The sequence below is a fragment of the Labeo rohita genome, unplaced genomic scaffold, assembly GCF_022985175.1.
Source record: "Labeo rohita strain BAU-BD-2019 unplaced genomic scaffold, IGBB_LRoh.1.0 scaffold_149, whole genome shotgun sequence".
Lineage (NCBI taxonomy): Eukaryota > Metazoa > Chordata > Actinopteri > Cypriniformes > Cyprinidae > Labeo > Labeo rohita.
This window is the reverse complement of record NW_026127659.1, coordinates 76,598-148,686: the sequence shown is the minus strand read 5'-3', so window position 1 is coordinate 148,686 and position 72,089 is coordinate 76,598. Positions and strand designations below refer to the sequence as shown.

Genomic DNA, 72,089 nt, shown 5'->3' with positions numbered 1-72,089 from the left:
TTCCTTAAATAAAAGTTAGAAACTTACTTTCTTTAGTAGAACACTAAAGACCCATGATCCCTTGGTCACGAACACCCTTGCTGGTCCACTCGTGCTTGGTGATGTAGTGAGGTCTTCTCAAACAAAACAATTGGTCTGTGTAAGAAACTAAACATTATTTACTACATTACTCACATAATGACATACAGTACTTGTCTAGTTTGTAAACATTACAATTTGTAAATGTTCACAAAGAAGACTCCTTTGCTCACCAAGGCTGCATTTATGTGCTCGAAAATACAGTAAAACACTAATAGTGTCAAAGAGTTTTAAAATAACTGTTTAAACTGTTTGTAAAATACATTTTAAAATGTGATTTACTGCTGTGGAGCAAAGCTGAAACTTTATTAACATTATTAAAAAAAAAATAAGTATATTAGAATGATTTCTATCCTAATTTTACAACATGGACTTCTGCTTCAATAGCTACTACAGGCAATCTAAACTATATCTGCACTACAAACCAGCGTGTTATATATAGAATAATAAATTAATTAAACTACCCACTGCGCAATGTGACGTCGTAGTGACGTGACCCTGACCGACGGACCCAATATAGACATGATCTGCACGTCTATCCGACGTCCAATGTTTAGTGGGTAAGAAATACCTATTTGCAATATCAAACATCAAAACAGACCGTTTTCAATTCAATTTACAAATGGATGTGTCACTTTTACGTTTCACTCCTGTTACTGTGAATGTACTGTAATGCAGTACAGTACAGTAAAACGGCAACGCTCTAGTAACAGAACTCCCGCCTTCTAAATGACAGAGTAAATAGAAGAGAAGCTGCTGCTAAATATGCTGCTGTTCTGGTAAACACGAGACAAAAATACATTATACATTAACTGGACCAAACTAAAATTGGCGTCGTTTAACGTTATTTGAATAACGTTATATAAAACGTTCTTTTTCTAGCAGCTTCGCCTCATGGCTCTTTCAAGTAAAGACCGTTCACTCGTCGCTCATATTTGCACTCTCATACACATACAACACGACCTTTGGGCGACTATATGATATTTAATTTTATTCGTCAGCACATTAATAGATGTACTGCCATGTAAGTTTAATTCATATTTCCCCTTTAAACGGCATACAATTTCATAGCAGTATTCCTCCTTGCACCGAATATAACCGTGTTTACAGTATACCATGGCAAGTCTTACAATTACTCCATAAGAAGACTAGAAACGGCCACACTTTTTTCAAAAGCCTTCTTAAAACACATTTAAAATATATATTAAACACTTACTTTGAGACCAGTGATGACTGTCGTCGAAAAGTTAAGAGCACAGATCCAACCTCCTGCAGATTCAGTCAGCATTTTCCTCAAGAAGAGTCGATTCCCGCCGGCGCCGTCACCACGGGCTTTTCCTATGGCGTTAGTTTTGGCGCATGTTTGGTAAACCAGCGCGAGAAGCTCGTTACCGCCACCTGCTGCTTTGAAATGTCATCGAGTAATATATGAAGAGTTTGCTTCAAAAACGCGATAAACGACCTTTTTTTTTTTTTTTTTTTTTTTTAACAACATTGAGTTTCTGCCAAAATCAGTATTGTATCTGGTCGGTACTGAAAAGGCAGTTTTTAATCTTACGCAAAATACAATATCCGCCGTGTTTTTCTGTCTGAAAATATATATAAAGTGTGAACATGCACACATGTGATCTTACAATGTGTGTACACTAAAGTCCACAGCAACATTAATATTTATAAAAATGGTCTTTAACATGAAAACAGATGTATGCACTTTTGGTTATTGAGTGCAGCAGGTTTTTGGAAATTTAAGCCATTCTTGCCGCTTGCTATTCTAAAGTAAATGATTTTGACGTTGACTGGTGCTATTCTATATGTTAATGATATTATGTCGTTTTAAGGTGGTAATCTAAAACCATTTAGCTGCACACATTATAATAATCACTTGCAATTTACAGATTTTACAGATGGAAGAGAGGTGTACACATGTTAGAAGCATTTTATAAATGAGCCCAAGAAGGTGAAGTTAAGTACTACAGTAGGATATTTCCTGGTATTGATAGTGTACAACAACAAAAAGTGCTGTAGTAATCCTATCATAATTATCTCTCTTCAAAACTTTGGTATTACCATACAAAAAAAAAAAAAAAAAAAAAAAAGAAAAAAAGAAAGAAAAACCACATATGCCATCTAATGGTAAATTCTTGTGATACTGTTCAGCAGAAAAGTGCTATGGTAATCCATCATATTTAGCTTGTGTTGGTATTACCACAAAAGAACAACAGAAAAACTACATATGCCATCTGATGGTAAATTCTTGTGATAATGTACAGCAGAAAAGTGATATGGTAATCCTGTCATATTTAGCTTGTGTTGGTATTACCACAAAAAGAACAACAGAAAAACCACATATAGCATTTCATGGTAAATTCTTGTGATACTGTACAACAGAAAGTGCTGTGGTAATCCTGTCATATTTAGCTATGCTTATTTGTTGTGTGGTAAATTTATGTTGTACTGCAAAGCCCCACATGGTGACTAGTTAGTTTGTTTCCACAACAATGCATCGTACTACGGAGGTTAATCAGCGAGTTACGTCGTTGTACGGGAAACGCACCCCTGATCGTGAAAAGTCCAGGTGTAAATGCCCTCCGAAAAGCTTATTCGAGACAGATCGTTCAAACCACTTCGGTGTCTGTGTCGCATTCCAGACAAAACTGGACAAGTGTAAATGCATCTGTTGTTGAAACCACATATGTAAAATTTACTCCTCCCAAAATGTTAAAATAATAAACGTGTGACAGCGTTATAGGCTATAATATGTTGTAGTCAGATAGGACCGCGCTAATCGCCGCAGATGAGTATCTGTTCTGCAAGCCGACGCACGAACTGCTGCAAATGACACTGAAAGTAAGACGCACACGCTCAACACACAATCATCTTCATTAAAAGTACTGTTGCTGCGCTTTCTCCTATTACGGTCTTTGATCTTGAATTTAGCTGATGATGAATAAAATGCAGCCCTTATCTGTTGCTTTTGTTGACGTTAACTCCGTTAAATTTAAATAGCGCGACACATATGTGTGAATAGGAAAGGTTGTAACAAATCAGATATCCGATCTGCGAAAACGCATAAAGTGACCGGGTGTGAACAGGCCTTAAGAAGAGATGAGGAGTGTCTGATAACAGTTTTAAAATATGTTTATATTTGCTTAGGTTTGGCATATCACGGTGCACGTGTTCTTTCAAGTTAAAGTTGTCGTTTCAAACTAGGAGCTACCGAAGTAACTATCAAATAATACAAATAATACAATATCAAATACAATTTGTTGTCTATATATCATGTGGAATTTATATCTATTCATTAGCCATTTTGCTTTATCAAACTGTTTTTCTAAAACTGAAGTTTTTGTTTTTAAAGTAGTCCTAATTTCTGCTATGTTTTGAAGTACTGTTTCTATGCAGTTAAGAGTCAAAGACTTTATTTTTTGATAAAGAGAAAAAAGCTTGCTGTGATACAAATGTGTTACAAATGCATTACAAGTTAAAATGAAAACCTTGTTATTTTGATAAATGTGGTTTAATGAATTGTGAGATTTATTTAAGTTACTAATACACTTATATTTCAGCAGTAATCTAATTAGCATCTAAATATATGTCTGACCCCTGATTTTATTCACAGCCCTCAGCATGGCCCCTATTGAGTTTGGATTTGACACCCCTGCCTTATGTAATCAGTTTTATATGTTCTGTTACTTTATATGCATTTTTATGTTAATTTCAGATTCAGATTAATTTCAGATTTAGATTTTTATGTTATCTTCGTCTGGCTAAACCGTTAAGGGCCTTATAGGAAAGAAGTAATATTTTGTAGTTGATGCAGAACCTAATAGGTAGCCAGTGCAGAGACTTTAAAATTAAGGCATTATGATCATATTTTCTTGACCTGGTAAGGTCTCTAGCAGCTGCATTTTGGACTATCTGTAGCTTGTTTATTGCAGATGCAGGACAACCACCTAGTAGTGCATTACAGTAGTCCAGTCTAGAGGTCATGAATGCATGAACTAGCTTTTCTGCATCAGAAACAGGTAACATGTTTCGTAGCTTGGCAATGTTTCTAAGATGGAAGAATGCTGTTTTTGTAACATGAGAAATATGATTTTCAAAAGACAAGTTGCTGTCTAATATAACACCCAGACTTTTGGCTGTAGTGGAAGTAACAGTACATCCGTCTAGTTGTAGATTGTAAGCCAAGAGATTCTGTGTACTGTTTTTTGGTCCAATAAGTAAAATCTCTGTCTTATCTGAATTTAATAGAAGAAAATTATTGGTCATCCAATCTTTTACATTTTTAACAAACTCTGTTAACTTCGATAATTTAGAATTTTCATCTGGTCGTGTTGAGATATATAGTTGAGTATCATCAGCATAACAATGGAAACTAATCCCATATTTTCTAATAATATTACCAAGGGGCAGCATGTATATTGAAAATAGCAGAGGACCTAGGACAGATCCTTGTGGCACTCCATACTTTACTGGCGATAATTGAGATGACTCCCCGTTTAGATAAACAAAGTGGTAGCAATCGGACAGGTAGGAAAGCCTGCCCTTGGATACCTGCATAATTTTGCTGATGAGAGTTGAATTATAATAGAATTATAATAGAGTTTTTTGAACAGTAAGATTTTTAATGAATAAGTGTCTTCTGCTCATCAAGCCTGCATTTATTTGATCCAAAGTACAGTAAAATGTTGAACTAATTTTACTACTTAAAATAACTGTTTTCTATTTAAATATATATGAAAATGTAATTTATTCCTGTGATTTCAGTGCTGAATTTTTAGCATCATTACTCCAGTCACGTGATCCTTCAGAAATCATTCTAAAATTCTGATTTGCTGCTAAAAAAAAAAAAAAAAAAAAAAAAAAAAAAAAAAAAAAAAAAAAATATTATTATTATTATGTTGAAAACAGTTGAGTAGATTTTTTTCAGGTTTCTTTAATGAATAGGAAGTTCAAAAGAACAACATTTATCTGAAATAGAAATCTTATCATCTTTTTTTTTTTTTTTTTTTTTTTTTTTTTTGATCAATTTAAAGCATGACTCCAAGCTTTTGAATGCTATAGTTTGTAATGTTACAAAAGCTTTTCATTTCTGATAAATGCTGATCTTTGGATCTTTTTATTCATCAAAGAATCCTGAAAAAATGTACTTAACTGCTTTAAATATTGATATTTAAAATTAAGCAGTTAAATATAAAAAATAGTAAAAATATTCCACATTACTGCTTTTGCTGTATTTTGGATCAAATAAATGCAGGCTTGGTGAGCAGAAAACTTAATGTTTCAATGTTAAGGTTGAAACATTACAAATCTGAGTGTTTAAACCACTCAGTTACTGTTAATCCATTGTAAAGTAGGTGATTTGTAAAGTAGGTGGACTGAAAAGAATAACTGCATTGTTGTCGCACAATGCTTCTCTTGTTTTCCACGTCAGTGTTGTTGCAGCGCTGTTTCTTTTGCCTTTAAACTAGTTTAAGTCACTGCGACATCCGTTGTTTGTATCGGAGAACTCTGCTCCAAACTCGAACAATTCTCACGGAATCTCACAGCGCTGTTTAGTGGTCGCGTCAAACAGTAAACGTATTTGTTCTGAGCTAACACTGCGCTGTCTTTAGCCAGGGACGTTCTAAAACGCTTAACGTGAAAAACACTTAACGTGGCTAAACGTACGTAAACAACAACCAAGGAAACCTCAATTTCTGCCAAACCTTACTTGTAATAAACACTAACTACTGTCAAAAGAACGAGCCCGTAATTCACAGATAAAGTAAATAATATGATTTTAAGCGTTTTCTCCCCCATAGAAGTCCATTATAAGGAAACAGCTTAACGTGGTTTGACGTACCTTAACGACCGGGGAAAACCAAACTTCTGTCAAGTTTTACTTAATAAACACGTTCTGCTGTCAAAAGAACGAGCTTTTATTCAGCGTAAAGTGAATAATATCACATTAAGCATTCTCCCCCATAGAAGTGCGTTATAAGAAAACAGCTTAACGTGGACGCATCATTATTCGTACATATTTTACGAGGTGGTTAATTCGGACGACCTCGTACAAATTAAGGGAGCGCGGGGCACAACCCAACACTTTTCGAATTTCTCAGTTTGTGTGAATCCACGTGGGGTTCAGAGTATAATTTTCCACGTTAATTTCACACTTGTCTAGTACAAATATATCGCTTTGTTTCATAATTACAGTGTATACGTTTTTCGTTATTTAGCCTACCTTAAAAGAAAGGAAGTGAAATGTGTTACAACGTTTCCCATCTGCGCGACTGGAATTTAAAACTGGTTAGAGTCTTCTGCTGGTTTGCCAAGCATTAATAAACTATTTTAACTGATAAATAACAGATTGAAGATTAAAATAATAAAAGATTTGTCTCATTTTAAATTAGTACTAAAACTGAGGATTTACCTTAGCCAGAAATTTACTTTTACTAAATATTCTGTGACATCTTTAAAGTGCTTTTGAATTCTGGCGCACTTTTTTCTCTGTGTAGTGTTGCTATGGCAGCTAGTAAATGTCGTAAATTTGGTTATGGTAGCAGGTGTGGAAATATTTAAACCACGTGTGTTCAGGACCAGATTAACACTTTGTTGTACCCTGGGCAACAATATTTAAGGGCCCCATCATCACGACCCCAGGATCACCATAATATGGTCATATATAGAATATATTACTGTAATATACAGTAAATATACTCAATACTTCAAATCCTAACTGTCATCATATTTTGATCTACAAATATTTAAATGCTCATAGAACTACAAATGCACTACTATGTCCCCTATCAAAGACATTCACTCACATATGATGCTATGAAAACAAAACACATCAGCATCTGTGTATAATCTGGTAAAACTGACCCACTACATTGAGAGGGAAGTATCCTCCATTTTCACAAAAAATGAATAGATAAGCAACCACTTTCAAACCATCGTTATTCCCAATAGAAATGTATGGAATTGATAGAGCTATCACAGAAGACAAGGCAATCAAGTTATTAGTCCAACACAAACAATTTGAAATCTGCCAGTTATCCCTCCACAACAATTTACAGCATTTTCATAAAGCTGGCACCTCAAGGAAAAAATAAAAAAATAAAATGCAGTATCACTATTTGATCATAAACATTTTGATGCTAAGCTCATTTAACTTGTTTTAAAATAGAACAACAACATGTTATAGCACAATTAACCAGTTAAACATTTTAGTGCTACATAAATACACTACACAATACTAAATACACAAAACAATTTCTCTGAAGAAGACAAGATAAAATAAATGCTATATAATCTGGCAAAACACACAACTTTAGTACTAAATAATGAGGAAGTGCATGTTTGAATTTGAAATGCCTTCATTTGGCAAACACATCTTACAATGGCTTTTTTCTGGACTTTGACTGTGCAAACTGGTCGTTGACGGAAGCTGACTTAACAGAACTGTCGGCAACATTAACAGGAGTGAAGAAATTACCTATTTTAGGTATATACTTTGAATTTTCAGCGTTTCTGATGTCCTTTTCCTTTTTTAATTTTCGCTTCGCGCTCCCACTTAGCTTCTCCATTGTGTCTGATTTTTTTTTTCTGTTGTAGCAACGCCTGACGTCACGTAACGCGCTCGGGCTCGGCGTAAGCTTTGACCCACCTCATGCGGACTGACCAATGAGGAGAGGGCCTTAACTTGAGGCCCTCTCTTCATTGGTCAGTCCGCATGAGACTGACTCTCAACCGCTCTCAACTCACGTTCAAAGTCATAGGCAGCGCAGCATATCTCTGTGCAGCGCAAAAGCCCGGGTGGACAGTTTGTTAAATATAAAGCGGGAGATTACAGATACAGTATTTTGCTCGTGCCCTTGCTGTCCTGGGCCCTTTAGATGTCGCGGGCCCCTGGGCAATTGCCCAGTTGCCCGTATGGTTAATCCGGGCTTGCGTGTGTTACAGCTAACCCCGCACTAGTTTGTATCCCGCGCTCCGCTATAAGATTTTAGCTAATACTTATTTTACAAGTTGCACAATAGTATGGATTTGTATGAATGTCGTTAAGCTGTTTCCATATAATGGATTTCTATGGGGAGAACACTTAAAGTGATATTATTCACTTTGCTGAATAAGAGGTCGTTCTTTTGACAGCAGAAAGTGTTTATTATAAATAAAATTTGACAGAAGTTTGGTTTTCCCCGGTCGTTGTTAAGGTACCTTAAACCACGTTAAGCTGTTTCCTTATAATGGACTTCTATGTCCATAGAAAACGCTTGACGTGATATTATTCACTTTATCTGTGGAATAAGGGATCGTTCTTTTGACAGTAGGTAGTGTTTATTACAAGTAAGGTTTGACAGGAATTTGGGTTTCCCTGGTCGGTGTTTAGGTACGTTAAGCGTTTTTCACGTTAAGCGTTTTATATTGGCAGAGCTAATAGTAATGGTTCGTGCGGCGCCGGCGCAGTTCACAAGTTGCGCTCTCCCGCTTTTGGTGCGTTTAGGAATTTCTGCGCGGTAAAGAAATAGCAGCGCATATGTTTTCAAATTTTTATCGCCGTCTTTTACTGTTACAACAGGTCTAAATAATAAAAAAAATACTTACATAAAGCATAAAGGAGCTTCCGCCAGTCTTTAGATTTAAAATCATCGCAGCCACTACCGTTCTCAAGAACTTCACGACCATAGCGGCTGGGTTGGTATTCGTCCAAAAAATCATCGTAGCCACGATATCTCTCCAGAACTTTACGAGCAAAGCACTCACGACAACTGCGGCTGGATAGGCAGCCGCCCATGATATCATCGTACCGACGACACTCCTCACGAACTTCACGAGCAAAGCACTCACGACCCCTGCGGCTGGGTAGGCATTTACCCAAAAAATCATTGTAGCGACGACACTTCTTAAGAAATGCAGGAACAGAGCACACACGAGCAGTGCGGGTATTTGTTAGGTATTTGACCAAAGATGCATCTTTATCACACGTCTCAAGACCTGCAAGAGATAAAGACATAAAATGTAATGTTAAAATTTCTATATGGTTTCATAAAATTGACCATATCCAACCATGTATAAAATATGTTAAAATATAAATATGTGTAGATATTACTCATTCTTCAAAATAAAGGTCCTTTCTAGGACTTTAGGTTCCATGAAGGACAATTCTTATCTAACCATATCTGGCTGGTTAATCAGCATATTGGTTTGTTTCTGGGTTCTTTCAATATTTTTCTATATATGTTTGGTTGTTTACTGAGGATTACAAAGTTCAATGAGGAACATGCAAAAGTTTCGCTGTGGTACCTGTATGTTTTGAAATTTGGTCCATTTTAATCACTTTAAATTTATGTTCAACTTTATATCTTATATAGATAATAATTTAGTCAGAAGAGAACGTTAAGAGAACTTACGTGCACCCTCAGAAGTCCAGACCATCAGCAGGACCAGCCCAAACAACAGACACAAAGTAGATGCCCTCATGGTTTCTGATCTGAAGCTGATCATTCTAAAATTCTGATTTGCTGCTAAAAAAAAAAAAAAAAAAATGTATTATCATTATTATTATGTTGAAAACAGTTGAATAGATTTTTTTCAGGTTTCTTTAATGAATAGGAAGTTCAGAAGAACAACATTTATCTGAAATAGAAATCTTATCATCTTTTTTTTTTTTTTTTTTTTTTTTGATCAATTTAAAGCATGACTCCAAGCTTTTGAATGCTATAGTTTGTAATGTTACAAAAGCTTTTCATTTCTGATAAATGCTGATCTTTGGATCTTTTTATTCATATTTATTGAAAAAATGTACTTAACTGCTTTAAATATTGATATTTAAAATTAAGCAGTTAAATATAAAAAATAGTAAAAATATTCCACATTACTGCTTTTGCTGTATTTTGGATCAAATAAATGCAGGCTTGGTGAGCAGAAAACTTAATGTTTCAATGTTAAGGTTGAAACATTACAAATCTGAGTGTTTAAACCACTCAGTTACTGTTAATCCATTGTAAAGTAGGTGATTTGTAAAGTAGGTGGACTGAAAAGAATAACTGCATTGTTGTCGCACAATGCTTCTCTTGTTTTCCACGTCAGTGTTGTTGCAGCGCTGTTTCTTTTGCCTTTAAACTAGTTTAAGTCACTGCGACATCCGTTGTTTGTATCGGAGAACTCTGCTCCAAACTCGAACAATTCTCACGGAATCTCACAGCGCTGTTTAGTGGTCGCGTCAAACAGTAAACGTATTTGTTCTGAGCTAACACTGCGCTGTCTTTAGCCAGGGACGTTCTAAAACGCTTAACGTGAAAAACACTTAACGTGGCTAAACGTACGTAAACAACAACCAAGGAAACCTCAATTTCTGCCAAACCTTACTTGTAATAAACACTAACTACTGTCAAAAGAACGAGCCCGTAATTCACAGATAAAGTAAATAATATGATTTTAAGCGTTTTCTCCCCCATAGAAGTCCATTATAAGGAAACAGCTTAACGTGGTTTGACGTACCTTAACGACCGGGGAAAACCAAACTTCTGTCAAGTTTTACTTAATAAACATGTTCAACTTTATATCTTATATAGATAATAATTTAGTCAGAAGAGAACTTTAAGAGAACTTACGTGCACCCTCAGAAGTCCAGACCATCAACAGGACCAGCCCAAACAACAGACACAAAGTAGATGCCCTCATGGTTTCTGATCTGAAGCTGATCTTGAAGCTTTGATAATGAGTTGTTACAGATGTCTGAGACAATCTGAGTCAGCAACCAATGCTTTCAGAATTGATGTTAGATAGGAACTCAGATATGTGGTTTGATAAGGAAGTGTACTGCAGTCCCCGTCCTCTTCTTCAAAGCCCACACAGAGAATCGCATTTGCTATACTGGGTGTCTGTGCTTTTTGCAAGCAGAGATCATAACAAGATAAAATTCAGGTATCACCACAGGACATCTTCAGACAGTGCAGTTTTTTGTTGATGCCCATTGCAAGAAAGAAAGTCATACGTCTTTTAAATTTTTTTGAACTTGTGTAACATAATATCTGCATTACTCCTGTACCATCCTTTATGTCCAAAGCACAGAAGGATCATAATTCATCAATTCCAGGTTGCAAATTCACTTTCTACAGTCAGCATTTAGGACAAAGGAAAAAAGTACATTGCCCACTGACATGGTTTTTCAATATGGAAATATTAAGCTAGAATAGAAAGGTGTTGTATAGGCCTACATAATCTAAATACTTTGTATTAACTTCATGCATAATTCATTACCAGAAAGAACACAACAGATCAATAGTTCATGAAAATATTAATATGTGTATATGAGTATTATTTTTATCAAACGTAATTATTTGCCATGTTGCTAATAATGAATCATACCAAAAAACAAATGACACAACAAATTATATATTTTTAAATATAAACTATATTTAAATAAAAATATTATACAATATTATATCATATAATATTATAAAAAATAAATATTTTACATCAATTTATTATTATTATTATTATTATTATTTGCTAATAAGTTTAGATAAATACAGATTTAGAAAATAATTAATTTTTAATTATAAACCCTGTGAGAACTTTTTTATTTAGTTAACTCTTTCAAAGAGATTTTTAACAGAGTTAAGCCAAATGAAGTTGTAGGGTTTTTTTTTTTTTTTTTTTTAGCAAAAATACATATAAATAAACCTTATTATTTAGCCATACATTTTTGTCGGCATGAAAATAGCCACAGAAGCTGACATGGCAATAAATTTTATATATATATATATATATATATATCTGTATATATATATATATATATATATATATATCATATATATATATATATATATATATATATCTGTATATATATATATATATATATATATATATATATATACAGGTGCATCTCAATAAATTAGAATGTCGTGGAAAGTTCATTTATTTGAGTAATTTAGCTCAAATTGTGAAACTCATGTATTAAATTAATTCAGTGCACACAGACTGAAGTATTTTAAGTCTTTGGTTCTTTTAATTGTGATGATTTTGGCTCACATTTAACAAAAAACCACCAATTCACTATCTTAAGCAAATCTCAACAAATTACAATACTTCATATAAAACACATAAAAACACATTTTTAGTAAATTGTTTGCCTTCTGGAAAGTATGTTAATTTACTGTATATGTACTCAATACTTGGTAGGGGCTCCTTTTGCTTTAATTACTGCCTCAATTCGACGTGGCATGGAAGTGATCAGTCTGTGGCACTGCTGAGGTGGTATGGAAGCCCAGGTTTCTGATCTCTTGTTTCTCATTTTCCTCTTGACAATACCTCTTGGTTCAGGTCTGGTGAGTTTGCTGGCCAGTCAAGCACACCAACACCATGGTCATTTAACCAACTTTTGGTGCTTTTGGCAGCGTGGCCAGGTGCCAAATCCTGCTGGAAAATGAAATCAGCATCTTTAAAAAGCTGGTCTGCAGAAGGAAGCATGAAGTGCTCTAAAATGTCTTGGTAAATGGGTGCAGTGACTTTGGTTTTCAAAAAACACAGTGGACCAACACCAGCAGATGACATTGCACCCCAAATCATCACAGACTGTGGAAACTTAACACTGGACTTCAAGCAACTTGGGCTATGAGCTTCTCCACCCTTTCTCCAGACTCTAGGACCTTGGTTTCCAAATGAAATACAAAACTTGCTCTCATCTGAAAAGAGGAGACCAACTTTGGACCACTGGGCAACAGTCCATTTCTTCTTCTCATTAGCCCAGGTAAGACACCTCTGACATTGTCTGTGGTTCAGGAGTGGCTTAACAAGAGGAATATGACAACTGTAGCCAAATTCCTTGACACGTCTGTGTGTGGTGGCTCTTGATGCCTTGACCCCAGCCTCAGTCCATTCCTTGTGAAGTTCACCCAAATTCTTCAATCGATTTTGCTTGACAAGCCTCTCAAGGCTGTGGTTCTCTCGATTGGTTGTGCATCTTTTTCTTCCACACTTTTTCCTTCCACTCAACTTTCTGTTAACATGCTTGGATACAGCACTCTGTGAACAGCCACCTTCTTTGGCAATGAATGTTTGTGGCTTACCCTCCTTGTGAAGGGTGTCAATGATTGTCTTCTGGACAACTATCAGATCAGTCTTTCCCATGATTGTGTAGCCTAGTGAACCAAACTGAGAGACCATTTTGAAGGCTCAGAAAACCTTTGCAGGTGTTTTGAGTTGATTAGCTGATTGGTATGTCACCATATTCTAATTTGTTGAGATAGTGAATTGGTGGGTTTTTGTTAAAAGAACCAAAGACAAACTATTTTTAATTTACTTTATTTAATACACGAGTTTCACAATTTGAGTTGAATTACTGAAATAAATGAACCTTCCACGACATTCTAATTTATTAAGATGCACCTGTATTTATGTATATATATATATATATATATATATATATATATATATATATAATCATAGAATCATTACTTCATTGTTATATTAGATATTTATTTTTATTCTATTTCTAATCTATATTTTCACTTCCTAAACAAACGAACAAACAAATACATTCAGCCATTACAAATAATGTATTTTGAATGTGCAGAATGTCTATTCTAATTTCTATTCTAGGTTTTAATCTATTAAATAAATAAAACATTTTTATTGTTGTTTAAGTTCAGATAAATACAAATTCAGAAGATACCTGTCTTTTTACACTCTTAGAAGAAAAGGTTCCATATAGAAGACTTTTTAAGGGTTCAATCAAAAGAACACTTTAAGGTTCTTTGTAGCCAGGAAAAAGGTTCTATATAAAACCCTTTAGGGGTTCCCATCATAGGATCATTCTTTGGATTTAATTTTTGTTTTATTTTAATTAAATTTTAAGACTTAAACAGCTCATATAGAAACTTAATCACTAGAAAAACTGAAATAACCGTAAGCATTACACATCAAGGTGTTGTGTGATAATTTAAGACACTTTTATTAGCATTTACAATGACAAGCAATACATAACACAGCAGCAGTTACAGGGATTAACATAAATCCATGTTTTTGTATTTTAGTACACTTTTTTAGAAATATTAGTTATTAATCACCCATCCAACATGTCAGTCATAAATATGTTTGTTGCTAGAATCCACAAAAAAAAAAAAAAAAAAAAATGAATGTTAACTTTTATTGGAAGTTAAGAGTAAAATTAGAATGTGAAAAGTTTGTCATCAAATAATATATTAATGACGTTCTTATTTTGCATCTCACCACCAGGTCAGTGCACTTTACCTTAAATAAATGTTATGTTTTTACTCCACATTTTCCTAAAAACCTTTTAACCAAGTAGTCTGAATTTTTTTTTTTTTTTGTATGCTGCAACTTTCCCCAATTCTGTAACCCATGAAAGTTGGTGAACCACACATTTCTGAAAATGGAGCTAAAAGACAAACTAGTAGTATTGTTTTAAAATTTATAAGCATTAAATAATAATCTTACATTCAGATAAGCATTTAAACCATAAAAACAAAGTACCCATGACAATGTTAGCACTGGGAAGGGCTAAATAGTGCTGAATGAAATGAACTGAGTAATGGCTTTTGAAAGCTCGATATTGAACAATAAGTAGATGGCAAACAGACACTTCAGGCATCTCTGTGTTATTTTTCAGTGACACATCTATTTTGATTCTAACTCTTTTTGCGATGAGAAGGCTTGACATCCTAAGATGGGGATACAAGTCAGAGAGACAATTATTGGACCTATGGAGAGTACACTACAACAGGAAAAGAAAGGAATCTCTCACAATTAAATCAAATCTTAAAACTTACTTGAATTAGAGAGGAGTGTGGTATTTTCATCTGAATGTAGATGACCAAACAAGTAATGCTGTACTCCAGAGTCCAGACCTGCAGTAACAGTGCAAAAATAAATATGTATTTATGTATTTATTTTGCATAAAAACCTGCATGATAAAATATGGAAAAAAAAAAAAAACAAGTCAGTAACTTTAGATTAGCAGTTCCCCAAAGTTGGTACTGTGGGGAAAAAGAAATATTGTACCTTTTGTGTCATTGCTTTGCAGCAGGTTGGTCATGATTCTCTCTGAGATAGATAAACGTCTTTTTCAAAAATCATCTTAATTTGATAATGCATCTACAACAACCAAATACAGTGTTTAGAATAATATACAATTAATGATATTTTACTATACTATAACTGCAAACCACAAATACTCACAGTTATGCACAGCAAAAAAGTGAACATCTCCATCAGCTTCTTTCTTTTTCTTCTTGGTTTCTCTTGTAATCATGTCTATAAGTGGTGATTTAACTGAAACGTTGTTTCATCTTTTCCTCTACGTATAACGTTAGTGCAATACAACCTACAGGACAAAAAATCTCGCCAACATTATTGATAAATTCACAACCGTTTTTATCAAAATAATTTAACGTTAGGTGTTTATTTTAGAAATGAGAAACCTCCCGGTGATGAATTGCGCAGGCCCGGACAATGTGATAAAACAGCTTTCTTCTTTTAGCTTCTTGAAATAAACCTGTAGGCTAAGTAAAACATGACAAGAGTCATCTATTTCTGTTCTATATTTTCATCTATTACATAAATAAATAAATAAATAAATTCAGCCATTAAAAATAATGTATTTTGAATGTACAGAATGTCTATTCTAATTTCTATTCTATATTTTAATCTATTTAAATAAATAAGTAAATAAATAAAATAAGTCTAGATGCAAATTTAGAAAATAATAATTTAGACAAAATTCTAATTTTTTTTAATAGATTTTTAATATATATATTTTACTTAAAATTTAGATGATTGATGTATTGCCTAAATACTCAACGAATTTGTTTTTTTAATCAAGTTTCCACACAAGTCTTATGTCATATGTTATCATGTTTTAGATAACGCTGTTAAAAAACTATTTGAAACAAAAACATCCTGTTTCTAATGATCAAACATCTATTTTGGTCTGTCATTGATCTGCTGATATGGTGAGCTTTGCTATGTTTTCAGTGTTTAGCATTTTATGTGGCATTTCTATGTGAGGTTCCCATTTTTTTCTATATCTGTTTATTATAGATGCATTAAATGCTTTTTACATATTACAAAGTCAAGTGAAGTTGTGAGATAAAGGTGATGCATCTGGTACACTTTGTAATATTTTAGTAGTAATACTTTATTTTTGCCATTTTTATTTATAAGTCAGAATTGCGAGTTTATATCACAATTTTGAGAAAAAAGTCAGAATTGCAAAATATAAACTCACATTTTTGATGAAATTCGAGAGCTTTCTGACCCTCCATAGACAACAATGCAACTGACATGTTTAAGGCCCAGAAAGGTAGTAAGAACATTGTTACAATTATCCAAATGACATCAGTGATTCAGCCGTGATATTATGAAGTCTTGAGAATACTTTTAATAACATTGCGGTTGAACCACTGATGTCACATGGAATATTTTAATAATGTCCTTCTACTTTGTGAAGTTCACCCAAATTCTTGAATCGATTTTGCTTGACAAGACTCTCAAGGCTGCGGTTCTCTCGGTTGGTTGTGCATCTTTTTCTTCCACACTTTTTCCTTCTACTCAACTTTCTGTTAACATGCTTGGATACAGCACTCTGTAAACAGCCACCTTCTTTGGCAATGAATGTTTATGGCTTACCCTCCTTGTGAAGGGTGTCAATGATTGTTGTCTTCTGGACAACTGTCAGATCAGCAGTTTTCCCCATGATTGTGTAGCCTAGTTAACCAAACTGAGAGACCATTTTGAAGGCTCAGGAAACGTTTGCAGGTGTTTTGAGTTGATTAGCTGATTGGCATGTCACCATATTCTAATTTGTTGAGATAGTGAATTGGTGGGTTTTTGTTAAATGTGAGCCAGAATCATCACAATTCAAAGAACCAAAGACTTAAACTACTTCAGTCTGTGTGCACTGAATTTATTTAATACACGAGTTTCACAATTTGAATTGAATTGTATGCTGCAACTTTCCCGATTCTATGATTATATATATATATATATATATAATCATAGAATCATTACTTCATTGTTATATTAGATATTTATTTTTATTCTATTTCTAATCTATATTTTCACTTCCTAAATAAACAAACAAATACATTTAGCCATTACAAATAATGTATTTTGAATGTGCAGAATGTCTGTTCTAATTTCTATTCTATGTTTTCATCTATTCAAATAAATAAAACAATTTTATTGTTGTTTAAGTTCAGATAAATACAAATTCAGAAGATACCCGTCTTTTTACACTCTTAGAAGAAAAGGTTCCATATAGAAGACTTTTTAAGGGTTCAGTCAAAAGAACCCTTTAAGGTTCTTTGTAGCCAGGAAAAAGGTTCTATATAAAACCCTTTAGGGGTTTCAATCTAGGGATCATTCTTTTGATTTATTTATTTATTTTTTTAATAAGATTTTAAGACTTAAACAGCTCATATAGAAACTTAATCACTAGAAAAACTGAAATAACCGTAAGCATTACACATCAAGGTGTTGTGTGATAATTTAAGACACTTTTATTAGCATTTACAATGACAAGCAATACATAACACAGCAACTCACAGTGCAGCAGTTACAGGGATTAACATAAATCCATGTTTTTGTATTTTTAGCACACTCCGTTTTAGAAATGTTAGTTATTAATCACCCATCCAACATGTCAGTCGTAAATATGGTTGCTGCTAGAATCCACAAAAAAAAAAAAAATAAATAAAAAAATAAATGTTAACTGGCACAAATAAATTGGAAGTTAACTTGCAAAAAGAATTAATTAATAAAAAAAAAAAACAAGTAAAATTAGAATGTGAAAAGTTTGTCATCAAATAATATATTAATGACGTTCTTATTTTGCATCTCACCACCAGGTCATTACCCTTTACCTTAAATAAATGTTATGTTTTTACTCCACATTTTCCTAAAAACCTATTAACCAAGTAGTCTGAATTTCTTTTTTTTTTTTTGTATGCTGCAACTTTCCCCAATTCTGTAACGTGTGAAAGTTGGTGAACCACACATTTCTGAAAAGGGAGCTAAAAGACAAACTAGTAGTATTGTTTTAAAATTTATAAGCATTAAATAATAATTTTACATTCAGATAAGCATTTAAACCATAAAAACAAAGTACCCATGACAATGTTAGCACTGGGAAGGGCTAAATAGTGCTGAATGAAATGAACTGAGTAATGGCTTTTGAAAGCTCGATATTGAACAATAAGTAGATGGCAAACAGACACTTTAGGCATCTCTGTGTTATTTTTCAGTGACACATCTATTTTGATTCTAACTCTTTTTGCGATGAGAAGGCTTGACATCCTAAGATGGGGATACAAGTCAGAGAAACAATTATTAGACCTATGGAGAGTACACTACAACAGGAAAAAGAAATGAATCTCTCACAATTAAATCAAATCTTAAAACTTACTTGAATTAGAGAGGAGTGTGGTATTTTCATCTGAATGTAGATGACCAAACAAGTAATGCTGTACTCCAGAGTCCAGACCTGCAGTAACAGTGCAAAAATAAATATGTATTTATGTATTTATTTTGCATAAAAACCTGCATGATAAAATATGGAAAAAAAAAAAAACAAGTCAGTAACTTTATATTAGCAGTTCCCCAAAGTTGGTACTGTGGGGAAAAATAAATATTGTACCTTTTGTGTCATTGCTTTGCAGCAGGTTGGTCATGATTCTCTCTGAGATAGATAAACGTCTTTTCCAAAAAATCATCTTAATTTGATAATGCATCTACAACAACCAAATACAGTGTTTAGAATAATATACAATTAATGATATTTTACTATACTATAACTGCAAACCACAAATACTCACAGTTATGCACAGCAAAAAAGTGAACATCTCCATCAGCTTCTTTCTTTTTTTCTTCTTGGTTTCTCTTGTAATCATGTCTATAAGTGGTGATTTAACTGAAACGTTGTTTCATCTTTTCCTCTACGTATAACGTTAGTGCAATACAACCTACAGGACAAAAAATCTCGCCAACATTATTGATAAATTCACAACCGTTTTTATCAAAATAATTTAACGTTAGGTGTTTATGTTAGAAATGAGAAACCTCCCGGTGATGAATTGCGCAGGCCCGGACAATGTGATAAAACAGCTTTCTTCTTTTAGCTTCTTGAAATAAACCTGTAGGCTAAGTAAAACATGACAAGAGTCATCTATTTCTGTTCTATATTTTCATCTATTACATAAATAAATAAATTCAGCCATTAAAAATAATGGATTTTGAATGTACAGAATGTCTATTCTAATTTCTATTCTATATTTTAATCTATTCAAATAAATAAGTAAATAAATAAAATAAGTCTAGATGCAAATTTAGAAAATAATAATTTAGACAAAATTCTAATTTTTTTAATAGATTTTTAATATATATATTTTACTTAAAATTTAGATGATTAATGTATTGCCTAAATACTCAATGAATTAGTTTTTTTAATCAAGTTTCCACACAAGTCTTATGTCATATGTTATCATGTTTTAGATAACGCTGTTAAAAAACTATTTGAAACAAAAACATCCTGTTTCTAATGATCAAACATCTATTTTGGTCTGTCATTGATCTGCTGATATGGTGAGCTTTGCTATGTTTTCAGTGTTTAGCATTTCATGTGGCATTTCTATGTGAGGTTCCCATTTTTTTCTATATCTGTTTATTATAGATGCATTAAATGCTTTTTACATATTACAAAGTCAAGTGAAGTTGTCAGATAAAGGTGATGCATCTGGTACACTTTGTAATATTTCAGTAGTAATACTTTATTTTTGCCATTTTTATTTATAAGTCAGAATTGCGAGTTTATATCACAATTTTGAGAAAAAAGTCAGAATTTCAATATATAAACTCACATTTTTGATGAAATTCGAGAGCTTTCTGACCCTCCACAGACAACAATGCAACTGACACGTTTAAGGCTCAGAAAGGTAGTAAGAACATTGTTACAATTATCCAAATGACATCAGTGATTCAGCCGTAATATTATGAAGTCTTGAGAATACTTTTAATAACATTACGGTTGAACCACTGATGTCACATGGAATATTTTAATAATGTCCTTCTACTTTTCTGAAGTAGAAGACAAAGGCCTTACAGGTTTGATACGACTTGAGGGAGAGTAATTATTGACAGAATTTTCATTTTTCATCACTTTAACCTGAAATAAAGTTTTAGCATTTTTTTTTTAAGTAATACAAATTAATATTGTTAATTTAGTGTATTTTAAATCAATTAATTTCTTTACACATTTTAATTAAATTAATATTTATATTGTAAATTTTTAATTATAAACCCTGTGAGAACTTTTTTATTCAGTTAATTCCTTTGAAGAGATTTTTAAAAGAGTTGTAAAGAAATAACAAATAAAGTTGTAGGGTTTTTAGCAAAAATAAATATAAATAAACCTTATAATTTAGCCATACATTTTTGTCAGCATTAAAATAGCCACAGAAGCTGGCATGGCAATAAATACAAACAAATAAACAAACATTTTAATAAATTCTCTAACAAATATTCAAGATATTCTGCATTTTGTGGTTTATGTCTTTTCTAAATTTAATTTCAGTGATTATTTTTAAGTTTATATGTTAAACATGCCATTTAAAAGTTTGTGGTCTGTAAATTGTTTCTTGTCAGGATTTTTGATGGAAAGTTCAAAAGTACAGAAATTATTTAAAATATATATTTTTGTAACATTATAAATGTCTTTACTGTCACTTTTGACAGTATTTGCATTTGTGGAAAAAAGGTCAGAATTGCACGTTGAAAAAAGTCAGAATTGCGAGATGCAAACTCACATTTGTCACAAAGTCAGATTTGCGTGTTTTGATTCTGAGAAAAAAAAGTCAGAAATGCGAGAAAAAAGTCAGAATTGCAAGTTGTGACTTTCACAATTCTGACTCTCATTCTGATGGGACCCATTCACTGCAGAGGATCCATTGGTGAACAATGCTATTTCATGTGTCCTTAATAAGAGTATTCATTTCTTAAATAAATTAAAAAAAAAAAAAAAATCTGCCCAAACTTGAATGGTAGTGTATATTGTTGCAAAAGCATCAGTATACATAACATATTACAGTTTTTTTCAACTGCTTACACACATTTTCAAATCTTTGCCCCTCTTTTTTAAAACTTTACACACAAATCCAAGAATTGCACACACAAAATGCAAAATGCCTCACATCTCTTGCAAAATCATGCACTGCATTCAAAATATCACACACACATCTCAAAAGCAAACACCTTTGCCATAATAATATATTTTTGGATATATCATATACACACAGTTATTCAAAACCTAAAGCTCTTCTGTCATGAGTTCCTATGTACATTTCTGTACAAGACCGAAAGTAATTGGCTGAGAGATGTTAGAATTTTTTTTATGACAGTTGCTGTATTGAAAACTTCTTATGTATGCCATATATTTACAGTTTTTCTGAAATGCTAAAACACATTTTTTGAAACCCTTGAAAACAAAGACCACTAGACAGCCACCATGTGCTCATTCTGATCGCGTCTCTCACTGACAAAGGAGTATAACGTCACTTTAAAGGCATGCGCACTCAACTGTTTGCGAAATGGAGTTTTGTGCTCTTGTATCCTATCTTTTCTCATTCGGCACGGCATTTAAATATTCCATGATATTTTCGTATTTACGATGTATGCAAATGCTAAACTATTATTTAGTATGTAAACTATAGGCTGATGTTTGATTGACTGTATTTTATTTTGATAAAGTAACGTTACCTACTGCGCTGTGAAGTTAGCAATACTAGAAGCCTGGAACTGATGTTTTGTGTTTGTGTGCCGGCGCGATTACTTCATCTTTCCTCATACCAGACAAATCAGCTTAAATAAAAACAAATAGGATGTCGCTTTCTGCCATTTGAGGTTCCTTTCTGTCACAAAAAACTCAGCAAACATAGGCTATGTTACGCGTCGCACTGTTTTTCCCTTGTCTAACAGTTAACTAAATTAAATATATGTCAAGTATTTATTCCTTGTATGTATATATGTACTGCAGATTTTATATATAACATTAAAATTTGATATATTTAGTATTTATTCCTTGTATGTATATATGTACTGCAGATTTTATATATAACATTAAAATTTGATATATTTAGTATTTTCACATGTAGGTGGAAAAATTTTAATTTGTACTACTGTCTGTTAAAAATGAATAAAAAGAAATCTTGCATAGTAGATTTGTTTTTTTTTTTTCTATTGTACCGAAATCGTATTGAACAGTGAATAGTGAATGCTCCTGACACATAGTATACGTGCATCAAATACTTTTACTTCAAACTCACTAAATTCCAGCCTCAGCCCAATCAGAAGTACCAGTACTTGCATAGAAAGTATGATTTCTTTCTTAGGTGTGATTACTATATACTGTATGTATATATATGAATATATATATATGTGTGACCTTGGATCACAAAACCAGTCATAAGTGTCAATTTTTCAAAATTGAGCTTTATACATCATTTGAAAGCTGAATAAATAAGCTTTCCATCGACGTATGGTTTGTCAGGATAGAACAATATTTGGCCGAGATGCAGCTATTTCAGTATGTGGAATCTGAGGGTGCAAAAAAATCAAAATATTGAGAAAAATCTATAATTTTGACCCATACAATGTATTTTTGGCTATTGCTACAAATATACCCCAGCAACTTAAGACTGGTTTTGTGGTCCAGGGTCACATATATGTATATATATACTCGTATTCACACTCTTCTGTACCTCTGTCAGATTGACAGATGCACCTGTGCCTTCTGCTTATATTTTGTATATTTAAATATTTCGAAACAAGTGTGAAGAATTCTGAGTTACTGTGTGTTTACGATCACATGCCGTGTTGCAGTTGTGCTTAACTTTTGCTTTCTTGTGTTTAGGGTTTTTCATCACAAGTTCATCACAGAGCAAACTGTGTCTTAGTGAGTGAGAAGAGTGCATGAGATCTGCAAACAGTGTCTAAACTGCCTAAAATTGTTTAACGTTTTGCAGAAAGAGTGATTTATTTGACAAATTGGTTTAAGCTATTCAGAATTTGGTTTAGAGAATAGGGTTTAGTGTCTTAGCAACTGTGAAAAACTAATTTCAAAAGTACAAATTTACACATTACTGGGATATTGACTGAAAGAGACTCGATAGGATATATATATATATATATATATATATATAAAGAAATATGAACACAAAAGTAAAAATACAAAATTAGAAAGGCAAACACAGGAAACTCCCCTTTGTCCTAACTTTGCTTTTAGAAAGGAAATTCCATTGTATGAGGAATTTCAGAGAACTGGTTTATCGTTGGTTGATCTGCATTATCTTAGTGAAAAGCTTCACCTGCACAATTCATGGCAAATTTACAAAAAGACTAATAGAAATGTGTAGAAATGGACTTGTTCAAAAGAATGAGAAACTGCTATGATGTGCACAATTGCACAAGTGATGATGTGGAGACTGAACAAGTGCAGTAGTTTTGAGAATTTATTTTCTGATCTGTGAGATGCACCAAAACACTAAAAAACTGTATCACTTGACTTTTGGCCCACTTATAGGCCTATTCTAAAGCCACGACTGGTTGGTGTTAAGTAAAGCAATGAGTGTTTACACATGTGAGGAGTTAGTTTGAGGCACTGGTGAATTAGTGTGGCATTTTAAATGGTTGTGTTTGAAAAAGGAAATCAAGATACTTCCTTTTAGATTCTTGTGTGTTACATAGAGAATTGTGTGTCATGTTTTGCAAAAAGTGTTTAATGAAATTGAAAACTGAGTCAGTGGCTGAGAATTAGCGTATGGTTTTGCAGATTTGGTGTGTGGTTCTGATGTTTGAGTGTGAGGTTTCAAAAATTGTGTGACAAGTAAAGATTTTGTGTAAGCAGTTGAAAAACTGCTTAATGATTTAATAAATTAAAATAAAGTACCAGTAATGGAAAAGTATTATAAATTACATTTCAGTAACTAATTATAACCAACAATTTAGTTTTAATCAACGTCTTCACCAATGTGTTTTGTTGTTTTGTGTTTTTTTCAAGACAATGGAAAAGAACAAAAAAACGAAAAATCTTTTAAAGGCATCATGAAGCTCCATTCCTTAAAAAAACAGAAACTCCTTGCATCTCTTTTGATGCTGTTTTATGACCCCATAAGAAACAGATGCAGGGGTGCTATGGCACAGTTTACTGCACATATTTTTATAGTCACATCCACACATAACTTTATCGCCCTCTTCTGGTTGACTAGAATATTACACCACATGTCCAGTGTGTCAAGTGCATGTTCTCAACCTAGCAATTATAATAAGAATATTGACCAGCATTCATTTAAAACGTTAAATTGTTGTTATACTTCATGTTTGTAATAATTTCTGACAGAACGAAGACACATATGAAGACCTGTTTTAACATTATTATGTGATATATTGAATAGTGAATATTAGTTATGTTTATGTGATAAATTTCCTTTGAATCCATTATGAAGTTATTTTTTCTAATATTGCTAAACCGTGTTTAATTTCCTATTTGTGCTAAAAAGTGTATTTATCAAATGTACTATTTTCGCTTGGCATGCCTGCGTCATGACGTCATTGCATACTTCATTAGGTGGCGCGCCCATGATGTGCTTCATTCAGAGTAAATACGCCATTAATGAAGCCATCACTGTAATGCTCATTTTTTCTTATTGTTCTTTATTCATCTTTTATACTTCTTTTCATACTTCTCAGGTAATCACAAAACAAGATGCACAAAACACACTTCCGTTTAAATATGAACGCTGTGTATTGTGATATTGATGATTTATTTACTGTTAAAAGCAGTTCCCGTGGCTTAACTGATAGCGTGTCATGGGTCTAGTAGGCCTGAGCACATGGTTACACTGGGTGCCTCGCAATTAACGCGATAGTTGCGCTATCTGATGAATGGTCAGTATGTCAATGTTACGTGAGTGTATAAAAGTTAATGAAGTTGTTAAGGTTGATGAGTTATCTTGAATTGGCACATTTAGGTCGATTTAACGCCTTTGTGCCTGGGTTTATGCATTACGTTTACCTTAATTAATCTGGTATGTGTCTTCATTGTATGAAATGTATCAGATACGAGGGATTGAACAGCGTTTAAAAATGAACATGTGACTAATATCCCAGTTGTATTCTTGTATCATCACTTTGATTCTTATTTGTGCTTATGTGTATGTTGAGTATCTTATCCTGTTTCAAAAAACATGCTTTATTGTCACTGTGTCAGTTGAAAATGACACAAGCCCTTTTTTTTGAGATTGGAACATGTGAACTGTGTAGAGAGAGAGCTTGTTAGGCTGTTGATCATATTTTCTTATTTCTTCTGTTAGAATGAAAGTGGTTGAAGTCACTCATGTTTACATTCAGTCATTACTGAGAAAGAGTGATACATGTGTAGGTGTTGTAATTTGCTGAGCTGTTGTTATATGTATCTGCTTTTGTTCATTCAGAGTAAATACGCCATTAATGAAGCCATCACTGTAACGCTCTTTTTTTCTTATTGTTCTTTATTCATCTTTTATACTTCTTTTCATACTTCTCAGGAGTACTACAATTACACAGCACATTATTTCTTTTTTATTATGAACCGATTATGTCCCAAACTGATCAGAGACCAGTTTGGTTTATTTTAATGGATTTTTTAGTTGTTGGGGCTGGTCCGACTCCTATATCAAGGCTGGGTGGTCCATTTTAACCTGAGTGAGTTCAGTATATCTAAACTGATGTTATTTTAGCCATACTTACCCAAAGTACCCTTTATAATAAACTCACTTTACACTCCAAATGGAAATGAGAATGAAATCGCTTTTTTGTTTCTGTTGGATAGTTTAGATTTCTAACACGCAGGCTCCGGGTCTAACACATGCCAAACAGCATATAGACAGTGACCTGCACAAAACTCTCAATGCAAAGGGCAATAACTCCGTTCTTCCTGTCGTGGATCGCTAAACCACACAGATGCTCTGAAGTACATGTTTAGTTTTAAGGTTTTTAGTATAACAGTATTCTGAGAAACAGAAAAAAACCTTTTTTTAACCACTCGACAGTTTTTTTTTTTTTTAACAGTAGACCTGAACATGGCTCTAGACATTTGTTTGTTTTCTTATTATTTTTTGTATATGTATACAGTTTTCAATTTCCAATCTTCTGTTTCATCTGTTATTCTTTCTGGCTAACTGTACATTATTAAACATGAAATGTTCTGCTGATGTTAGTTATATACCGTCTTTTCCACTATTTATGCTACTTTAATAGACCTACATGAATCTGACACCAGGTAGTCTCAGTGCATTTTAATATTTATTTGCATAGATTGAGCGGAAAATGAAGACAGTTTAACATTCAGATGTTTGAAATATTAATCAGGAGATGCAAAACTACATTCATTAAGAAAGGACAGTTGTGTAAAGCAATAACGATATTAGTTTGTTCACTTGTTTTTGTTCACTATTATTGTGTTGTGCTTTTTTCAAACTGCTTTTGTTTTTTCAAGATGCTCCATCACTTTCTTTATCCAAGGCTCGTCTGGTTTCACACAAAATTCTAAACCTTTTTGTGTCGTAATCCTGGGAGGGAAAAAGTTCAAATTTTACATTTACATTTTGCTAGCATTCACAAAATTGATTTTATAATTTGGTTACAATTTAACAGGAGCATATGGCATATTTTCTAAATAATATATTTTAGAGTTAAATACTTACACAATACCAGTGACAGGGCAATGTAAACCTGTCTTCTCAGCACTCACAATTTTATTGTCTGGAATCTTAAAACCAATATAACTGAAGCAGCACCTCTCAGGAACTGCAGCATGCATAGCTGTTGGTGAAATAAAATGTATTGTTAAAATTTCTATATGGTTTCTAACTGACCATATCCAACACTGTATAAAATATGTTAAATATTAATATGTGCAGATATTACTCATTTTTCAAAATAAAGGTCTTTTCTAGGACTTTAGGCTTTGTGAAGGACCATTCTTCTTATCTAACCCTATCTGGCTGGTTAATTAGCATATTGGTTTGTTTCTGGGTTCCTTCAAGATTTTTCAATATATGTTTGGTTGCTTACTGAGGATTACAAAGTTCATTGAGTAACATGCAAAGCCTCTACTATGGTACCTGGATGTAAAATGATTTTGTTTCTAATTTGATCCATTTTAAATCTCTTTAAATTTGGTCAACTTTATATATTATATACATAATAATTTAGTATTAAAAGAACTTTAAGAGAACTTACGATGAGCCTGAGAAGTCCACGTCATCAGCAGGACCAGCCCAAACACCAGACAAAGAGTAGATGCCCTCATGGTTTCTGATCTGAAGCTGATCTTGAAGCTTTAATAATGAGTTGTTACAGATGTCTGAGACAATCTGAGTCTGCACCAGTGCTTTTGGACGTGATGCTAGAAAGGAACTCAGATCTGTGGTTTGATAAGGAAGTGTTCTGCAGTGCCCCTCCTTTTCTCCAAAGCCCACATGGAGAATCACATTTGCTGTGCTGGGTCTGTGCTTTTTGCACTGTCAGAAAAAGTACAGTTCTGTTGCTGGGATGGTACCCTCAGGTAAAAAAGTGAAAAGGTACAAATATGTACTTTTAAAGTGCATAATATAATTTAATATGTGTCTTTAAGGTACCAATGTGTACCGTTTAGGGGTAAATAAAGTACAAAGATGTACCTTTTCCCTTTTGTACCTTAGGGTACTGCCCCAGCAACAGAACTGTACCTTTTTTTTCTGAAAGTGTGCAAGCAGAGATCGTGACAAGATAAAATTCAGGTGTCACAAGTCTACAGCACATCTTTAAACTGTGCAGTTTTTTATTGATGGCCATTTCAAGAAAGAAAGGTGTACGTGTTTAATTCTAATTAATTAACACTTTAACGTGTTAATTAATTAGTTATCAAAAAATAATGCGATTACAATATTTTAACGCACTCCGTACTCCATTACTAATGTGCTTCACTTTATTTTTGCCATTTTCTTATTAGTAGATTTTTATTTCTCCATTTCTTTTCAAGAATTTGAAATGGAATACATTGTTCGATAAATGAGATCTATGAGCTCCTTGAAAGTCCTGGAATTTCATTTTTATAGTATCTGTACAAACCCTGTTTTTATCACACTGAAAAAAAGAAAAGTCAGAATTGCGAGAAATAAACTTTCCTGGCGGTGGTTCTGGGGCCATCTGGCCGGGGTCAGCCTCCGGGTGGACTGGTTTGAGGAGGGACACATGGAAAGAGGGAGAGATGCGATAGTTAGCAGGAAGCTCAAGCTGGTATGTTACCTCATTAATTATTTTAAGAATCTTAAAAGGGCCTACATACCTGGGGCTTAGCTTCCTGCTGGGCAGCCGCAGCTTGATGTCCCTCGTTGAGAGCCAGACCCGTTGTCCAGGTTGGTAGGGAGGATGTGGACGGCGGCGTCTGTTGGCTTGGATCTCCTGATTCCGTATAGCCCGCTGGAGACGCACATGAGCACTGTCCCACACCCTCTCACTACGTTTAATCCAGTCGTCGACAGCTGGAACCGAGGAAGGTTCCCCCGACCACGGGAACATAGGAGGCGGAAACCCCAGGATGCACTGAAAGGGGGTGAGGCCTGTAGAGGAATGGGTGAGTGAATTTTGGGCGTATTTGGCCCAGGGGAGAAATTCTGACCACCTGTGTTGCTCACGGCTGCAGTAGGTGCGTAGGTATCGGCCGATCTCTTGGTTTAATCTCTCCACCTGGCCATTGCTCTGTGGATGATATCCAGATGTGAGGCTGACATTAATATCAAGTTGTTTGCAAAAGGCTTTCCAGACTTGGGAGGTGAACTGAGTACCTCTGTCACTCACGATATCCTCAGGTAGTCCATAGACACGAAAGACGTGATTGAAGAGAGCTAAAGCTGTTTCCATGGCTGTGGGTAACCCTTTTAATGGAATCAGACGACATGACTTGGAGAAACGGTCAATGATCACTAGGATGGTAGTGAATTCTTGAGATGGTGGCAGGTCAGTGACAAAGTCAAGAGAGGTGAGACCAAGGTCGTTGTGGAATAGGTAGGGGTTGAAGCAGACCTGAGGGCAATTCTTTGGGGGTCTTAGATTGAGCGCAGACTTGGCATGATTTGACGAATGAGGTCGTGTCTTTGGTTATTGATGGCCACCAGATGGAGTTCTTTACTAACTGTAGGGTGCGTGAGATACCTGGATGGCCAGTACTGAGGGAGGTGTGTACCCATTGCAAAACTTGGTGACGCAGCTCTTGGGGTACATAATGCTTGTTTGGGGGACATTGTGGTGGTGGTGGATCTTGCTCTTGCCTGCGGTGTATTTCATCCATAATGTCCCATGAAACAGGAGCCAGAATGACCGTGGGTGGTGGAATGGGCTCAGGTGTGAGGTAGTCCATAGGAGGGTCATGCTTACGGGAGAGCGCGTCAGCCTTACTGTTTTTGCTTCCAGGCCTATAAGTGACTGTGAACTGGAAACGGGTGAAGAAGAGGGCCCATCGAGCTTGACAAGGGTTGAGTCTTTTAGCTCCTTTTATGTATTCTAGGTTTTTGTGGTCGGTGATAACTTGGAAAGGATGGAGAGCGCCCTCTAGCCAGTGTCGCCACTCCTCGATGGCGGCTTTCATGGACAGCAGTTCCTTATTCCCTACATCATAATTCCTCTCTGCACTCGTGAGTTTTCTGGAATAGAAGGCACATGGATGAAGTTTGCCTGGTTGACCATGACATTGAGACAGAACGGCTCCTATTCCACAGTCTGAGGCATCCACCTCCACAATGAATGGCAATTCGGGGTCAGGGTGCTTGAGGATGGGAGCCGAGGTGAAACTGGCCTTTAATTTGTCAAAGGCATGACCTGCCTCTTCGGTCCAGTAGAGTTTCTTGGGCTTATTCTTGAGGAGTGATGTAAGTGGAGATGCTATGGTACTGTAATTGCGGATGAAGCGGCAGTAGAAATTTGCGTGGCTCTTGCTTTGCTAAAGACCTCAGACAAATCTTGGTAATGACTTGGGATGTTTACTTTTACTTGTGTCTCTGGGCTCTCAATGCTGGTGGTAAGACAGGGTTGTAGCTGGTGGGAAAAGCAGTTCTGCAGACAGAATTGTGACCAGTGAGTTAATTCACCTTCAAACCAGGAGATGGTTGGATCGTGAATGGAGAGCCAGGGAAATCCTAGGATGACTTCATATTTAGGCGAGTCGACCACATATAGGGTGATGTTTTCTTGATGCAGCAGACCAATTTGAAGTTTCACCGTTCTTGTCTGGCAGTGGATACCATGATCAATGAGAGTGTCGTTGATAGCTTTAATCTTGATAGGTGGAATGCATGGCTGGGTTGGGATATCATATTTCTTGACGATGTCTTTGTGGATGAGATTCAGAGCGGCTCCAGAGTCAATTATCGCTGTCAGATCGAGAGACAGAGTATCAGTTCTTAGGGTGACAGGCAATGTAAATGACTTATTTTGGAGGATAGAGAAATTTTGGATATTTACCCCTGAAGAAGACTTGAGTTTGAGTGGACATCCAATGCTACGATGGCCTGGTTCATCGCAGTAAAAACAGAGATGATTTTGTCGCCGCCTTTTCGTTCCTCTTCAGTCAGACTTGAAACATTCAGTTGCATGAGTTCAACAGATGATTGTTCAATCGCTGTGCTGCTGATCGGGACTTTGTGATGACTAGCCTTGGTGATACGTTGCCTGGGTGTCTGCCTCATAAGATTGTCGATCTTGATGGTGAGGTTAACAAGTTCTGAGAACGATGAATCCTCCCGACGACATGCGAGCTCAGTTTGCAGATCGACATTCAGACTGCTGTAAAAGACAGCCTTAAGGGCAACATCATTCCACCCGCTCTGGGCTGCTAAAGTACGGACTTCGATGGCATACTCAGCTGCAGTGCGGTTACCTTGCGTAGCATTCATGAGTTGAGTCGAAATATCCCTGCCCCCTGCGGGATATTCGAACACTTCGTGAACTTGTTGTAGGAAATGATCGACAGATCTCTTAAATTGAGGATCGGTATCCCACACTGCTGATGCCCAATCGAGGGCTCTTCCCGTAAGCAAAGTCATGAGAAACGCACATCTCTTTTCCTCCGATTCAAATTTATCTCCTTGATGTTCGAGATACAGTCTCACTTGACGAATGAAACCCTTGCATTGCTCAGCCGTTCCGTCAAATTTAGTAGGAAGAGCAAAGCTTACCGTTGATGGCATCGGAGGAGGAAGAGATCAAACGTAGTGCGTAAGGTGTTCGTTGACGGATTGTAGCTTTGTGAGCTATATTTTATTTCTATTTAGATGATTACTGCATTGCCTAAATACAAGTTTTTTGTTTGTTTGTTTGTTTGTTTTTTTAATCAAGTTCCCACACAAGTCTTATGTAATATGTTTTCATGTATAAAAATACCACTATGGACCATTTCGCTAGATGTAAACAACACTGGTCCAGAAGTGTTTTTTATTTTTATTTTTATTTCACGTATACAAATACATCTTAAAGGTGCTAATGTAACATTTTCATCCAGTCACATGTTATGTTGGTGTATGTTTTGTGATGTTTGTGTGAAGTAAAAAAAAAAAAAAAAAACAGAAAGTGTATTAGGACCAGTATGTTTACATCTAGCGAAATGGTCTATAGTGGTTTAGATAACGCTGGTAAAAAAAACAAAAACTATTCGGAACAAAAACATCCTGTTTCTCATGGGTGGTGCATATTAGCATCTTAGCCTGATAAAAATCAAAATCTCTGCACTGTTGGCCTGTTGTTGTAGTTGTTGTTGTTTATGATATGTACCCTCATTTTCATGTGCAGTAAACGGCATATATGTAAATACTCTACTAAAATGTGTATGAATATGTCTGTATATCTGTATCAGCTTACAACTAATGCAGACCTGCTAAAATATTATGACTAATCCATATTAAAGTGAATGAACCATAAACCGACCTGATTCAGCAGAACATCCAAACCCCTGAGGAACCACCAGCAGTGTGTTATTTTTTATTTCTTTAGTAAGTGACATGAGAAACATTAACTTGCTTTGTAAGTGTAAAGTGTGACTCAGTTAGGTACGAGATATGCTTAGTATTATGTATAAATGATTAAACCCTTATCATTCATTTCAAGCAATTTGCTAGCAAAAAATAGATCAAATTAAAAGAGTCATGCATTTTTGACTTTCAACATCACTCATAACGATTTTAAAAAGCACATAGTGATGTGGAGAAAATAGGTGAAATGGAGCATTTTGAAACTCTGAATCAGTTAAACCATTGGGTCACAAAATTATTCACTATTTCGAAGCGCTCCAATGAAATTACAAATCATTTGTTTCAGATCAGGATTTTGGAGTGCTTTCATGAATAGTTTTTTGCTGATTTTTTTTCTTAAACAGTAGAAAACATCAAACCATTAATGCAGTACAGCTATAAAAAGAAAAAAAGAAAGTATACACAAATACAAATCCCTTCAAGAAAATTAACAGTGGTTTTACTATAGTATACTTTAGTAATATTTCAGTAGTAATACTTCACTCTGTACTCCATTACTAATGTGCTTCACTTTGTTTTTGCCATTTTCTTATTAGTAGATTTTTATTTATCCATTTTTTTTCAAGAATTTAAAATGGAATACATTGTTCGATAAGTGAGATCTCTGAACTCCTTGAAAGTCCTGGAATTTCATTTTGTAGTATCTGTACAAACCCTTTTTATATCACTTATTTTTTATATCTGAAAAAAAAGTCAGAATTGTGAGAAATAAACTTTCATTTGTGAGAGAAAAAAGTTAGAATTGTTTATATTTCAGAATTCTGACATTTTTCCTTAGAACTGAGATATTTTTAGTTGTTGGAGATCAGGTCTTGGTGGTCTATTTTAACCTGAGTGAGTTCAGTATCTAAACTGATGTTATTTTAGCCATACTTACCCAAAGTACCCTTTATAATAAACTCACTTTACATTCCAAATGGAAATGAGAATAAAATCGCTCTTTTGTTTCTGTTAAATAGTTTAGATTTCTAACACGCAGGCTCCGGGTTTAACACATGCCAAACAGCATATAGACAGTGACTGGCACAAAACTCTCAATGCAAAGGGCAATAAAGAGTCCCTGTATGCCTCATGTGATCACACACTATTATATATTTTGCAGGTTTGTCATTATGCAAGTTTGAAAACACTCAGTTCTTCCTGTTGTGGATCGCTAAACCACACAGATGCTCTGAAGTACATGTTTAGTTTTCAGAATCAGAATCAGAATTAGCTTTATTCGCCAAGTGTGCTCAAACGCACAAGGAATTTGTTGTGGTTTTTTAAGGTGCTCTTGTTTTTTCAAACTGCTCCATCACTTTCTTTATCCAAGGCTTGTCTGGTTTCACACAAAATTCAAAACCACTTTGTGCCATAATGCTGAGGGGAAAAAGTTCAAATTTCACATTCACATTTTGCTAGCATTCACAAAATTGATTTTATCATTTATAAAACATTGCACAATCATTCAATCATTACTTCATTATAATATTAGTTATTTTTATACTATTTTATTCTATATTTTAATTTATTAAATAAATAAATAAATTCAGCCATTAAAAATAATGTATTTTGAATGTACAGAATGTCTATTCTAATTTTTATTCTATATTTTATTTTATTTAAATAAATAATTGAAGTCAAGTAAATAAGTTAAGATAAATATAAATTAAGAAATAATTCTAATGAATGTCTTTAGATTATAAATATATACTTTTACTTATTTAGATGATTACTGTATATATTTATATACATGTACTGTATACACATTCATTCATATACATCTCTCATACTCACATTGAAAAATCATTGAACATTACTTCAATATTATATTTGTTATTTTTATTCTATTTCTATTCTATATTTACATAAATATTCTATTAATACATAAATAAATAATCAAATTCAGCCATTAAAAATAATTTATTTTAAATGTACAGAATGTCTATTTAAATAATTAAATAAATCTAGATAAATACAAATTTAGAGAATAATCATTTAGATAAAATTCAAATGATTTTCTATAGATTTTTACTATATATTTTACTTCTATTTAGATGATTACTGTATTGCCTAAATACAAGATTTTTTTTTTTTTTTTAATCAAGTTCCCACACAAGTCTTATGTAATATGTTTTCATGTATAAATATACCATTATAGTGGTTTATATAAGGCTGGTAAAAAAAAAAAAAAACAACTATTTGGAACAAAAACATCCTGTTTCTCATGATCAAACATCTATTTTGGTCTGTCACTGATCTGGTGCATATTAAGTATTTAGCCTGTTAAAAGTGTTTAGCATTTCATTTTGCTGGCATTTTTTATTGTCTACAATTTAACAGGAGCATATGGCAGTTTTTTAAATAATATACGTAGTTAAATGCTTTTTATGAAATGGCTACATAAAGGGTCATTCTTCTTGAAATCATGGAAAGTCATGTGAAAACTCTCAGGAACTAAAGGTGTGCATATTACCATGGTTAGATAAAATGTATAAAAAATTCAAGATCATCTCCACTGTTGGCCTATTAATATAAAATATTTCATTTTCATTTCATATTTAGTAAATGAAGGACCATTCTTCTTATCTAAATATCTCTGGTTAACTAGAATTGGTTTGTGTTCCTTAAGATTTTCAATGTATGAAATGTCTGTTACAAAGTTCTGAGTAACCAGCTCACACTGTGTGCAGATTTTGCTAAAATATTTCTAATCCAATTTAAAGTCAACTGTGAATGAACCATAAAGTGACCTGATGTAGCAGAACATCAAAAAACCCCTGAGGAACCACCAGCAGTGTGTGTTATGCTTTTTTTATTTCTTTATAAGTGACAGATGAAAACATTATCATTGCTTTGTAAGCAATTTAAAGCAAAAACTAGATTTAGTTTTAAAAGAGTCATGCATTTTTGTATAAAACATTAAACCCTTATCATTTTTAAAAAGCACATTTGCTGATGCAAAAAAAAGATCAAAGGTAAAAGAGTCATGCATTTTGACTTTCTGAATCAGTTATAACGATTTTATAAAAGCAAAATAGTACCTTTTTGTGGAGAAAATGAAATGGAGCATTTTGAAACTCAATGTTAAACCACTAAAATTCAAAATTATTCATTATTTCAGAAATTACAAATCATTTGTTTCAGATCAGGATTTCGGAGTGCTTTCATGAATCCTTTGTTGCTGATTTTTTTTCTTAAACAGTAGAAAACATAAACTGTTAATGCAGTACAGCCATAAAAAGAAAAAAAGAAAGTATACACAAATACAAATCCCTTCAAGAAAATTAACAGTGGTTTTACTATAGTATAGTTTGTAATATTACAGTAGTAATACTTCACTCCGTACTCCATTACTAATGTGCTTCACTTTGTTTTTGCCATTTTCTTATTAGTAGATTTTTATTTATCCATTTCTTCTCAAGAATTTGAAATGGAATACATATAAGTGAGTATACGTTCGATAAGTGAGATCTCTGAACTCCTTGAAAGTCATGGAATTTCATTTTGTAGTTTGAAAAAAAAAGTCAAAATTGTGAGAAATAAACTTGCATTTGTGATAGAAAAATGTTAGAATTGTTTATAATAATTCTGATTTGTAGAAAGTTCTGACTCTCATTCCAACAACACCCATTCACTGCACAGAATTAGAATTATGAGGAAAAAAGTTAGTTTATATCTCAATTCTCATTAGGGAATGTCTTCAGCAAGTTATTTCTAGGTTATTTAACAACAACCACCTTGCAACATTCTGGGAATATTATTTTATGGTTACAAAAAAAATATAACCTAAAAAGAACATTCTAAGAACAGTAATATAATGGGGAATGGAACGTTCTAATAACGTTTTAAATTACGTTCTTAGAACATTAATATAACAAGAGACTGAAACATTTTAAAAACATTTTAAACAATGTTCTTAGAACCAAACAAGAATGTTACAACAACTACATCTTAATACAACATTCTGAGAACTTTCAAAAATAATGTTTTCATGTTTTAATGGGAATGTTACAGGACCGTTTTTATAACGTAAAATTGTTAGCTGGGAATCAACGGCTTGATTATGCCTTACTTATTTTTGTATATGTATACTTTTTCAATTTCCGATCTTTTGTTTCATCTGTTATTTTTTCTGCCTAACTGTACTATATTAAACATGAGATGTTATGTTGATGATACTGTCTTTTATTATCAGTATTTATGCTATGACACCATGTTTAAACTCCAGGTATTCTCTGTGCATTTTTAATTCCTTTTTTAACTTTTGAGCATACAGTGAGATTAAAGAAAATTAAAAAAAATAGAAAACAATCTATAAATACTAAAATATTGTTCATCTTCATCACTAAAACTAAAATTTTAAGGAATATTGTGGGTACTAACATTTATTACTACACCTACTAACACATTATAAAATAACCAGAGAATTAAAAAAAAAAAAAAAAAAAAATTATCAGGTTTGCCATTATGAAAACATATGTTTTGTCTTATTATTATTATTTGCATATATATCTGTATTTATTTTAATTAATTCTAAAATGTTTCATATTATCTTTGTCTGTTTTTTTATAATATTTTAGAACTACATAAACATGGGATGTTATAGAGTCATATTTTCTTTTCTGCTATTTATGCTAATAAAGACTTTTGAACAATCACAGTCTGAAACCATGTAATCTCAGTGCATTTTCATATTTATTTGCATAGACTGAGTGAGAAATGAAGAGATTTTTAACATTCAGTGTCTTGCAGTATAATTAATGAGATGCAAAAATAAATTTATTTAAATAAATTCTAAGCGTATACAGTTAGAAAGGACAGTTATATAAAGCAGTAGCAGTCTTATTTTGTGCAGATATATTGCATTTTTATTTCTGAAGGTTCTCTATCACAGTCTTTATCCAAGCCTCGACTGGTTTCACACAAAATTCAGTTTTACATGTCGTTACCCTGAGGAGGGACAGTTCTATACACAAAAATGGTTTCCAGCTATTTTTCCAAGCAGTGTCTGGTTTCACACAAGATTGGCCTACAGATGTTGAAACCCTAAGGGAAAAGTTCACATTTGACATGTTTGTTTGCTGTTACAATGTCTATGAAACTGAAACACGACCTGTCAGAGATTGGAGATGCTTGAGCTGTTGGTGAGCTAAAATATTCACAATTTGTTTTTGTTTTTTTGTTTGTTTGTTTTTTTGTTTGTTTGTTTTTTTGCTTCATTTTAACAACTTCTTAAATATATAGACTTTAAGAGAACCTACTTTAAGTCTCAGAAGTCCAGGCCATCAGCAGAACCAGTTAAAACACCCCAAAAAAATGTTCTAATGGTTTCTGATCTGAAGTTCATCTGCAGGCTTGATGAAGAGTATGAATTAAAACTTGCTTCACACTTTAAATATTTTCCAAGCATGAAGACCTAGAAACTTCTAAGGTTTGATAAGCAAGCACCCACCTCTACTGAGTTTCCTGGACTCACAACCACACACAGATTGTTTAATGTAGTATGTTGTTTTAATATTTTAATACAAAAAGTCATTACAAAGATTTTATATCTAAGCTGTTATAGTCATACATACACAAACATATACACTACCCGTCAAGCTTTTGAAGATTTTTAATCTTTTTTAAAGAAGTCCTTTCTGCTCACCAAGGCTGCATTTATTTGATCAAAGCACAGCAAAAACAGTAACATTTTGAAATGTTTTTACTATTTCAAATAACTGTATTATATTTGAATATATTTTAAAATGTAATTCATTCCTGGGATCAAAGCATCATTACCCCAGGCTTCAGCGTCACATGATCCTTCAGAAATTGTTTTAATATGCTGATTTGCTGTTCAAGAAACATTTATTATTATTATTATTATTATTATTATCATCATCAATATTTAAGAGTACTTTTTTTCAGGATTTTTTGATGAATAAAAGATCCAAATAGCAGCATTTTTTGCTTTTGTAACATTTTAATTTTTTGTTTTTTAAAAAATAGGGGGAATTATAGAAATTAATAATTTTATTTAGCAAGGATGCTTTAAATTGATCAAAAGTGAGGATAAAAACATTTATAATGTTAAAAAAGATTTCTATTTCAGACAAATGCTGTTCATCTGAACTTTCTATTCCTTAAAGAAACCTAAAAAAAAATTCTAATCAGTTGTTATCAACATAATAATAATAATAACAATAAATGAGCAGCAAATCAGAACATTAGAAAGATCATGTGACACTGAAGACTGGTGTAATGATGCTAAAAAATTCAGCATTGAAATCACAGGAATAAATAACATTTTAAAATATATTCAAATAGAAAACAGTTATTTTAAATCAAAAAAATATATCAAAATTTTTACTGTTTTTGCTGTACCTTGGATCAATTAAATGCAGGCTTGGTGAGCAGAAGAGACATTTCTTTAAAACCATCAAAAATCTTACTGCTCAAAAACTTTTGACTGGTAGTGTACATGTACTTATACAGTGGTTCTCAACTCCAGTCCTCGGGGCCCACTGTTTTGCACATTTTGTATGTTTCTAAATCTGACACTTAGTTCAGTTCATTGATCTGTTTTCCAATGAGCTGATATATACATATACATATACATGTATGCATACATACATATGTATTCTGTATCGTCTTAAAACTAGAATGGCATCCTTGTAATGATTTTTTTTTTTTTTTTTTTTTTTGTATTTATGTGTGTGTGTGTGTATTAAATCCTATTTTATTGAAAGGGCAACTAATAGTACCTGTATGTCTTATGTAATCAACTTTATCTTATATATTCTGTTTCTTTATTTGCATATTTATATGTTAATTTCAGATTCAGATTTTTATGTTATCTTTGTCTGTTGTTTGTTCTGCCAAACTCTACATTACTAAACATGAGATGTTCTGCTGAGTTATATAGTGTCTTCTCCACTATTTATGCTACTTTAATAGGCCTACATGAATATGCACATGATGCACACATTAGAAAGAGTCTGACACCAGGTTGTCTCAGTGCATTTTAATATTTATTTGCATAGATTGAGTGCTAAATAAAGACAGTTTAACATTCAGTTGCTTGAAATAACAATCAGGAGATTCAAAAATACATTTATTAAAAAAGGACAGTTGTATAAAGCAGTAACAGTATTAGTTTGTATTTTGTTCAGCCTGCTTTGTTCAACTGCTCCATCACAGTCTTTATCCAAGGCTCGTCTGGTTTCACACAAAATTCTAAACCTTTTTGTGTTGTAACCCTGAGGGGAGAAAGTTCAGATTTTCACATTCACATTTTGCTAGCATACACAAAATTGATTTTATCATTTGTCTACAATTTAACAATATGGCAGTTTTTCTAAATAATATATTTTTGAGTAAAAAAAAAAAAAAAACTTACACAATGCCTGCTTGAGGGCAGTCTGAACCTGTCTTCTCAGCACTCACAATTTTATTGCCTGGAATCTGAAAATCAATAAAACTGAAGCAGCAACTCTCAGGAACTGCAGCAGCAAAGCGCTTAGCTGTTAGTGAGATAAAATGTATTGTTATGTTTTCTAAAATATGGTTTCATAAAACAAATCATATACAACCCTGTTTAAAATTTGTCAAATATAAATATGTGTTGATATCATTCATTCAAGAACCAGTCTTCTTATACAGCCATATTTGGCTGGTTAATCAGCATATCGGTTTGATTCTTTGTCTCTCTCTCTCTCTCTCTCTCTCTCTCTATATATATATGTTTTGTTGATTACATGCAAAGGTTCCACTATGGTACCTGGATGTAAAATTATTTTGTTTCTAATTTGATACTTTAATCGCTTTAAATTTATGTTCAACCTTATACCTTTATAGACAATAATTTAGTCAGAAAAGAATTTCAAGAGAACTTACTATAAGCCTCAGAAGTCCAGGTCATCAGCAGGACCAGCCCGAACACCAGACACAAAGTAGATGCCCTCATGTTTTCTGATCTGAAGCTGATCTTGAAGCTTTAATAATGAGTTGTTACAGATGTCTGAGACTATTCGCATCTGCACCACGTTTTAAATGCTTTCGGACGTGATATTAGATAGGAACTCAGATCTGTGGTTTGATAAGGAAGTGTACTGCAGTCCCCCTCCCCTTGTTTAAAGCCCACACGGAGAATCGCATTTTCTATACTGGGTGTCTGTGCTTTTTTCAAGCAGAGTTCGTGACAAGATAAAACACAGTTGTCACCAGTTTACAGGCAGGGGCGGATCTAGAAAATAATTTTTAGGGTGGCAAAGGGGTGGCATGGGGTCTGTGAGGGGTAGCAATGCCAAAGAAAGCCCCCATGCATAGTTTTTAGGGATTTATAATCTGAAATACACAGTTGTGTTCACAAATATTGCATTACCATTAAGTAATCATACTGTTTAAAATGAAAAATAAATAACAACATTTCAATGTCCATCACGGCACCAAGTCAATAAACAATATATAAAAAAATTCAACAGGTTATACAGTAAATGTTTCTGAGCTTGTATCACTAAAGAAGACATGCGATTCTATTAAATTACTTAGATGGTATAAATCACGTTTTAGTGCATGTTTAAGATTGGTTAATGTAGATGATTTAATGTTAATTTCCTAACATCATAAAGAAATACTATAATATCAAAGCACTGAAACTGGATCAGTTTTGGAAACAATGTTTGATTTTCTGTTATTAACAGAGGAGGGAATGTCTGTAATCACTCCTAACACACAACCAGCCATAAAATCTAGCAACACCCCAGCAACTGCATAGCAAGAGCCCAGCAACCACCCAGAATATCCTAGCATGTAACTGACCAGACTGTTTATGTTTTTAAACAAGTCTTAAGACAAGCCAACATAAATTTGTCTTTCAAATGTTTCAAAAAATATTTTCATTTTACTACTGTAAAGTAATCTTGCAGCAGATGAAAAGCACTAGAAAAGTTCAAATAACAAGAACTGTATATGAACGTGGTATGCACCACAATACAGTACAGTAAAAATAAAATTAAAAATTCAATTCAGCATCCTCTGCACATTTGGCTAAATTTCAGTACAGTATACAGTACTATTTGGTCTCCTGATACAAGACTATATCTCTAGGCAGTCATTTCTCAGTCACATGTCTGAAGGTGTACAACATGTACTACAGTTTATAGAACAGTTTATATGGAAATTTCACATATAGAATAGTGAAATTTCCATCATCTAATATACTGGTACTGTACTATAATTATACTGTATGTGTAAGTATAATACCCATGTAAATGATTCATTAACTTCTCCCCTCTCTCCGTTGTTGGATTGGATTCTGATTGGTGTGTCATCAGTTTTGCTACTTCATGTTTAACTTACTTATTGTTAAACTTTTTGAGAAATGTGTCTTTGTTTTTAGCACTGAATGAATGGTTTGGGAATATAAGCCAACTAACATCAGTTACATTATGTTAACAATCAAGAAAACTGTAATACGACCAGATGCTTACCTACCTAACTCTGCTAGAGAATGGGATCAACAAACAATTACGCCAAGAATCTCAGACATATCCGGGCAGGGTTAGATCTCTCAGAGGACTTCTGAGTTAGCCGAGAAGCAGTAATTATCTGATTCACGAACGAATGTAAAACAGTTTGTTAGTGAACTGGGCCACGTTTTGAGTTTTTGACTCAAAACAAACCGGTTCATAAGAGTCATTTGTTAATGAAGTCGTGCACATTTCATTGAAAGACATGTTTTTTGCCATTATTTTGCGTTACGCTGTCATCGCTGCGGCTGAAAAGTAGCACATTAAACACTGCTTACATTTATATTTTATTCTGTGATAATTCTGGGGTGGCAGGTGGGGTGGCACAGCTTTTTCTGTGCCACCCCGGTAGATCCGCCCCTGAATGAACACATCATCTATATGGGTATTATACTTACACATACAGTATAATTAGTACTGTACCAGTACATTAGATGTTGGAAATTTCACTATTTTAAATGTACAGTAAACTGTAGCACATGTTGTACAACCTCAATAGTGTGACTGTAAAACAACCAAGAATCTGCTATAGTACTGTATATTGTAACGAAATTTAGCCAAATGTGCAGAGGTTGCTGAATTTACTTTTTTAATTTTATTTTTTACTGTACTGTATTGTGGTGCATACCAAGTTTATATACAGTTCTTTGGTATTTGAACTTTTCATGTGCTGCAGGATTACTTTACAGTAGTAAAATGATTTTTTTTTTCTCCAACAGTTCATTTCTGAATTAGCAATCTGTAATTTAATTTATTTTGTATACTGTAATAGACATTGAGTTGCAAAATAATTCCTATTAAGACTTTTTTGTTAGTGTTATTGATCTCATGAGTGTTCACTGGGCAGGAAAGTCATTGTTGTATTTGAATTGTGTGTAAGAATATCTGTAATAACTAGATTGAAACATTTGAAAGACAAATGTATGCTGGTTTGTCTTAAAGTCTTGTTTAAAAACATAAATAGTTTGTTCAGTTAGATGTTCTAGATGTTTGCTGAAGTGTTACTAGTTGGTTGCTAGGATATTCTGAGTGGTTGATGCAGTTGCTGAGGGGTTGATAGATTATATGGTTGATTTTTTTTTTTGGTGTTGCCACCCCTCATAGACCCCATGCCACCCCTTTGCCACACTAAAAATTATGTCTTTTTTTTTAGATCTTGGTGCCATGATGGATATTGAATTATTTTTTTTTTTTTCCATTTTAAACAGTATAGATGATTAGGCTACTTAATGGTAATGCAATATTGTGAACACCCCTGATACCTTGTATCAAAATGAGTCACACTTTACACTTACAAAGAAAGTAAACGTTTCTCCTGTCACAGAAATAAAAAATAACACACACTGCTGGTGGTTCCTCAGGCGTTTTGATGTTCTGCTGAATCAGGTCGGTTTATGGTTCATTCACAGTACTTGGCCTAATAATAATATATTTTAGCAGGTCTGCATTAGTTGGTGAGCTGATACAGACATACATACATATTCATACACGTTCTATTAGAGTATGTGCATATATGCCTTTTACTGCACATGAAAATGTGGGTACACATCGTACAAATAACCACAGGCCAAAAGTGCACGAAGATGAGATGCAAAGATGCTAAGATGCATCACCTTTATTACTGGCTACAGAGATATATATGTATATAATGTGATATATTCTATTTTATAAAGATAATGGATAATATGTCAAAGAAGTGAGATGATATGTTTTCAGTAATTAACTACCTGGTACACTTAACACATACTTTGTGGCTAACAGGCATTGCAGAGCAAGCATCGCTGATAGTGCCTGAATGTTTGTGTTTTACTAATGGTAAAGGGGGCAGCCATGGCCTAATGGTTAGGGAGTCAGGCTTGTAACCGAAAGTTACAAGCGAGTCCCAGGTCCAGCAGGAATTGAAGGTGGGGGGAAGGAAATAACCAGCGCTCTCTCCATCCTCAATACCACGACTGAGGTGAGTCCCTTGAGCAAGGCACTGGGGCAGCGACAGCAATATGGCTGCACACTGCTCTGGGTGTGTGTTTGTTCACTACTCACTACTGTGTGTGTGCACATGGATGGGTTAAAATGCAGAGCACAAATTCCAACTTTGCCACACGTCATCCTTTCCTTCCTTTTCCCTTTCTTTTTCCTATACAGGTAGGTGATTTGGTATCTAAGAAACACTAATAATGCTAGTAATTGCTCTAGTAATGCTCTTTTGAATTATTTGAATGTAAAAATGCTCACAAATTCCACTTATTTTTATCATTGTTAAATATTATTGCTATTATTGTTTATAGTATTAATATTATTACACATAATGTAAATGTGTGTTGTGAATTGTGCTCTGTCTTTCCGGTGATGCCATTAGAGGAGAGAGGCATTGCAGAGCAAGCGTCGCTGATAGTGCCTGAATGTTTGTGTTTTACTATACAGGCACTAAGATTAAATCACCAGTGATGAAAACCAGCTTTGTGTGGAAAGTTCTTTATTCACAAAAATCAACACAACGCAGAGAAACAGCTGCTACCATTGCCCTGACAGTCCCGGTCAGCAGTGTTATCTGTGAGAGGGACTTCTCAACCATGAACGGTACGTTTCACAATGGGATTTGCTGCTTTAAGCAATCACTATTTTAAGCTATCAGTTATCACTTTTAAAGCCTAACAGTTCATGTATTTGCAGGTCAAGACAGACATCCGCAATAGACTGCAAGGGGACCATCTTACAGCCTGCATGCGGATCTCAATAAATGGGCCAGAGGTTTTTGACTTTCCATAACAAGAGGCTCTGGAAATGTTTTTCCAGATTCCTTTAAGTGTTTCCTTCCAGCAAAAATGAAGCCCTTAACATATGAACGCATACTTTATAAAACAATCATGTTGCCATTTTAATTTGAAAATTTAACTCAATATAATACATATTTCAGTGTGTGTGGTAAAGAGGTTTGCATACTTGAGCTAAGGAAACATTTTTATTTTATTTATATATTTATTTGTATTATTATTATTATTAGAGGCTTAAAATGAAAATTCCACTCTATCAATACACAGGGTATTGAAATCGCTTTTGCGCTGTTTACTTTCACTTTTGATTTTGTGAACAACTGAATCAACATCCTTCTTGATACTGGAACATTTCAATCAACCAAATGAAATGTCAAAAAGCTATCATTTCCCTCTGATGGGAATAAAAAGGAAAGGATGTTTGCCATTGAGCACAGGATTGAGCAGCAAATCCTCCAGCATGATCTGTCAGTCATCTCTCCTTACCCTCGACTCGTGATTAGTCAAATCTGACTCCTGTTGGATGCAGGGTTGCCAAGTCCGCATTTTTCCACTATCTACTTTGAATCTACTTGTAAACTGTTTTCATGGGTTAATTTCCCCCCGTGGTTTAAATGTTTAAAAAATATTCCAGAAATTAAAATTCAATGGAATACTTGTATTGAAATTTTTTAGCATGTGCTGGATGCCACTCGGAGAAAGCCTCTGAGCTGTGTTTATGTGCATAACAGTAACTGTAAAATGTGTGTGTGTGTGTGTGTGTTTTTTTTTTTTTGTTTTTTTTATATGGAAAGGACAGATACAAGCTTTTATATTTGGGATATGGTCAGTGTGCTGTTTTGGGCTGTTCTTAACTTACCATTTGGCTAGTTATGTCACACAGACCTGATAACTCTGGTGTGTACAGCAGATGTGCTCAGTTTAAAATTGTAGCGCATGTTTTCCAACTGAACTAAATGATTTATATTTCTATAAAAATGCTAAACATCAGTGAAGCTGGTGCAGCGGTGGTCAAGTAATGTAATCAGTGTATAACCACACACCATGTAACACCAACTTCCACAGGTGAAAAAAAAAGTGCAGTTCTATACCCAAATAGCAAAAATCATCTGGCCCAGACCCATCGGAAGTTCTGGGCCAGATCTGCACAACGGACTCGAGCCGGTCTCCTTTGGCACAACGGGCGAATACCACAACAGGCTCGGCTTTTTCTGCATCTGGACCAGAACTGGGCCAGCTCCGGATGTGACTGTAACGCGGATTTGCCGGTTTGAAAACGGATCCGGCTCGGAGTCAGCTGCTGTCTGGGTAATGTAAAGTGCTCTATTTTCATACACAAATTTTGTACTTAATATACTAAAAATTATTCTTTAGTAAGATAATCTTAAGAACTTCTATAGTGTACTCCATTTTGAGACACTATTGTTACGGCCAGAGTGTTCATTTTGCATCTGTCCATTAGGTGGAGTTGTGCCGTGATTTCGTCTTTTCCACAGTGAGAGTGGGGTACAGGTGTGTAGTGTTACCTGTTACCTGATTTAAAGTGAAATAAAGTTTTAGCATTTAAAAAAAAAGTAATACAAAATTAATATAGTTAATTTAGTGTGTTTGAAATTATTATATTTTTAATTAAAATTAAATCAATATTTTATACTGTAAATTTTTAATTATATTTATTTTTGAGAAATTTTTATTTCAGTTAATTAGTTTTTGAAGAGTTTTTTAACAAAGTTAAGCCAGAATTGTTGTAACAAAAGAGTCAGAATGAAAGTAAAATGTGTTTTTTTCAAAATTGAGATGTAAAATCGCAATTCTGACTCTCATTTACGGCACCATTCACTGCAAAGGACCCATTGGTGAGAAAGTGAGTTAATACTAAATTTCTCCAAATATTTTAGTTTCAATGTCCTTGATAAAAGTATGTTTTTCAAAAATATGGAAAAGAACAAAAAAAGGACACATCTTTTAAAGGCATCTTTAAGTCTTCATTCCGAGTTTAAAAAAAAAAAAAAAAAAAAAACAGAAGCCTTGCATTTCTTTTGATGCTGTAATGTTTTATGACCTCATAAGAAACACATGCAGGAGTGCTATGGACTATTTACTGCACATTTCATCCAACAAGAATAAAAGGAATGAAAATGTAGGATATTTTTATAGTCACATCCACACACAACCTTATCGCCCTCTTCTGGTCGACTCGAATATTACACCACATGTCCAGTATGTCAAGTGCATGTTCTCAACCTATCAATTATAATAAGATTATTGACCAACATTCATTTGAAACTTTAAATTGTTGTTATACTTCATGTTTGTAATAATTTCTGACAGAACACAGACATTTTCAGCTCTGCTGACCACATTCACAGATATTAGTGTTAAAAAGGTCTCATGGCAGGTTTGGAAGCAAGTGCATTGAGTTTAATACAGAGCTGAGCATGTAAGTGTTGAAAAGCAAAGCTATGGATAGATGGTTTATGGTCTGCTAGTGTGTGTGACTTGTTTCTTTGGGGTGTTTCTGTTTTTTATTGCCAGCTACATTATGACAATAACAGTTTTCCATGTTTTTAAACATATGTATAAGACCTGTTTTACAAAATGGCATTTCAACATTTAACAATAGTCAGCTAACATTATTACAATAACAGTTTTCCATGTTTATTTTTAAACCCATTTTAACCTAAGTGAGTTGTATGTTATAATTGTACCCTTTATGTCCCTACACCAAATGGAAATAGATGGTGTTATAGGATAGTTTAGATTTCTAACACGCAGGCTCCGGGTCTAACACATGCCAAACAGCATATAGACAGCGACGTGCACAAAACTCTCAATGCAAAGGGCAATAAAAAGTCCCTGTATGCCTCATGTGATCACACACTATTATATATTTTGCAGGTTTGTCATTATGCAAGTTTGAAAACACTCCGTTCTTCCTGTCGTGGATCCCTAAACCACACAGATGCTCTGAAGTACATGTTTAGTTTTAAGGTTTTTAGTATAACAGTATTCTGGGAAAAAAAAAAAAAAACCTTTCTTTTTAACCATTCTACAGCTTCTTTTTTAACAGTAGACCTGAACATGGCTCTAGACATGTTTGTTTTCTTATTATTTTTTGTATATGTATACGGTTTTCAATTTCCGATCTTCTGTTTCATCTGTTATTCTTTCTGCCTAACTGTACAATATTAAATATGAGATGTTATGCTGATAATGGTCATGGTGTCTTTTCTTTTCTTATCAATCATGAAACCATGTCGAGGCACAAGGTAATCTCTTTGCATTTCAATATTTTTTGAGCACTGATGCAGTTTGATTTCTGCTAAATGAGAACAGTTTTAATATTTAGTTTTTATTGGCCTAATATCTTTCTGTTTTGAAGAGGAGATCAAACATAAGCCTCATCTGGTATGTACTAAAAAGTTGTCTTTAGTATCATAACTGAGGGAAATTTTATAGCTAAGAAGCAGAAGAATAACAACTTGCTGTAAAAGGTAAAACTGTTTGCAGTACAAGCCAGTGTGTTTGTAATTAGGATAATATACATTAAAATAATATGGTAAGACACATCAATTTGCAGTATCAAGCAGCAAAACAAGCCATTTTGTACAGCTGAAATAGCTGGATGAAATGAGACTGGAAGCCAGACCCATACAGTTTACTAATAGCTGCACCCACTCTTACAAGGTGGATAGCAGTGTTGCTAAGCGGTTTCCCCTGGAATTGGGCACTTTAACACTGTCCACGGTTTGAATCAACCCCAATAACGTTCTATTTAGTCCCTGGAATGCGAACTGTATCAGGGAAACCCCACCAAAAAACGTGTATTGTACCCACAGAATGCTACTGGCCTAGTTTTGAGTAGTAATTCGGCGGGTTTTGTTGCGAAAACCTGGCAAACCTGCTTGATAGGCTATTTTTCTGTCCTGTTTTAAACGGCGTTTTAAAATGAAAATGATCCTCGTCTACACTGGCGTTTTCACTGCATTTCAGAAACGATATCTCTCTACACTACACAAATGAAAACGCATGTCACATGTTTTCAAGGGTCTAAAATGCAGGAGTATTGTTAATGACCCGCACCTAAGTACAAATACTTTGTTACTGTACTTAAGTAGATTTTTCTGGTATCAGTATTTACTGTTTTTCTGACTACTTCTTACTTTTACTCCTTACATTTTTACACAAATATCTGTACTTTCTACTTCTTGCATTTTCAAACCAGGCTCGTTACTTTAGTTTTCTGCATTCTGTGAATCACCATTCGTTGACAGATCTCTACATCATGAATCGGTTGGTCTATACTGGCAACACAATTCGATTTGCGCATGCTCTGTGTTTCCGCCAAACGGTTTGTATCAGAGTAATCAATGCCGAGTGACTCGAGAATGGAGTGAATCAGAGAGGCAAAACTACTGACCTGTTCAGGACTTCAAGTGCAGGTTAGTTTTATCTGTAAATAGGCTACTGTAGTTTTGTCTTTGTTTACTTGGTTAAGTGCTAGCAACTCTTAGCAGTATCCAGAGGATTAATAGTAGCTAGGCCCACTGTAAACTAAACTAAATTAGTTACTATCATCACTCAAAATACTGCATGCTAAAGGACATCATTATTATCTACTGTAAAGTTCCAGTAGTAATTTAGCAAACAAATGTTATAAGACATCATTTTATAATACGTTTAGTGGGAGCTAGGGCGTATAACAACACGACCTTTAGGACAATTAAAACTAAAAACCATGGTTACTATAGTTAAACTTTGGTAACCACAAATTAACCATGGTTTTGCTACACTAACCAAAGACTAACCATAAAATTTGTAGTAAAATTATGGTTGTAAATTAATCAGCCAAAAAACATGGTTAATTTTGGTAAGAGAAAAATATGACTTATGATAATGCAATAACATGTTCAGTATTAGAATTTTTTCTGTAAATATATTGCCATGATGTAATTATTATTGAACTAATTTTGACATGTAGGCAATTTAGAAAATACAGTTTTATTGAATCTATAGTATTTTTAATTTTAAGATAAAACAACAATTTTGTCCCAGTCCTGCCCTGTTCTACATAGTGGTTCTTCAGCCTTGATACATTCATTAGCTAACAAAATTTTAAATACAAGTTATTTTGTATTAATGTGTCAATATGATGTGAGGTCCAGTTACCAGCATGACACTAAAACAGGCAGTAGTAATGGGTACTTTTTATTTAAGTACATGTCAGAGCTCATACTTCTTTACTTTAACTTGAACTTGAAAAAAAAGTGTAGTCCGTACTTCTACTTTTACCAGAGTATTTTTAAACATGAGTATCTGTACTTCTACTTAAGGTGAAGGATGTGTGTACTTTTGCCATCTCTGCATAACAGTAGCAAAGATTATGTGTTTTAAAATGAAAATGCGTAAATGTAGCCCTTAAGTCTCAGTGCCAGTGGCCTCGTGGTTAGCATGCCAACATATAGCACTGTTGCGATGTCCTGAGTTTGAATCCCAGTTTGTGTACCTTTCCCAATCCCACCCCCTTCTCTCTCTCCCACTTCACTTCCTGTCTTAACTACACTGTCCTATCTAAAATAAAAGACATAAAAATGCCAAAAAAAAAACAAAAAAAAAAAAAAAAAAAAACGTAGCCCTCAAGTTTTCAGTTCTGAAACTTACAGAATGTTTTTATAGCACAATGACCTCTTAGGGAATTTTGATTTCTCACTTCATGACCCGTTTAAAATAAGCATGATAATTCTTTTAAAACATTTTAGTTAAATTAAAATGGCAATTAAAATTAAACACACTCTGGTTCAACACTGTTGTTGAGGTGTTTAAATGTGTATTTTATTGCATCTTACTACATTAGCAAAACATTGGCATTAAACCAAAAATACTCAACAAATGAACAACAAAAACAACAACTCTGTTCCAGAAAACAGCAGAACAGTATTTGAAAGCTCTTAAATGGTTCTTTGTAGCATTAACATTTCTAATTAGAACCATGATTGTTGAAACAGAACTTGAACAAAAAAATGAAAGGATTCACATTATGTTTGTTTCAATTTCTGTGTTGGGGGTCATGTTCCTTTTTCTTTGGCAGGGATGTTGAAAATTAATTGCTGACAGGGGCAACAACACCTTTCAGAGATTTGGTTGCTCTTGAGCTGTTGATAAGATAAAACAACAGCATTGTTCTTCAATGAAAACAACAAATTTACGCTAAAATGAATGATTTCTGAACAACAAACAACTGTTTCCTTGTTTTAAATGATGAACACCTTTATATATTTCTAAATAACTAATTTAAACTACAAGAAAAATTTACTTTGGGTGTTTGAATTTCTGTCCAAGGCATCAGCAGGACCAGTTCAAACACTCAAACACAAGATGTTCTCATGGTTTCTGATCTGAAGTTGATCTGCAGGCTTGATGATGAGTTTTCAGAGATGTCTGAGTGAATTAGAATTTGCTTTAAATATTTTCCTAGCATGAAGACCTAGAAACGCAGATCTGAGGTTTGATAAGCAAGCACCCACCTCTACTGAGTTTCCTGAAACTATAAACAAATCTTCTGGTTTAATGTAGTATGTTGTTTTAATATTTTTAAACAAAAATCTTTACAAAGATGCCATTTTATATCTAAGCTGATATAGTGATACATATACATACATATACACTACCAGTCAAAAAAAATTGAACAGTAAGATTTTTTTTTAAAGTCTCTTCTACTCACCAAGCCTGCATTTATTTGATTCAAATTATTAAAATATTAAAATATTTTTAGCTGTTTTCTGTTTGAATATATATTAAAATTTAATTTATTCCTGGCACCAAAGCTAAATTTTCAGCATCATTATAATATGCTGATTTGCTGTTCAAGAATCATTTATTATTATTATTATTATTATTATTATTATTATTATTATTATTATTATTATTATCGTCATCATCGTCAATATTTAACACAGTTGAGTACTTTTTTCCAGGATTCTTTAGAAAGATCCAAAGGTCAGCATTTATCTGAAATAAAAAGCTTTTGTAACATTTACTTCTTCTGAAAGTTCTTCTGAATTTTTTACTCATTAAAGAAACCTGAAAAAATTCTACTCAGCTCTTTTCAACATACTAATAATAATAAATGTTTTTGAACACCAAATCAGAATATTAGAATGATTTCTGAAGGATCATGCGACTGGAGTAATGATGCTAAAAATAAAACTTTGAAATCACAGGAATAAATTTTTAAAATATATTCTAATAGAAAACAGTTATTTTAAATGGTAAAAATGTTTCAAAATGTTACTGGTTCTGCTGTACTTTGGATCAAATAAATGCAGGCTTGGTAAGCAAAAGAGGCTTCTTTAAAAAACATGAAAAATCTTACCTATATGCCTTATGTAATCAGAAACAATATATTTTATGTTCTGTTTCTTTATTTGCATTTTTATATGTTAAGGACAGTTGTGTAAAGAGTGACAGTATTGTTTTGTGCAGATGTACTCCAGTTCTTCCTGTATCCAAGGCTCGTCTGGTTTCACACAAAATTTTAAATCTTTTTGTGTCGAAACCCTGAGGGGAGAAAGTTCACATTTTTACATTCACATCTTACATTTATCGGTTTTATGATATTTCTACAGTTTAAAAGGAGTATATTGCAGTTTTTCTAAATAATATATTTTAGACTAAAATACTTGCACAATGCCTGCAAATTTTTTGCCGCTGGAATTTTAAAGTTGATAAAATTGAAGCAGCACATCTCAACAACTGCAACAGCACAGCTCTTTGTAAGATAAAATGTATTATTAAAATTTCTATATGGTTTCATAAAATTGACCATATCCAACCCTGTATAATATGGTAAATATAAATACAGTGGGTACGGAAAGTATTCAGACCCCCTTAAATTTTTCACTCTTTGTTATATTGCAGCCATTTGCTAAAATCATTTAAGTTCTTTTTTTTCCTCATTAATGTACACACAGCACCCCATATTGACAGAAAAACACAGAATTGTTGACATTTTTGCAAATTTATTAAAAAAGAAAAATATGAAAATATGAAAATATGAAATATCACATGGTCCTAAGTATTCAGGCCCTTTGCTGTGACACTCATATATTTAACTCAGGTGCTGTCCATTTCTTCTGATCATCCTTGAGATGGTTCTACACCTTCATTTGAGTCCAGCTGTGTTTGATTATACTGATTGGACTTTTAAAGGAAAGCCACAGTTTGTCTATATAAGACCTTACAGTTCACAGTGCATGTCAGAGCAAATGAGAATCATGAGGTCAAAGGAGCTGCCTGAAGAGCTCAGAGACAGAATTGTGGCAAGAATGGTGGTGGCAGCATCATGCTGTGGGGGTGTTTTTCAGCTGCAGGGACAGGACAACTGGTTGCAATCGAGGGTAAGATGAATGCGGCCAAGTACAGGGATATCCTGGACGAAAACCTTCTCCAGAGTGCTCAGGACCTCAGACTGGGCCGAAGGTTTACCTTCCAACAAGACAGTGACTCTAAGCACACAGCTAAAATAACGAAGGAGTGGCTTCACAACAACTCTGTGACTGTTCTTGAATGGCCCAGCCAGAGCCCTGACTTAAACCCAATTGAGCATCTCTGGAGAGACCTAAAAATGGCTGTCCACCAACGTTTACCATCCAACCTGACAGAACTGGAGAGGCTGTAAAATTCTTTTGTTTCTAATTTGATCCATTTTAATCACTTTACATTTATGTGCAGCTTTGAGATTACAAAGTTCACTGAGGAACTTGCAAATGTTCCACTATGGTACCTGTTTCTAATTTGGTCGACTGTCTATCTGTCTACCTGCAGCACTTTAGGTTCTCTAAAGAATTTTTTTTAAATCTGGAAACATATCACAAAACAGAACTTACATCCTTGAAGATTCAAGGTTAAGCTGGGCTTTGGGAGGTGGATTTCCTTGGGCCGGGAGGTAGGTGTCCTTGGGATTGGTGGGTTTCCTCAGGCCGGGTAGTGGGTTTCCTTGGGCCGGGAGGTAGGTGTCCTTGGGCCGGGTGGTAGATTTCCTTGGGTCGGAAGGTGGGTGTTCTTGGGATTGGTGGGTTTCCTCAGGCCGGGTAGTGGGTTTCCTTGGGCCAGGAGGTGGGTGTCCTTGGGCCGTGTGGTGGGTTTCTTTGGGCTGGGTTGTTGGTTTCCTTGGGCCGGGTGGTGGATGTCCGTTGGCCAGGCGGTGGGTTTCCTTGGGCCGCGAGGTGGGTGTTCTTTTACCGGGAGGTGGGTGTCCTTGAGCTGGGCGGTAGGTTTCCTTGGGTCGGGAGGTGGGTGTTCTTGGGCTGGGCGGTAGGTTTCCTTGGGTCGGGAGGTGGGTGTTCTTGGGCGGGTTGGTGGGTTTCCTTAGGCCAGGTAGTGGTCAAGATGCTTCGACATATATAAATATATATAAAATCTGTAAATATTTTAACAACTTTGTTGTTTTTAAAGGGTAAAATTTTAAGAATTATAATATAATTTTTTTAACAGTAAGATTTTAATGAATAGTATCTTCTGCTCACCAAGCCTGCATTTATTTGATCCAAAGTACAGTAAAATGTTGACCTATTTTTACTACTTAAAATAACTGTTTTCTATTTGAATAGATTTTAAAATGTAATTTATTCCTGTGATTTCAGTGCTGAATTTTTAGCATCATTTCCCCAGTCACATGATAATATTATGATTTGCTGCTATTATTATTATTATTATTATTATTATTATTATGTTGAAAACAGCTGAGTAGAATTTTTTTCAGGTTTCTTTGATGAATAGAAAGTTGAGAAGAACAGCATTTATCTGTAATAGATCTTCTTTTAATCTTTTGTAATATTATAAATGTCTTTATCATCACTTTTGATCAATTTAAAGCATGACTCCAAGCGTTTGAATGGTATAGTGTATAATGTTACAAAAGCTTTTCATTTCAGATAAATGCAGTTAATTTAAATAGTAAAAATATTTCACAATATTACTGCTTTTGCTGTATTTTGGATCAAATAATTGCAGGCTTGGTGAGCAGAAGAGACTTCTTAAAATAATCTGATTGCTCAAAATTTTTGACTGGTAGTGCACACTTTAAAGGAGAACTCCACTTCCAGAACAACAATTTACAGATAATGCACTCACCCTCTTGTCATCCAAGATGTTCATGTCTTTCTTTCTTCAGTCGTAAAGAAATTATGTTTTTTGAGGGAAAACATTTCAGGATTTTTCTCCATATAATAATGAGTTTGAACTTTCAAAATGCAGATTGATTGAATTCATCTTTAAAGATCCCAAATGTGGTTGTAAAAGATCCCAGCTGGGAAAGAATATCTTATCTAGTGAAACGATCGGTTATTTTCATAAAAAACATATTAAATTGAAATACTTTTTCATCTCAAATGCCCGTCTTGCTCTCCCTGAACTCCATGTATTCTGTTTCAAGACAGTTAGGGTATGTCGAAAAACTCAGATCGTATTTTCTCCCTCAACTTCAAAAATCATTTCAAAATCATACTACATCACTGCAGAAGTACCGACCAAGTCTTTGCAAAGTGAACATGCAAAGAAGATCAAACACCCTTAACAAAAAAGGTAAAAAAGCGATATAGGACGATTTTGAAGTTGAGGGAGAATATGAGATGGGAGTTTTTCGGCATACCCTAACTGTCATGAACCAGAAAAAAACAGAGGTTGGGAAGAGTAAGACAAGACAAGCATTTGACAATAAAAAGTATATTAGTTGGATTATTTTTATGAAAATAACCGATCGTTTCGCTAGATAAGACCCTTCTTCCTCAGCAGGGATTCTTCACAACCGCATTTGAGATTGTTTAAAGACACATTTAAATTGCATTTTGGAAGTTCAAAATCGGGGCACCATAGAAGTCCACTATATGGAGAAAAATCCTGAAATGTTTTCCTCATTTCTGTATGACTGAAGAAAGAAAGACACAAACATCTTGGATGACAAGGGGTTGAGTACATTATATGTTAATCTTTGTTTCGGAAATGGACTTATTTAATCAGGAGATGCAAAAATAGATTTATTAAGAAAGGACGGTTTTGTAAAGCAGTAAAAGTATTATTTTGTACTTTTTTCAGCCTTTTTTTTTAACCTGCCTTTTTCTTCTTTTTCAAGCTGCTTCATCACACGTTTTATCCAAGGCTCACCTGGATTCACACAAAATTCCAAACCTCTTTGTGTCGTAACCCTGAGGGGAGAAACAGTTCAGATTTTCACATTCACATTTTGGTAGCATTCACAAAATTGATTTTATCATTTGTCTACAATTTAAAAGGTTTTTATAATATATTTTAGAGTTAAATACTTACACAATGCCTGCATGAGGGCAATATGAATCTGTCTTCTGAGCACTCACAATTTTATTGAATGGAATTTGAAAGTTGACAAAATTGAAGCAACAGCTCTCAGGAACTGCAAGAGCAGCAGCTGTTGGTGATATGAAAGGTATTATTATGTTTTTTAATATATGGTTTTATAAAATTGATCATATTCAACCCTGTATAAAATATGTTAAATATGAATGTGTTCAAAATAAAGGTCCTTTCTAGAACTGCGTTCTGTGAAGGACTAGTCTTCTTATCCAACCATATCTGGCTGGTTAATCAGCATAACATTTTGTTTCTGGGTTTCTATATACATGTTTAGTTGACTACATGCAAATATTCCACTGTGGTACCTGGATGCAAAATTCTTTTGCTTCTAATTTTAACCATTTTAAATCACTTTAAATTTATGTTCAACTTTATATCTTATATAGATAATAATTTAGTCAGAAAAGAACTTCAAGAGAACTTACATTGAGCCTCAGAAGTCCAGGTCATCAGCAGGACCAGCCCGAACACCAGACACAAAGTAGATGCCCTCATGTTTTCTGATCTGAAGCTGATCTTGAAGCTTTAATAATCAGTTGTTACAGATGTCTGAGACTATCTGAGTCTGCAACCAATGCTTTCGGACGTGATGCTAGATAGGAACTCAGATCTGTGGTTTAATAAGGAAGTGTACTGCAGTCCCCCTCCTCTTCTTCAAAGCTACACCTGGAGAATTGCATTTGCTATACTGGGTGTCTCTTTTTGCAAGCAGAGATCATAACAAGATAAAATTCAGGTGTTACCAGTTTACGGCACATCTTCAGACAGTGCAGTTTTTTGCTGATGCCCATTGCAAGAAATAAAGTCGTACGTCTTTTACATTTTTTTTTAAACTTGTGTAACATAATATCTGCATTACTCCTGTACCATTCTTTATGTCCAAAGCGCAGATGGACCATAATTCATCAATTCCAAGTTGCAAATTTAATTTCCAGAGTCAGCATTTATGACAAAGGAAAAAAGTACATTGCCCACTGACATGGTTTTTCAATACGGAAATATTAAACTAAAATGGAAATGTGTTGTATATTGGTCTACATAATGGAAATACTTCGTAATATTTTCATGCATAATTAATTACCAAAAAGAACAGATCAATAGAAAATATGAAAGTATGAATATGCATATATGAGTATTATTTAATCATATGTAATTATTTGCCATGTTGCTAATAATGAATCATTCCAAAAAACAAATGATACAATAGATATATTTTTTAAAATAAACTTTATTTAAATAAAAAATGTTATACAATATTATATTATATAATATTATAAAATAAATATTTTACATCAACTTCTTCTTCTTTTTCTTTTGTATCTTATTTGCTAATAAGTTTAGGTAAATTTACAAAATAATTAATTTAATTAAAATTCCATTTTTTTTCCAACACTGTTGCCAGTAAGTTACTGTAATTAGGTTTTACAGTAGCAAACCGTATTTCATTTACAGTTGCAAACTGTAGCTGTTTTACAGCCAAATACTATTAAAAAGGTCAAATTTAACAATATACTACTGTAATTCATTCATTTTAATATAGATTTCAGTAGATTTTATAATTTTATATTAAATTCATTTAAATTTGATTTATTTTTACTCTACATAGGTACTATTGACATTCAATTAAAACAAACACAATAATTACAAAATATCAAATACTTTATTTAAAACAATGCATGTATAACACTTAAAAATACAGTCTTAAACTGCTAGAACAGTGCATCTTCACCATTTCCGCTGTCTTAGGATGTTTTGCAGTGCATTATGTTGTATCCTCACAAAGAATCTATAGGCAACAGAAACATAATGGAGAAAAAGACATGCAGCCAAAGAATACACAGCCATCTGCAAAACCCAGGTCTGCTCCAAAACGTGGCCACCACCTTTGCTCACCATCCACTTTGTTAGTGACAGAAACATCTTCTCTGAAAAACAAGTAGAAGAAATGGCACACTTTTAAAAGGCAAACCCCACATAAAATACACAAACTTCTCAAAACCATAGTTGTTCTCTTACCATGAACTATCAGTCTCAGAGTGGTTGGCTTGCTCGTCTTTTTTTATGCTTCATTGCAGTTGCCTTTAAAACACAAACACAACAAAATGCAGTAAATCTTAAATTTCATTAATAATTATAACAAACTAATTCTAAAACTAGAAAGGCAGCTAACAGTTAGCCATATAACTTGTCTAACCTAGCTAACATAGGATTTTTTTTCCCTCAATAGGCTAACGTACTGGCCAACATTATACTAACACCTGAACAAAATTTCACATTAGTTAACCTAATGTTAATATAGGATAAGTGTTGCTTGTTGAAAATTATTTTAATTCAGTAACTTAATTTAATAAGATGACAAAACCGTTTAAAACGACAGCGCAGTTTACTGTAGTAAAGTTTGTAACCGCCATGTTGACGAGTAAATATTACTAGGATAACTGGTGTGCAAAAATCTGACAAACACTCAGACAAACGTATATATATTTTTACCTTACTTGCTGGTCTTAATCGCTCGTAAATTGCATCGACACACAGCGCGGATGTTCTCCGGAACTCTTCCGCTCCAGCGGGTTCATCCCCGGGCAAACGCCGCGACGCTGCCCGCTGCTTCAGCGTCTTCCTCGGACACGAGTGGCGCGGCGCAGCGCGACTCGACAAAAGAAGACAATATAGAACTCATGAAATATACAATCTACAGTGGATACTTATAGTACAGTAATGCCCCGGTATATTTCTGACTTACAGATGTAACTTCCTTAAAGCGCTCGCGCTGTGTCTGACATGAAGGACAAACGTATTTTCCAGTCATTACAAGCGATGCAGCACATCCAGTGTAGTCTGTCCCAAGTTGTTGCGGCGTTGTAGACAGGTGTAGGGCAAATCTTGTCAATCCAATCACACAGGACTCTGTTGAGTTTAGAATGCAGTGGCCAATCAGAGGCGTTCAGAACAGTCATTGATGAAGCCCGGAGTTTTATTCAGATTGAACTCGCACATTTTCCCAAAATTCAGGATATGGGGGCAGAAAATTTAGATTTATATCATTTCATATAGTTAATCAATATCACACAAAGCGTGCCTTTTTTTGGTTTTTTTGCAAAAAATCACAAATGTTCACAAATATTGATTCTATACAACCGTTTAATAAACCAGAAGACATTATTAAGAGACTTACGTTATAAACACCATATTGCCTATTTTTTTTGCTGTTTTTCGCCAACAAAAATTAATCCAAACACAGCCACTGCACTGTCTTGCGTCTCTAAACAACATGACGTTGTTCGTTCCTGAATGAATCAACGGTTTAAATGATTCGGTTCAATCGCAATGACTCACTTATTAACTGTGACTTACTGACACCTACTGGCGGTTGTAATTCCACATTTAAAGTACCTTTTCATTTTTTACAATAATTGTAAAAATTAGCATTTAACGTTTTAGGATTAAAATATTCAAACATTTTTCATGCATTTGTAACTGCAGGTTAAATGCATTCATGTCCTGCATTAAACAGTGGGTAAATGCATCTAAATGCCATTTCAAATGCAGCATTTGTTTCTCTATATTGAAAAGATACATTTTGTTCATAATGATTTTATTTGTGTGATAACAGCCTAAAATGTCTTATTATTCTAAGTGACTTTATTGATTAATATTTGACGCAAAAGATAATGCACACTTTCAGAAAAAAGAATGGCTTTATAAATGTTAAAAAATACACTTTTGCAAATATTAATTTCCTTGGCTAGATATATATTTTTTTCTTTGCTTAGTGATTGTTTGGTACATCCAATTCACTGATCATCGTAAAATAAGCTTTTATCTTAGAAGTGACCAAACATGTAATGCTGTACTTCAGAGTCCAGACCTGTAGTGACATTGCAAAAATAAATATGTATGTATGTATTTATGTATTTGTTTTGCATAAGAACCTGCATGATAAAATGTGGGAAGAAAAAGCCAGTAACTTCAGATTAGCAGATTGCCAAGTTCCCCAAAGTTGGTACTGTGAGGAAAAAGAAATATTGTACCTTTTGTGTCATTGTTTTGCAGCAGGTTGGTCATGTTTCTCTCTGAGATAGATAAATGTCTTTTCCAAAAATCATCTTATGTTCATAATGCATCTACAACAACCAAATACAGTGTTTAGGATAATATTCAATTAAGTCAGTGAAACAAATACACTGTAAAAAATAAAAAACAATTTTTTGAGTCATCTTAAAATAATTTGTTACCCTGCTGCTTTAAAATTTTAAGTTCAGTCAAAGTAACAACTTAGATATTTGTGTTTGCTAAACTTAACAGATGGGTAAGTAACCCAGCTGCCTTAAAATTTTACGTTGATTCAACTCAAATATCTAAGTTGTCACTTAGTATAATTTAACACTTCAAACTGAATAAACTTTTTTTGAGTTGACTGAACTTAAAATTTTAAGGCAGCCAGGTTACAAATTTTTTTAAGTTGACTCAACAAATTGTTTTTTACAGTGTAATGATATTTTACTATAATTGCAAACCTCAAATACTCACAGTTATCCACAGAAAAAAAGTGAACATCTCCATCAGCTTCTCTCTTTGTTCTTCTTGGTTTCTCTTGAAATCATGTTTATAACTGGTCTGATGGTGATTTGACTGAAACATTGTTTCATCTTTTAATCTACATATAACATTAGTCCAATACAACCTACAGGACAAAAAATATATATTAGACTATAACATAAACTCTCGCCAGCATTATTGATAAATTCACATCCGTTTTTATCAAAATAATTTAATGTTAGGGATTTATGTTAAAAATGAAAAACCTCCCAGCAAAGAATTGAACAGGCCTGGACAACATGATAAACCACCTTTCTTCTTTTAGCTTCTTGAAATAAACTTGTAGGCTAAGTAAAACATGACAAGGGTCGTAAATTTCTATTCTATATTTTCATCTATTACATAAATAAATAAATAAATTCAGCCATTAAAAATATTGTATTTTGAATCTACAGAATGTCTATTCTAATTTCTATTTTATATTTTTATCTATTTAAATAAATAAATAAATATGTCTAGAGGCAAATTTAGAAATTAATAATTTAGATAAAATTCTCAATATTTTTTTATAGATTTTTAATATATATTTTACTTATATTTAGATATACTGTTTAATGTTCCCACACAAAAGTTCCCACACAAGTCTTACGTCGTATGTTTTCATATATGAAAATACCACTACACTGTGTGCAGAATTATTAGGCATGTTGATATTCTGGTCATATTTTTTTTCCAAACACATTTTACCAATTCCAAACCACATCAGTCTTAATAACTACTGTTAATTTTGTGTTTAATCATTTATATGTGATATATAATTGTCCGTGAAGGCTGGAAGTGAAAAACTCCTTATATTCAGGTGTGCAGAATTATTAGGCATGTTTTCGTTTACAGCTAAAATGAGCCAAAAAAGAGATTTAACCCAGACTGAAAAGTCCAAATTATTAAATGCCCATGAGAAGAATGCAATACTAATGCATTACAAGAATTTGCAAAGTTAAGGCTTGACCATTGGACAGTGAAATGCTTGTTGAGTCTGCATGGTCAGAAAAAACAGGTGGAGAAGAAAAGATGCATGTTAACTGCAAAAGAATTAGGAATTAAGGTGAAGAATTAGGTGTGACACCATCAGGAACCGTTTCTAGTTCTCCAGCGCCACCATTTTCCAGAACTGCAACCTACCTGGAGTCTTCAGAAGTACAATGTGTCAGGTTCTCAGAGACTTTGCTTGGTAAAAATCCTAAAAAATGCCCCTGACTTAATAAGAATAACAAGCTGACGTCTTGTGAAATACATGAAGACAGTTTTTTTATATGCTTTAGAGACAGATAAGTTGAGAGTGACTCTTGAAGGACAAGCATCACATCCTCTTGTACCTCTGATTCAAGAATTTATCTTCTAAAATCTGGCAGTAAGTTTTGGGAGTTCATTTTAGTCCATCTCTGCAAGTCAGACTTTTCAGGATAAGAGACTAAACATGAACTCCCAAAACTTACTGCCAGATTTTGGAAGATAAATTCTTGAATCAGAGGCACAAGAGGATGTGATGCTTGTCCTTCAAGAGTCACTCTCAACTTATCTGTCTCTAAAGCATATAAAAAAAAAACTGTCTTCATGTATTTCACAACACGTCAGCTTGTTATTCTTATTAAGTAAGAGGCATTTTTTAGGATTTTTTACCAAGCAAAGTCTCTGAGAACCTGACACATTGCACTTCTGAAGACTCCAGGTAGGTTGCAGTTCTGGAAAATGGTGGCGCTGGAGACTAAACGGTTCCTGATGGTGTCACACCTAATTCTTCACCTTAATTCCTAATTCTTTTGCAGTTAACATGCATCTTTTCTTCTCCACCTGTTTTTTCTGACCATGCAGACTCAACAAGCATTTCTCTGTCCAATGGTCAAGCCTTAACTTTGCAAATTCTTGTAATGCATTAGTATTGCATTCTTCTCATGGGCATTTAATAATTTGGACTTTTCAGTCTGGGTTAAATCTCTTTTTTTGGCTCATTTTAGCTGTAAACGAAAACATGCCTAATAATTCTGCACACCTGAATATAAGGAGTTTTTCACTTCCAGCCTTCACGGACAATTATATATCACATATAAATGATTAAACACAAAATTAACAGTAGTTATTAAGACTGATGTGGTTTGGAATTGGTAAAAATGTGTTTGGAAAAAAAATATGACCAGAATATCAACATGCCTAATAATTCTGCACACAGTGTAAATACAAACAAACAAACAAACATTTTAATAAATTCTCTAACAAATATTCAAAATATTCTGCATTTTGTGGTTTATGTCTTTTCTAAAATTAATTTCAGTGATTATTTTTCTGTTTATGTTGAACAGACTACCATTCAAAAGTTTGTGGTCTGTACATTGTCAGGATTTTTGATGGAAAGGTCAAAAGTACAGAAATTATTTAAAATATATATTTTTGTAACAGTATAAATGTCTTTACTGTCACTTTTGACAGTAAACTCTCGCAAGAGTTGATATCTCGATTCTGAGAAAAAAAGTCAGAATTGCAAGTTGTGACTTTTTCAGAATTGAGCACTTGTGGCTTGTTTTCAGAAGTGAGATACAAATTCACAATTCTGACTCTCATTCTGACGGCACCCATTCACTGCAGAGGATCCATTGGTGAGCAAGTGAGTTAATGCTAAATTTCTCCAAACATTTGATCAGTTTCATGTGTCCTTGACAAGAGTATTAATTTCTTAAAAAAAAATAAAGAATCTGTTCCCAAACTTGTGAACAGTAGTGTATATTGTTGCAAAACCACCAGTATGTAATTTAACAAATATATGCTGCTAAATTACAGTTGTATACTGTAGATGACAAAACAGCACTTTGCTGTTAATTTCAAAAACAGTAGCACACTGTATTTTTACAGTAAGATGCTGGCAACCACAGCTGCCAGTAGATTACCATTTTTTTACAGGGAAATTTTTAACAGTGTACCTAGCAGTGGCATAAAAAGAAAAATAAATAGTATTAATGATTTAATAAATTTAAATAAAGTATTATAAATTACATTTCAATAACTATAACCAACAATTTCGTTTTAATCAGTGTCTTCACCAATGTTTTTTGTCTTTTTGTGTTTTTCAAGACAATGGAAAAGAACAAAAAAAGGAGAAATCTTTTAAAGGCATCATGAAGCTCCATTCCTTAAAAAAACAGAAACTCCTTGCATCTCTTTTAATGCTGTAATGTTTTATGATCCCATAAGAAACACATGCAGGAGTGCTATGGTACAGTTTACTGCACATTTCATCCAGCAAGAATGAAAGGAATGAAAATGTAGGATATTTTTATAGTCACATCCACACACAATCTTCTCTTCTGGTTGACTAAAATATATATGTCAAGTGCATGTTCTCAACGTGTCAATTATAATAAGAATATTGACCAACATTCCTTTGAAACTTTAAACTGTTGTTATACTTCATATTTGCAATCATTTCTGACAGAACAGAGACATTTTCACGTTCTGTGTTAAGAAGGTCTCATGGCATGTTTGGAAGCAAGGGCGGACAGATGGAAGCAAGTGCATCAGGTTTAATACAGAGCTGAGCATGTACAGGTGCATCTCAATAAATTAGAATGTCGTGGAAAAGTTCATTTATTTCAGTAATTCAACTCAAATTGTGAAACTCGTGTATTAAATAAATTCAGTGCACACAGACTGAAGTAGTTTAAGTCTTTGGTTCTTTTAATTGTGATGATATTGGCTCACATTTAACAAAAACCCATTCTACAGTAGACCTGAACATGGCTCTAGACGTTTGTTTTCTTTTATTATAATATTAGCTGTGAGTACCCTACTAACATTTTTTGTAACCAGTAACCACTGTAATTTGGGGAGGGTGGTCAGCGCCGATAGCCTGCATGTAGTGCCGTTGTGCTCCGGGTGTCCTGAGTTCGAGTCCCAGCTTGTGGATCTTTCCCGATCTGAGAGCAGTTTGCTTCCTTTTAATGAATAGGACTATTAGAACATTTAACTGTTAGGCCGGCTCTTAAATCAAGGCTTGGTTAGATTCAACCTATAAGAAATTAGTACATTATATCTAAAAATATTGTATCCAAAAAAACAATAAACAGTACCTATGGTCACAAATTATATATTTTTCAGGTTTGCTATTATGTAAAATATGTTTGTTTTGTATTATTATTATTTTTTTGCATATGTATTTGCATTTGTTTTAATTTTGTTTAAATTCAGAATGGTGTTATTTTCTGACATGGGGAGAGTGCTGGTGGGGTGGGTTGCCAGTATAGGTTTTGGACCCTAAATGACTAGATGAGAGAAGGGTTGTCAGTCTTGTCACATTATATCTGTCAATGAGGAGGCAGAACAAAAATGCATTTTGTTAGAAAGGAGATGGTTAAAAACCATAAACAGCATTATTTTAGTTACAGTACATATGTTACATTTTCAATGACAAAACTCATGTTTCTGACACATTTTTCCAAGAAGTATCTGGTTTTGCACAAAATATGCCTATGGATGTTGAAACTCTAAGGAAAAAAGTTCACATTTGACGTGTTTATTTGCCGTTAGAATGTTATGTAGAATCTGGAACTCCACCTTTCAGAGATTGGAGATGCTTGAGCTGTTGGTGAAATAAAATATTAACAAATATGTATAAAACGTTTTTTTTTTACTACATTTTAACAACATCTTGAATATAAAGACTTTAAGAGAATTTGCTTTGAATCTCAGAAGTCCAGGCCATCAGCAGAACCAGTCCAAACACAAGTTGTTCTCATAGTTTCTGAAGTTGATCTGCAGGCTTGATGATGAGTTTTCAGAGATGTCTGAGTGAATTCGAATCTGCTTCACACTTCAAATATTTTCCAAGCACAAAAACCTAGAAACGCAGATCTGAGGTTTGATAAGCAAGCACCCACCTCTACTGAGTTTCCTGGACCTACAACCACACACAAATCTTCTGGTTTAATGTAGTATGTTGTTTTAATATTTTCATACAAAAATCATTACAAAGATGCCATTTTATATCTAAGCTGATATAGTGATACATATACATACATATACACTACCAGTCAAAAGTTTTTGAACAGTACGTTTATGTTTTTTTAAAGAAGTCTCTTCTGCTCACCAAGCCTGCATTTATTTATACAGCAAAAACAGTAGAATTTTGACATAATTTTACTATTTAAAATAACTGCTTTCTATTTTAATATATTTTAAAATGTAATTTATTCCTGGGATCAAAACTAAATTTTCAGCATCATTACACCAGTCTTCAGTGTCACATGATCCTTCAGAAATCATTCTAATATGCTGATTTGCTGTTCAAGAAACATTTTTAATTATTATTATTATTATTATTATTATTATTATTATTATTATTATCATCATCATCATCATACTTTTTTTTTTTTAAGTAAATTATAGGGGGGAATTATATAAAAAACTTTTATTTAGCAAGGATGCTTTAAATTGATCAAAAGTGATGATAAAGACACTTATAATGTTACAAAATATTTCTGTTTCAGATAAATGCTGTTCATCTGAACTTTCTATTCCTTAAAGAAACCTGAAAAAATTCTAATCAGCTGTTTTCAACATAATAATAATAATAATAATAATAACAATAAATGAGCAGCAAATCAGGACATTAGAAAATCCATGTGACACTGAAGACTGGTGTAATGATGCTAAAAATTTAGCATTGAAATCACAGGAATAAATTACATTTTAAAATATATTCAAATAGAAAACAGTTATTTTAAATCAGAAAAATATATCAAAATTTGTACTGTTTTTGCTGTACCTTGGATAAATTAAATGCAGGCTTGGTGAGCAGAAGAGCCATTTCTTTAAAACCATCAAAAATCTTACTGTTTAAAAACTTTTGACTGGTAGTGTACATGTACTTATACAGTGGTTCTCAACTCCACTGCTCTGCACATTTTGTATGTTTCTGAATCTGACACACTCAGTTCAGTTCATTGATCTTTTTTCCAATGAGCTGATATATACATATACATATACATATACATATACATATACATATACATATACATATACATATACATATACGCATACATACATATGTATTCTGTATCGTCTTAAAACTTGAATGGCATCCTTGTAATGATTTTTATTTATTTTTATTATTTTTTTATTTATGTGTGTGTGTGTGTGTGTGTGTGTGTGTGTGTGTGTGTGTGTGTGTGTGTATTAAATCCTATTTTATTGAAAGGGCAACTAAAAGTACCTATATGTTTTATGTAATCAACTATATCTTATATATTCTGTTTCTTTATTTGCATATTTATATGTTAATTTCAGATTCAGATTTTTATGTTATCTTTGTCTGTTGTTTGTTCTGCCAAACTCTACATTATTAAACATGAGATGTTCTGCTGATGAGAGTTATATACCGTCTTTTCCACTATTTATTGAAAAAGACCTTTAATAGGCCTACATGAATATGCACATGCAGACAGACTCAGTGCATTTTAATATTTATTTGCATAGATTGAGCGATAAATGAAGACAGTTCAACATTCAGTTGCTTGAAATAATAATCAGGAGATGCAAAAATACATTTATTAAAAAAGGACAGTTGTATAAAGCAGTAACAGTATTAGTTTTTACTTTGTTCGGCCTGCTTTTTTTTTCAAGCTGCTCCATCACAGCCTTTATCCAAGGCTCGTCTGGTTTCACACAAAATTCTGAACCTCTTTGTGTCGTAACCCTGAGGGGAGAAACAGTTCAGATTTTCACATTCACATTTTGCTGGCATTCACAAAATTGATTTTATAATTTGTCTACAATTTAACAGGAGCATATGGCAGTTTTTCTAAATAATATATTTTTGAGTTAAAAAAAAACTTACACAATGGCTGCTTGAGGGCAATGTGAAGCTGTCTTCTGAGCACTCACAATTTTATTGCCTGGAATCTTAAAACAAATAAAATTGAAGCAGCACCTCTCAGGAACTGCAGAAACTGACTGAGCTGTGAGATAAAATGTATTGTTATGTTTTCTAAAATATGGTTTCATAAAACAAATCATATCCAACCCTGTTTAAAATTTGTTAAATATAAATATGTGTTGATATCATTCATTCTCAAAATAAAGGTCCTTTCTAGAACAGCGCTCCGTGAAAGACCAGTCTTCTTATCCAGCCATATTTGGCTGGTTAATCAGCATATCGGTTTGATATATATATATATATATATGTTTTGTTGATTACATCAAAGCTTCCACTATGGTACCTGGATGTAAAATTGTTTTGTTTCTAATTTGATACTTTAATCACTTTAATACCTTTATAGACAATAATTTATTCATAAAAGAATTTCAAGAGAACTTACGTTAAGCCTCAGAAGTCCAGGTCATCAGCAGGACCAGCCCGAACACCAGACACAAAGTAGATGCCCTCATGTTTTCTGATCTGAAGCTGATCTTGAAGCTTTGATATTAAGTTGTCTGCACCAATGCTTTCGGACGTGATGCTAGATATGAACTCAGATTTGTGGTTGATAAGGAAATGTACTGCAGTCTCCCTCCTCTTCCTTCAAAGCCCACACGGAGAATCACATTTGCTATACTGGGTCAGTGCTTTTTGCAAGCAGAGATCGTGACAAGATACAATTCAGGTGTCACCAGTTTACAGCACATCTTCAGGCAGTGCAGTTTTTTGCTGATGTCCATTGCAAAAATAAAGTCATACGTCTTTTAATTTTTTTTGTTTACTTGTGTAACATAATATCTGCATTATTCCTGTACCATCTTTTATGTCCAAAGCACAGACAGACCATAATTCATCAATTCCAGGTTGCAAATTCACTTTCTACAGTCAGCATTTAGGACAAAGGAAAAAAGTACATGCACACTGACATGGTTTTTCAATATGGAAATATTAAACTAGAATAGAAAGGTGTTGTATAGGTCTACATAATGGAAATACTTTGTAATAACTTCATGCATAATTCATTACCAGAAAGAACACAACAGATCAATAGTTCATGAAAATATGAATATGCGTATATGAGTATTGTTTAATCAAATGTAATTATTTGCCATGTTGCTAATAATGATTCATTCCAAAAACAAATGATACAACAAATGATATATTTTTAAATATAAACTTTATTTAAATAAAAATATTATACAATATTATATTATATATTATAAAAAATAAATATTTTACATCAACTTATTATTATTATTTGCTAATAAGGTTAGATAAATACAGATTTAGAAAATAATTACATTTTTTAAAATTAAATTAATATTTTATATTGTAAATTTTTAATTAATAAACCCTGTGAGAACTTTTTTATTTAGTTAACTCTTTCGAAGAGATTTTTAACAGAGTTAAGCCAAATAAAGTTGGAGGTTTTTTTAGCAAAAATAAATATAAATAAACCTTATTATTTAACCATACATTTTTGTCGGTATGAAAATAGCCACAGAAGTTGGCATGGCAATAAATTTAAATAAAAAACTCTCTCTCTCTCTCTAAATATATATATATATATATATATATATATATATATAAAATACAACTTTATTATCTTTTTGCACTCTTAGAAGAAAAGGTTTCATATAGAACACTTTTTAAGGGTTCAATCAAAAGAATTTAAGGTTCTTTGTAGCCAGGAAAAAGGTTCTATATAAAAACCTTTAGTAGTTCCCATCATAGGATCATTCTTTGGATTTAAGTTTTGTTTTATTTTAATTAAATTTTAAGACTTGAACAGCTCATATAGAAACTTAATCACTAGAAAAACTGAAATAACCATAAGCATTACACATCAAGGTGTTGTTTTAAGACACTTTTATTAGCATTTACAGTGACAAGCAATACATAACACAGCAACTCATAGTGCAGTAAAGATTAACATCCGTGTTTTTGTATTTTTTTACACTTTTTATTATTTTTACCTCTTAAATTGACAAAATAGCACACTCCATTTTAGAAATATTAGTTATTAGTCACTCATCCAACATGTCAGTGATAAATGTTTGTTGCTAGAATCCACAAAAGAAGAAAAAAAATTGAATGGTAACTTGCACAAATAAATTGAAAGTTAACTTGCAAAAAGAATAAATAAAAACAAACAAAAAAAAAAAAAAAAAAAAAAAAAAAAAAAAAAAGTAAAATTACAATGTCAAAAGTTTGTCATCAAATAATATATTAAAGACGCTCGTATTTTGCATCTCACCACCAGGTCAGTACACTTTACCTTAAATAAATGTTATGTTTTTACTCCGCATTCTCCTAAAAACCTATTAACCAAGTAGTCATTAACCCGTGAAAGTTGGTGAACCACGTTTCTGTAAAGGGAGCTAAAAGACAAACTAGTAGTACTGTTTTAAAATTATAAGCATTAAATAATAATTTTACATTCAGATAAGCATTTAAACCATAAAAACAAAGTACCCATGACAATTTTAGCATTGGGAAGGGCTAAATAGTGCTGAATTAAAATTAACTGAGTGATGGCTTTTGGATGCTTGATATTGAACAAAACGTAGACGGCAAACTTCAGTAGACGAGTAGATGAGATACTTCAGGCATCTCTGTGTTATTTTTCAGTGACCCGTCTATTTTGATGCTAACTCTTTTTGCTTGACATCCTAAGATGGGGATAGAAGAGAAACTATTAGACCTATGGAGAGTACTCTACAACAGGAAAAAAAAAAAAAAAAAACTCTCACAATTAAATCAAATCTTAAAACTTACTTGAATTAGAGAGCAAAAGCATAATCCAGTAAAAACAGGTGGTACAAATTTTCATCTGCAAAAAATGTAGATGACAAAACAAACAAGAAACTAAATGCTGTCCACACAGACTACCAGAGAAGTCCAGACCTGCAGTAACAGTGCAAAAATCAAATATGTATGTATGTATTTATGTAGTTTTTCATCTGAATGTAGATTAATGCTGTATCCAAAAACCTGCAGTAACATGCAAAAATAAAAATGTGGAAAATAAAAAAAAAGATGTCAGTAACTTCAGATTAGCAGATTACCAAGTTCCCCAAAGTTGGTACTGTGAGGAAAAAGAAATGTTGTACCTTTTGTGTCATTGTTTTGCAGCAGGTTGGTCATGTTTCTCTCTGAGATAGATAAATGTCTTTTCAAAAAATCATCTTAATTTCATAATACATCTACAACAACCAAATACAGTGTTTAGAATAATATACAATTAATTCAGATAAACAAATAATGATATTTTACTATACTATAACTGCAAACCTCAAATACTCACAGTTATCCACAGAAAAAAGTGAACATCTCCATCAGCTTCTCTCTTTGTTCTTCTTGGTTTTTCTTGAACATGACGGTGATTTGACTGAAACATTGTTTCATCTTTTTCCTGTACATATAACGTTAGTCCAATACAACCTACAGGGCAAAAACTATATATTAGGCTATAACATAAACTTTCGCCAGCATTATTGATAAATTCACAATCCCTTTGATCAAAATAATTTAATGTTAGGGATTTATGTTAGAAATGAGAAACCTCCCGAAGAATTGCGCAGGCCTGGACAACATGATAAACCACCTTTCTTCTTTTAAGTAAAACATGACAAGGGTCATCTATTTCTATTCTATCTTTTCATCTACTACATAAATAAATTCAGCTGTTAAAAATAATGTATTCTGAATGTACAGAATGTCTATTCTTTTAATTTGTATTCTACATTTTAATCTATTTAAATAAATAAATAAAATAAACAAGTCTGGATGCAAATTTAGAAAATAATCATTTAGATAAAATTCTAATTACTTTCTATAGATTTGTAATATATATTTTACCTTATATTTAGATGATTACTGTATTGCCTAAATATTCAATAAATTCATTTTTTTTAATCAAGTTTCCACATAAGTCTTATGTCATATGTTTTCATGTATGAAAATACCACTATAGTGGTTTAGATAACGCTGTTAAAAAACTGTTCAAAACAAAAACATCCTGTTTCTCATGATCAAACATCTATTTTGGTCTGTCATTGATCTGGTGATATGGTGAGCTTTCCTATGTTTTCAGTGTTTAGCATTTCATGTGGCATTTCTATGTGAGGTTCCATTTTTTTTTTTATTCTGGATCTGGTATACTTTGTAATATTTTAGTAGTAATACTTGGCGCTGTACTCCGTTACTAATGTGCTTTACTTTTTTTTTTTTTTTTGCCATTTTTTATTTATATTATAAGTTAATTTCTTTTCAGAGTTTTTAAAATTAAATTAATATTTTATATTGTACACACTAAAAATAGATGGGTTATTTTTTTAACCCAATAGATGGGTTACACATATTGGGTCACTATGTTGTTTTATTTTCTAAAACGTTGGGTTATTTTTTTAAACATCGTTGGGTTGTTTTTAATAATAACCCAGCGTTGGGTTTAATTGGTTCCCGCGGCGACAGTTCAAATTTTAACGGTCGGCAGTGACTGACGACAGAAGAAGCTGCTGCTGCATCAGTATGAGGTAAGTAACAGGGTTTTAATAACTCTTATAACATTATACTTATAAGAAGAACGTGAAATACACCTCAAAACTGAACTTTTGTTGTTGTATGTTTGTTTTTAATGAAGTTGTAGTTTCCTTTAGTCAGTGTATTGTAACGTTACTGCGGAGAATGAGCTCGATTGTAAACGAATAACTTAACGTTAACATTAACTTAGCTGTCCCAGTTAGGTCGCTAG

At 33.4% G+C, this 72,089-nt stretch overlaps 1 protein-coding gene and 2 long non-coding RNA genes across 3 annotated transcripts; 1 reads left to right on the top strand and 2 right to left on the bottom strand.

Annotated features, from left to right (window-relative positions):
* Window positions 1–26,402: 26,402 nt before the first annotated feature.
* Window positions 26,403–27,893, bottom strand: LOC127158381 (uncharacterized). The gene is made up of 2 exons (XR_007826150.1): window positions 26,823–27,893; window positions 26,403–26,687 (listed from the first exon to the last, which is right to left on the bottom strand). It is a non-coding gene; the product is annotated as an uncharacterized LOC127158381 (long non-coding RNA).
* A 5,316-nt stretch (window positions 27,894–33,209) lies between these two features.
* Window positions 33,210–47,659, top strand: LOC127158383 (uncharacterized). The gene is made up of 2 exons (XR_007826152.1): window positions 33,210–33,282; window positions 47,344–47,659. It is a non-coding gene; the product is annotated as an uncharacterized LOC127158383 (long non-coding RNA).
* Window positions 39,154–40,205, bottom strand: LOC127158380 (C-C motif chemokine 4 homolog). Its single transcript, XM_051101540.1, has 3 exons — window positions 40,041–40,205; window positions 39,544–39,667; window positions 39,154–39,403 (listed from the first exon to the last, which is right to left on the bottom strand). The coding sequence occupies exons 1-3, from the start codon at window positions 40,108–40,110 to the stop codon at window positions 39,313–39,315; spliced, it is 285 nt and encodes a 94-aa protein (XP_050957497.1). The 5' UTR covers window positions 40,111–40,205; the 3' UTR covers window positions 39,154–39,312.
* Window positions 47,660–72,089: the final 24,430 nt, after the last annotated feature.

Bases quoted from the DNA above. Each gene is read 5' to 3' on its own strand.
- LOC127158380 (XM_051101540.1), bottom strand. From the start codon at position 40,110: ATGAGGGCATCTACTTTGTGTCTGGTGTTCGGGCTGGTCCTGCTGATG. The intron at 39,668-40,040 runs GTAAGTTCTCTT...TCTCACTAACAG, and splicing joins CTGGACTTCTGAGGCTTATA to CTAAGCGCTTTGCTGCTGCA. The intron at 39,404-39,543 runs GTAAGTTTTTTT...TTCTCCCCTCAG, and splicing joins TGCCCTCAAGCAGGCATTGT to GGTTACAACACAAAAAGGTT.